The sequence below is a fragment of the Lytechinus variegatus genome, chromosome 4, assembly GCF_018143015.1.
Source record: "Lytechinus variegatus isolate NC3 chromosome 4, Lvar_3.0, whole genome shotgun sequence".
Lineage (NCBI taxonomy): Eukaryota > Metazoa > Echinodermata > Echinoidea > Temnopleuroida > Toxopneustidae > Lytechinus > Lytechinus variegatus.
Genome location: NC_054743.1, coordinates 61,392,281 through 61,464,369, shown reverse-complemented (window position 1 = coordinate 61,464,369; position 72,089 = coordinate 61,392,281). Strand labels below are relative to the sequence as shown.

At 35.9% G+C, this 72,089-nt stretch overlaps 3 protein-coding genes and 1 long non-coding RNA gene across 4 annotated transcripts in view; 3 read left to right on the top strand and 1 right to left on the bottom strand.

Annotated features, from left to right (window-relative positions):
* Positions 1 to 13,868: 13,868 nt before the first annotated feature.
* On the top strand, positions 13,869 to 43,614 carry LOC121413139 (calcium-activated chloride channel regulator 1-like). Its single transcript, XM_041605902.1, has 7 exons — positions 13,869 to 14,154; positions 24,618 to 24,919; positions 28,794 to 29,024; positions 35,055 to 35,348; positions 38,962 to 39,186; positions 42,835 to 42,979; positions 43,592 to 43,614. The coding sequence occupies exons 1-7, from the start codon at positions 13,869 to 13,871 to the stop codon at positions 43,612 to 43,614; spliced, it is 1,506 nt and encodes a 501-aa protein (XP_041461836.1).
* LOC121412784 (calcium-activated chloride channel regulator 1-like) lies at positions 38,970 to 49,301 on the top strand. Its single transcript, XM_041605551.1, has 6 exons — positions 38,970 to 39,186; positions 41,962 to 42,084; positions 42,835 to 42,979; positions 45,579 to 45,704; positions 47,150 to 47,374; positions 48,374 to 49,301. The coding sequence occupies exons 4-6, from the start codon at positions 45,590 to 45,592 to the stop codon at positions 48,964 to 48,966; spliced, it is 933 nt and encodes a 310-aa protein (XP_041461485.1). The 5' UTR covers positions 38,970 to 39,186; positions 41,962 to 42,084; positions 42,835 to 42,979; positions 45,579 to 45,589; the 3' UTR covers positions 48,967 to 49,301.
* A 5,398-nt stretch (positions 49,302 to 54,699) lies between these two features.
* LOC121412783 lies at positions 54,700 to 56,522 on the bottom strand. Its single transcript, XR_005969673.1, has 3 exons — positions 56,427 to 56,522; positions 55,200 to 55,279; positions 54,700 to 54,778 (listed from the first exon to the last, which is right to left on the bottom strand). It is a non-coding gene; the product is annotated as an uncharacterized LOC121412783 (long non-coding RNA).
* A 5,747-nt stretch (positions 56,523 to 62,269) lies between these two features.
* LOC121413138 (calcium-activated chloride channel regulator 1-like) overlaps positions 62,270 to 72,089 on the top strand; it is an 11,171-nt gene continuing 1,351 nt past the window's right edge. The window contains exons 1-5 of the mRNA XM_041605901.1: positions 62,270 to 62,383; positions 65,479 to 65,767; positions 66,556 to 66,701; positions 68,293 to 68,538; positions 70,049 to 70,273. Of these exons, the coding sequence (XP_041461835.1) occupies positions 62,270 to 62,383; positions 65,479 to 65,767; positions 66,556 to 66,701; positions 68,293 to 68,538; positions 70,049 to 70,273 (1,020 nt within the window). The remainder of the gene's footprint in view (positions 62,384 to 65,478; positions 65,768 to 66,555; positions 66,702 to 68,292; positions 68,539 to 70,048; positions 70,274 to 72,089) is intronic.

The following is a 72,089-nucleotide window of genomic DNA, read 5'->3' as shown; positions in this document are numbered from 1 at the left end:
AATGTGATATCAACATCACTTTCATACTTCATCTGCCTTATCTCTCAATTATCACCCCTTATACATGCATATGTTTGTATTTTTTTACAATTCAGAAAATGTGGTGCGGTAAATACCGTACCACCCGTTGTCGCTCCGACGGCTTCGTTCCATGCGATTGTCCCAAACTGATTTAATATCTCATTTTCTATGTACAATAGATGTTTCTTTGAAAAGAAATATTTCACCCTTAATTAATACGTACTGGATAGACCAGGAAGTTCTTTTCAGCGTTGTCATTCAAGGACGCGTATGCAACCACATCAAAACAAACTTTTTTCATTTCACATTACTTCACAAAATCTAGCCGAATTGTAACGAGTTTCCCCAGTTAAAACGAAGTCCATGTAATTTTCACCAAATTTTTGCAGAGTTATTTTGGTATATATATGCATTATGAAAATGCAAAATATAATGTAGGTTCATGTGCTTAATTTTTTTTCTACAGGACTTCAAAGTCGCCGTATTTGAATGATATGAAATGTTGCACAATCAAGAGAATTATGCCTCTCTTAGACCTCACGAAATTATCAATTTATCAAATGAGTTCAAATCATCTTTAGTCTGTAGATGAAAAAATAATAAATTCTGCATTAAAGGACAAGACCACTGCGACAAAAAAAAAATGATTTGAATATAAAGAGAAAAACCCAAAAAGCATAACACTGAAAATTTCATCAAAATCGGATGTAAAATAAGAAAGTTATGACATTTTAAAGTTTCGCTTAATTTTACAAAACAGTTATATGCACATGCTGATTGGTATACAAATGAGGAGACTGATGATGTCATCCAATCACTATTTCTTTTGTATTTTATTTTCATGAAATATGAAATATTCTAATTTTCACCTCATTGTCATGTGAAACAGTGATTAATTCCTCCCTGAACATGTGGAATTATCATCGTACTATATGATTCGAATGGTCAAATCTGTAAAAAAATGAAATATTGTAAATTTCAAACAATAAAAAAAACAAAATAAATAGTGAGTGATGGACATCATTGACTGACTCTTTTGCATGTCACTGATTTGTGCATATAACTGTTTTGTGAAAATAAGCGAAACTTTCAAATGCCATAACTTGCTTATTTTACATCCGATTTTGATGAAATTTTCAGTGTTATGCTAGTTTATTTTTTCTCTATTTATTCAAATCAGCATTTGCTGGGGTGGACTTGACCTTTAAATTGTATGCTCTAACAGGGTCTATGTTTGGCATTTCACAAAGTTTTCAGTAAGAAAAAATCTAAAATTCTGAAAAAATGAAAAAATTATTGTCTGCATCACAACAGGCAACAGATGTGAACAGAGGGGGCAAAAATGATACATATCCATAAAAATGCTTTGTTTGGATAAGTGAATGTTGACTTTGCATACAACATACTCAATGGACTAAATTATTTGCCCAGTACCCTGTATAAAAATAACATTATTTTTTTGTGTTCTTGCAAGGAATACAATGTATTTGATATTTGATCTCCCGATCAGACCAAAATTCATTTCCTCATAAAATTGGATGCTCTAACAGGGTCACTGCTTTGCATTTCACAAGTTTTCCCATCAGAAAAATGTAAAATTCTCACAAAAGGTTATTGTCTGTATCCCCATGCCATAGACAAGAAGCAGTAGACAGAGAGAGAGAGAGAGAGAGGGGGGGGGGGGTTGAGAACAAAACCCACACCTTAAAAAATTCCCTCTTTGGATTTCGTGAATGTTGATTTTGCATAGAACATACTCAAATAACCATTCATATTATTTGCACAGCACTCGGCATAAGAATAGCATTATTAGACTTTTTGTTGCCAAGACTTCTATTGTATTCGGTGACATGCAGAGTTGCTTTCACATGATATGAATTGCCAAATATAGAGAGAAAAGACGCGAGATGGTAAAACAATCGTGCACACTACATACCAAGCCAATGGGAGTGAGTTTTTAAGTGGTATATGGTATGATTCTGGAACTGCACGAGATCGGGGCGTGGGGTTCATCTACATTTAAAACCCAGTTGAAGGTAGTCCGATTAATCCTCTACATGTACACCGGTAGTGTTAAAAAAGAAAGATGCCATATAGCTGTATTATTTTTTGAGATACTGTCTTGAATAAGGGGAACATTCTTAGCACCTATTTATTTTATGAAGAGGAAAAAACGCTCACTAAACAAATAGACTGAGCGCGGGTAGATTTTGTTTTAATCAACTAGCCTGAAATGGGGCCGTTTGAGGACTATTTTGTAAAGCGCAAGCAAGATATTTGGACATGAAAACGGTAACTTTCAAGTATTCTTTGTAATCTAAGGTTGCGAATCTAACTAAACAATGATTTCGAGCGCAAAGAGCGAGTTGATATTTTTGTATATACTATTCTAACAAGATTAGTATATTTATATACTATTCTTACAAGAAGACCTTGTGAAAGTACATAGAATGCACATTCACCAATAAAATTTAGGTCCGAAAGGTCAATTACCTTTTATATATAACATACTATACTATATATGGTATCGGTAAGATAAAACGGCGCAGGTTGGTGGTCTTGGTGTCTAAATGCATGTACAAAGATTCTTACAGGAAGATTAGAAATAAAAATAAAATGAAGCATCGATAATGCACATTCACCCATACAATTCAAGGTAAAAGGTCAATGATCTTGTCAACATTATATACCGTATAATGGTATCTCAAACACTGCAGGGTGGTGATCTTGGTGCCAATGTATTTATATATATATATATATATATATATATATATATATATATATATACACATACACACACACACGCACGCACACACATACATGTTTGATATAAAAAGAACCAGAAATATATCCTAATGTTCATATTCTAATTGCGAATAATGTAAAGAAAGATGGCTAATTTGAAATGAAAACATTGAGGTTTCATAAGTCTACTCTGAAATAGTGAATGTCATGAAGAATTGTTTAGGGGTCAATTAGTTGAATAGTTGAATCATTGATCAATGATGCTGTCAAAATACAAGTTCATGGTGAAACCTTAATCAAATAACACTTCTTTATAATATATTGCAATGCGTTTTCAAAAGTAACGAAAAATAAATATAATCAGGTATATATGAAGTGTTTTATCTCAAGTAGCAGCATTAATACATCATAATATCTAAATCAGGTAATGTCTCTTTCTCTCCAGCGATAGGTCACTCACTTCAATGCTATAATACAAACTGTAAACTAGTTGATCAATCTTCTGAAAATGGATAGGATAGGTCTACTCTCATGTCACAGCTAGCATCATCTGAGAGCATTTCCAAACAGCCGAGGGTTGATGAAGACGAAAAGAAGGCCATCATTAGAGCGGCATAGTAAATGACGTATCTCAACTTCAGCAAAGATAAATTCCTTTATTATTATTAATTACCTGTCGTTGCGATCTGCCGGAATGTCTTGAGATGCTATCGCTGCAGGACAAAACTTTATATCTGCTCAACGCACTAGATCACCCATGATGCTATTTCTACTATAGAATCGATTTGTACAAGGATGATATATTTGGTTCGAAACAATTGATTGTTATCATGCAAAAATTAGGCATATGATAATAAATAAATGAAATGCAATAATATATATCCATCGACCTAACTAACAAAACTCCTACATCACCACCTACAGTTTTTGAGAATCAAGCTGAGTAACATATCAGTGATAGCATAGATCCTGGTCTGAAAACCCTTGACAGAACGTTATAGGCTTTCATGGAAAGGGCCAGATCAAAGCAACCATACCTAAAAATGTCAGAAGGATTTTAAGAGTTTTATTAGTCTTTGCTGAAGTTGGAACACTGCAGCTCAAATGACTGCCTTATTTTAATTCTTTATCAAGGCCCCTGGCTATTTGAAATGTTCTGGGTAATGCTTGCTCTGACATGAGAATTAGGCCTATCCTATCTATTTACAGTTGTAGTCTATATAGCATTTATTGCAGCATTTGAGGTTAGTGACCTATTGCTACAGAGCAAAATAAATGAGTACATCGATGGGATTTATAAAATGCATATCTAAATGCTACTACTTTAGACAACTTCACCATTTTAAATTTTATACATGATTTTTTTTCTTCACTTTTGGTAATGCATTACAATATATATTGAAACGTGTTATTTGATCTCAATTTCACCTCGAACTTGCATTTTGATATCATCATTGATCAAGGATTCAACTATTAATTTTGTGTTCATTTTCCACGCAGGCCAATCGTTTAAAAAAATCAGAATCACCATACCTACATACCACAATCAAGTTGTCTACCTATTTACTGGCTTATGTCGAAAGGGTGGGTGCTGTCCCGTTAGGGTGCGTCAACGCAAACGCGAAGATTCGTCCAAAGCCCCCCCCCCCCCGGTTTGGCCGAAAGGGGGCGTTGGGAGCGTCGCGTCGCGTTCACTGGAACGCGCCCTTTCGTCCAAAGCCCCCCCCCCCGGCTTGGACGAAAGGGTGTGTTTAATAATAATGAATAAATAAATACAAATATTTATGAGAAAGCTGAATATAAGGTATTTTGTCAAACATTGCCAATTTGCACGTAAAATAGTGGATTTTCAATCATTTAAAGCATTGACAATTTGAGGAAAAGAAAGAAAAGTTCAACTAAGAATAATAATAATAATGATAATAATAATAATAATAATACTAATGATAATAAAATCAGATACCCACCCTTGCAATAAGCCACTTGGCGCCAATTTTTCACTCCAAATTCATTTCCATACATTCACTCTTTGGGGTGAAAATTATTATCATTATCATTATTATAAGTATTATTATTATTATTGTTATTATTTTTATTATTATAAGTATTATTATTATACAAACAACACGCACATATTATTATACACACAACACGCACACATACACAACAGATACATCTCACAAAATATACTGAGGCAGGGTCTCAAGTGTAAAATATAGTAAGGTAGGGTCTGAAGAGTTAAACGTTGTGAATGCTGACCCGACATCAATTTTGGCCTTGCCCTTCCAGGACACATCTGCCGTAAGTTTTATAATTTGGGGGACACCAAATATCTCCAGGTATACGAATGTTTTCCTTTGTAATAAATACACACCTGCAAAGTATAAAATTGAAGGTAAGTTACTTTTTTTTATTTGAAAGAACCTTGAAATCAGTCATAATTTTTACATGTATCAATATTACACCATAAAACATTTCCACCGAAAAATCCTCATGCAGCATGCCGTCATTGTTTTTTTTTTACCTTAAAAAGAATGTTTGTGCCATATGATGATTTATGTTCCTATGCAAATTTCACATATCACTCGTCTTTTTTGTTTGTTCCGCAGCTTTCTTATAAATATTTGTATTTATTTATTCATTATTATTAAACACACCCTTTCGTCCAAACCGGGGGGGGGGGGAGGGGCTTTGGACGAAAGGGCGTGTTCCAGTGAACGCGACGTGGCGCTCCCAACGCACCCTTTCGGCCAAACCGGGGGGGGGGGGGGGTTGGACGAATCTTCGCGTTCGCGTTGACGCACCCTAACGCGACAACACCCACCCTTTTGACATAAGCCAGTAAATAGGTAGACAACTTGATTGTGGTATGTAGGTATGGTGATTCTGATTTTTAAAAAACGATTGGCCTGCGTGGAAAATGAACACAAAATTAATAGTTGAATCCTTGATCAATGATGATATCAAAATAGCACCCACCCTTTCGAAATAAGCCCTATTTACTTATATTCTCCTGACGTTATTGAAATACCTAAAGGACCTCTAACCCCTAAATGCATTTTCATGGCCTTTATTTACCCTTATTTCAGAGTGAAATTATTAAACATCCATGTTTGCATTACATCTAGCCATCTTTCTATAAAATGCGAATATAGTCGATAAATTTCTTTTGTGGGGAATCATGCATGGATATATACATGTATATACACAACAAAAAAGTAAGTCCCCCCTTAAACAAACAATAATTTCCAAACCAGTGGGAGTTTTTAATATATTTTTACATGAGCGTGTAGGTAATTTTAAAGGCTACCCTCTGAGTAAATGTTATGGACGTATTTTACGTCATGCTTCAGTGAGCACCGTCAGAAGGCAAAAATGTCACTTTTCAAAAGCACAAGCCAAATATCATGACTTTGATTCAATTTTATTGGAACTTATTCCACATTCTCATCATGAAAAATAGTCAGAAAGCTTATAAAAGGTACTTTCTAAAAGACAATACAACTTTTTGGCTAAATTTCACGGTTGAATAAACACAAGTCCAAATTTACTATAATTGGATATTTTACACGTTTTTATCAATAAAAATGATAGAATATGATGACAGTTATTTTGGGGAAGAGTTTCTTCATCAGTATTCATCGTTTCACGGTTCAATGAACATTTATTAAAAACAAAAAAATACGATTTTCAAATATCATAGGCAAGTATTGTTTCATTTTGGTAACTGAAAATGATCTTTTCTCAACTTTTTCGTTGTGTTCATGACCAATTAACATGCTTCAATGATTCAAAGGCGTTTAATTAAACATTCACGCTTGAATGAACATGTGGAATGTGATTTGCTCTTTTTTACGTTATTAGAAAAAATGCAATTGGTAACTATGGATATCTGTCACAAACCTCCTTGCATAGTTCATTTGATTTGATTTTGTGAAAATCCCGATATTTAATGCATCAGTGAGCACACAATACTCGAAAATTATGCAAATGAGAAGAAAGTTCAAGGCCTTGGCCCCACTCCGTGCCGTATCGAATGGTTATTTTGGTGTGCGCACCTTTTGGATAGTGTTACTCTGAAGCCATGTGCGAAGTTTCATGAAATAACTGTTGGCAGAAGTAACAAAAATCGTCCATGAAACAAACCCTCATTTTAAAATTTTGACTTCCTCTCTCATAGACTTGTGTACATTATGGGTGCATATGTTTACGAATAAGTAACCCCTTATTCAATATGGTGGAACTTTTTTTCAAGGCTGTCTTTAGCAATGTCGTTTAGCAGTAATGTTTATCAACCTATGGGCAAAATTCTGTGCAAAAATGAAATCGATTTGTTTATTTATGGATGAGTGAGCACGCATCAAAGTGGGAAAATTGGTATTTTCAATGTCACAGACGCATTTTAAAGGATAATAAAGTGATAATTAAGGGCAAATTCGGTTTCAAATGATACTTTAATTGCTGTTGTTTTTATCATGCATAATTTCTATCACCACACACTTTCCGAATTTTAAACATTTTCATGGTTGAGCGAGCACACTCGAAAACTTAGGAATGAATACTCTTTATACTGCATAAATGTATTCTTTTCCTAATAATTTCTCAGGATCAGTTGAATGTATGGACAAATCAGTGGTGGATCCAGAATTTGAAAATGGGGGAGGGGCCTATAATCGGGGGAGCCACCAACATTTTCAAAATTTAACATGATCTAACAAGTTGTAGAGGATACTACCCTAAACCCCTATGATGATACGTCACAATTCAGGGGCCGCGGAACGGTTTTCAAAGTGGGAGGGGGGAGACTGAGCCAAAAGTGAGGGAGGGGGGGGGGGCTGATCATGCAAAAAAATAAAAATAGTAGGGTCATTTTACATTTTTGTACTTGCTTTGGAAAAAAGTTGGGGCTGAAGCCCACCCCCGTTTTCGCAGCCCCTACAATACATTGTGCTCACTCAACCATGAACATACGATATCAAAATCTGGTCTGAAGTGGTTGAATGATGGATAGTAAAACAGCATAAGACCATAAAATTCTCCTGAAAACAACTTTGCCCAACTTCGTATTTGAACAAACTGAAAAACAACTCTTGTGACTTAAAAATGGTAATTTTTAATTCGATTTTTATTAGTCATGCATGACTCAACCGATCGATCTCATTTTTCTCCAGAAGTTGCTTAATGAGTGCAGAAAACCACCTATGAAATATCATATCTCAAACTAATTCAGTTCAAAAGTTACAGCAATTTGATTTAGGGGGACTTACTTTTTTTGTCGTATATATATAGATATTTATTAACTTTTGACCTTTGACTTTGGATTTCAAAGGTTAATGATTATTCTTTATGATTATTATGTGCATTTTTATCTTCTTCCAAAATTTGCTTTTTTACACCAACATCACCAACTTGCATCGTTTTATCTCAGAGACACCATTATACGATATACATGTAAAAAAAGTCACTGACCTTTGACCTTGAAGTTTATGGATTAATATGCATTCGAGGTGATTTATTTTATCTTAAATGATCTTCCTGTAAGAATCTGTGCATTTTGACAAAACCATCACCAACCTGTGCCGTTTCATATCAGAGATAGTAATGTAAACAAAGTTCATTGACCTTTGAAAGGCTTTGACCTTGAATTTATGGGTGAATATGAATTCAATATGAAAAATACGAGACATTTGGCTTCCTCTTGCTCGTACGCACGGGCGTCCGTCGATATAACACATGATATTTTTATGAAAATATGCACCCTTTTTCTTAAAAGTTGATGGAGAGGGGAAAATTTAATCGTATCAAGTCGGAGTATTCAGTAATGAGTACAGGAGAAACTATATTTCACTGATTTTCATGATTCATCCCATTTTATTAACTCATCTGTTCGTGTTTTGTGGCTAATATTTCCCTTACGCATTGCTTTTTGGCAGAAGTTCTATGGAAAATGCACCTTTTTTACACAAACGTTGAGACACTCTGTATTCATTCCCCCATTGCTCGAGAATGAATGGGTAGTTAACGGCGGGGTGACAAATTTATTGAAGAATGGAGTGTATATTTCATGAAAATGAAAGCCATTTCCCCATTGGATGTTATCTTCAATACGTGTTTTTTTTAGATAAATTTAGTTGTCGAATAGGCTCTCCTGGCATTTGAGGTCTCTATCGGTGACGTCACTCAGGATCGTCATGCCTGAACCATCGGCCGGGCAGGGGTCGCAATGGTAGTATGATTTATGCATAATGCATTCGATATATATACAATTATCTTGTCCCCCCGTTCAAATGAATGTGAAACTCATATAATTTTCATCAGAGCATTCAACAGGAGTACTGTAGTACACATTTCTTTGTTATAAGTGAATTAAAGTCCCTCCAGTGAGTTTGATCACCCCTATTGTGAAAATGTATCACCCCTAAGTTGTAACACAGCTGTTTGCACTCAGGGTCACTCCGTGTGTTTGTGCGTCCAAGAGTTGTACACGATTTTCTGTCTCATTTAGGCAGAAATCTTTCATAATGTAGGTGCTTAATTTTATTGTCTCACCTGCATAGCAGAGTGAGACTATAGGCGCCGCTTTTCCGACGGCGACGGCGGCGGTGTCAACACCAAATCTTAACCGAAGGTTAAGTTTTTGAAATGACAACACAACTTAAAAATAGACCTAGTTCATGAAACTTGGTCACATGACCAAGGTCAATGGTCATTTAGGGTCAATGAACTTTGGCCATATTGGGGGTATCTGTTGAATTACCATTATAACTTTGAATGGATCTGATTCATGAAACTTGGACATAATAGTAATCAAGTATCACTGAACATCCTATGCAAGTTTCAGGTCACATGATTAAGGTCACAGGTCATTTAGGGTCAATGAACTTTAGCCAAATTGGGGGTACTTGTTGAATTACCATCATAACTTTGAAAGTTTATTGGTTTAGTTCGTAAATCTCGGACATAAGCGTAATCAAGTATCACTAAACATCCTGTGCGAATTTCAGGTCACAAATGTAAAATGTGGATAAGGGGTAATCAAGTATCACTGACAACTTTTAGGTCACATGATCAAGGTCAAATGTCAACGACCGTATTGTATCATATATGAATGGTGTTTTTGTTAATAATTATTTTATAGTAGTTTTCAAAGTCAGCACTGCTGCTATATTGAATCGCGTGATGCAGGTGAAACTGCCATAGGTATTCCACTTGTTTTATTTTATCTTCCTGTGTATTTTGGGTACCAAGATCACCTACCTGCGCCTTTTCATCTAAGAGATGCCACTATACCGTATGGTATATAATGTAAACAAGGTCATTAACCTTTGAAAGGCTTTAACCTTGAATTTTACGGGTGAATGAATAGTCTAGGTACTTAATTTGATTTTATTTGATCTTCTTGTAAGAATCTGTGCATTTTGACACCAGGGTCACCAACCTGTAATATTTTAGCTTGGAGATACCATTATACAGTATATGAAAATGTCGTTGACCATTGACCTTGACAAAAGCCACTTTCCAGTAACTACCACCAATACCTACTCAAATCTGTTGAATAACCATTTCCAATTATTTTATTCCAGATGGTTACTAATTGCGAGATAATGGAGGGGAATAGTCTGCTGATGTGCCCATCCTCTTATAGGGTCTGAATTTGCAGCCTATTATGCCTTTGTATGTAAAATGTTACCATAGAGCTATTCTGTAATAGCTCCATGATGTTACTAAAGGCCCTCTCGCTCAGGCAAGTTTTATATTGTGCTAGTCTTTGCGTGGAGACCCACTTGTTGATTTCATTCAGGGTCTGCGCCTGCAGACTAGGAGAATAATGACATCTTCAATCGCAGACAAAAGCCTTTTTGTGTTCTTCATTTTTCATATTCATCCCCACCCATTGGCGGCGGAAGGAAAAAAATTTTGGGGTGTCTACCTGAAATTTTGGGATGGACACATGTAAAAAATTGGACGAGTGCTCCAAAAAATTTTGACAAGCAATAAAAAAAAAAAAAAAAAAAAAAAAAAGGTAATCAACCTAAATTTTAGGGGGGGGGGGGGGACAACACACGTTTCAATGGGGGTCCACGTGAATTTAGGGGGGGACGCAGAGAAAAAAAATTGACAAGCAAAAAAAAAAAGAAAAAAAGTTAGCAAAAAAAATTTTAGGGGGGGAACGTCCCCCCACCTAAAATTTAGGGGGGACACGTCCCCCCGTCCCCCCGCTTCCGCCGCCTATGTCCCCATCCATCAATTCAATTATGCATTAATGTTTATGAGAAGACTTCAATAGGTTCATTCGCAGCAACCGTTATCACAATTCGCCTCCGCTAGATGAACCAATATACGTAGCATTAGAATAAGGAAGTAGCTAAATTTTGGAACTTACAAATTTAATACTTTCTCAGCATTGCGGGGAAGCGGATGTGAGTTCAAGATGGAGTGGACAAAGATTATTTTCTTGATTGGAATGCTCAAGATTTTTCTTTTTGGAATGGCTACCAGTCAGAAGAATGTTATCACCCTGAATGATGGAGGTTATTCGAATGTGCTCATCGCAATCGACAGAAAAGTGCCCGAGAACATGACCATCATCGAAAATATTAAAGTAAATATGATTCACAGTTCATGTTTCTAAGATTATAATATTCATTTTAATCAAATGTTAGTGTTTTCTAAGAGAAAAGGGAGGACGAGATATGACACTGAGATTCTGATCAAAATCGTTCAAGGAATAACAAACGTTATGACATTTTATATATTTTCATTATTTTGGTGAAACAGTTCTATGCATGTCATCAATATTTATTGAGCAAACTCATGATGTCATTCTCCATCTTGTTCTTTTTCTTGCGATACTGCAAGAAATAATTAAACAAATGTTCAAAACAATTTTACTGAAAGTATCTTCTTTATTTATTTACAGACAACGGGTAAAAAGTGTTAAAACCAAATATTAAATGAGAATTATCTTACATATCTTGAAAATTCGACTGCGAGTAATCCAAACTTATGATATTCCTGTATAAAATCCAAATTGGATGGCAAGGAGTTCTTAAAGTCCACTCTAAGGATTTGAAATGTCCGTAAGACGAAGTTAATGATGATAAACAGTCAATTTCAGCAATCCACGGGTTGACAAATGTTCTGTAGAACATGATCTCGATGAGAACTGTAAATTCCTCAGAAGATAAATGTTATATTCCAGTTGGAAATAAACTATGCTCTGCAGAGGCGTAACATTGGATCGGTGGCCGGGGGGGGGGGGGTGGAGGGCAAGAGAGCGGTGTTGGCTCAGTCGGTAACGCGTCTGCCCGTCGAACCAAAGATCATGGGTTCGAGTCCACCCCGGCGGATGACTGAAGGCAGTGCGTTGTGTGTAAACGCCTCTCCCATGTTTCATAGATATGTTACAATGGAAAACACTCCGTCCCTCGGATAGGACGTTAAATGGAGGCCCCGTGTAGAGAAGAGTCACCACCTCTGCACGTTAAAAACCCACTGCACTGTTCGTATAAGAATAGGGGGAAACATTTTTTTCCTTTTTTGTGGTCTGTACGCCATTGTGAACAGGATTCTTTGCGGCAGTAGGTTGATGAGTACAAAAAACGAGGGGCGCAGTATCATGGCGCATGTGCTAAAAAGCTGCTTAACGAGCGAGTCTAATTTTGAGATATTTTTTGACATAATATTCAATAAATAAATCATATCCTACACTTTTCCTTTGTTTTTCTTTCCTCCTTTTTTGTTCTTGGTTGTAGAACTTTTGGGGCCATGGTCCAACCCTTCCATACTCATATACGGCAGTGCTATGCGGTTGGGGTCCGGGGCGGAGCCCCCGTACTTCTTGATATCAAAGCCATTTAAACCTCGCAGATTGCCGCTATTTCTAATCAAATCGCGTTTATATACAGAATATAGCGTTTACACAACATATTCATTCAACCCAGTTTCACTTTCAGCTCATTCACAGAAGTTTGGGAGTGAATATATTTCGTGTAAAAATCAATACAATTGATTCAGACATGGCCCTGGGAAGCGGGGGTGCTACGTGTATACCATTCTCCTCAGACAGCACCTCCTGGAATCCTTGTGGGTGAGAAAAATTGAGAAAATGTATCCAAAACGACCTACATTTTGTATAAAACACCCTCTTTGCTTGTCAAATTACTCGGGACCAAAGAAACCTTCATTTTGTTGTTGTTGTTATTGTTTTTTGCTTATCATATTTACATCAGCACCCCCTTTAAAAAAATTCCCAGTGCCCCGAATTCAGGTTTATGTTCTTTCTGTAAAATTGAAGAAAAATATTAATCATTTGTTTGTTGGAAGAAAGTTATACAGTTGTTGAATGAACCATCATATTTCGTGTACAATTTTGATCAGGAATTGTGTTTACTTTCATTCAGCCGATTTAATTTCTTTGCTTTGAAAACCATCCTTTTAATCCCTGTTTCCATATCTACCAAAAATGTAGAAGAACAACCCAATTTAGATTTCCTTTACTAGGTGAAGTAGAAATATATTTTGATCTTGAAGAGTATATTTTGTGAAAAAATAACCAACGTGAGAAACTCTATAATCATCATCCCAGGTGCTCTTTCATTTACAAGAATATGTTAGACGTATGATTTAAAGAAAATTTGCGAAAGAATCCGATTCGTTATTATTTTTGTTCATTTATTATGAAATAAACGTGCTTTATGAAGTTCTTTGGAATAAAAAAGGAAGAAGAAGAAAGTTAACTCTTCGTTCACTTCCTTACCCCCTCCTTCTCCCAGACTATGTTTAAAAGTGAATTAAAAATACATTTTGATTTAGAAAGGTGCATTTTTGTGAAAAATGTTAACCAACGTGGGAAAGTCCATAAGAAAAGGCGGCTAGTTTGGCGTCACTGGGGCTTTTTCTTCCAGAAGGATATAATTGGAAGAAAATTATACAAAAACATGCATACATGTATATAAGAAATTGATCCTTTAATTTTCTTTTTTTTGTTAATTTATTATGAAGTAGAAGTTTTTTTTATGTTCTCTGGAATAAAAACGAAAGAACAGGAAGAAAATGGTTCACTCTTCGTTCACTTCTTTAACCCCCCCTTCGGCCAGACTATGTTTACATCAGCATCTCAGCGTCTCTACAATGCAAGTAGGAATAGCGTCTACTGGAAACACATCAAGATCCTTGTCCCGAACACCTGGTCTAACCTGAGCCGGTTCGAACATTCCAGGACGGAATCGTTTCATTCAGCTAACATCATCGTGCACCACTTCCGAGATGATGAGCCGTACGTTGAAAACCTAGAAGGATGCGGAAAGGGAGCTCTGAGCCTGATGCATTTGACGCCGGAATATATTCTGAATGAACAATATAGAGAAGATGAATTCGGAGATACAGGTAATTGTCACATTTTTAGTATCACATCCATGTACCGATATAACATGCTTAAGTAAATAGCACGATTATAATTGATCCGACCCTATTTTTCTCATTTTCTCATTTAACCCTCGAGCAAAAACTCATAGTAATCTGGATCACGGACCCATAACCAGGGCCCAATTTACCTGTGATATGTATGGTTTTCGGTTTTTGCCATATTGATGATAGACAAGACCAATATGGGGAGAATTTGAGTTCAAGAAGCATTTTGGGGTAAAAGTTGGGAACCGGTCAATTTCACCTAATTTGAATGTGCTGAATCTGATAAGACCGGTTCCCAAGCCAAATTTTTATGTTTTTACCACCTAATTTGCATAAACAAAATGGCTGCCAAATTGACTATTTATAATCTTATTTCTACGATATTCTTTTATAATATTCGCTTTCACCGATATGGATACTGCAAAATCCTGCATACATAACAATGTACCATTCAGAAAAATTTGTTGTTTTCTGTTTGCTGCTAATTAATTATGCAAATTTATGCATATTTTGCAAAAATGTGCTATAATTTGATAATTACACCTCAGTCATTGAAGATTCTTTGCCAAACGATACTGAATACAGAAGAGGAAATGATAAAAATAGGGGGCTAAACACAGATTAGCTCCATGGTAAAAACATGGGAAAAACAAGGTTTCCAGCTGCCCAGTCACTGCCCAATGCAGAACAAATTTTCACACTGCGTTCTGTGGTTGAAAAGTGCTAGGGATGCCTGATGAAGGTAAACCAGCATGGAGACAGTTTTCAGAAGTGCAGTCTAGAGGTTATCTGGTCATGGATGATATTTTCCTCATGTAAGACAGTGTCTGATCTCAGCAATTCTGTGAAGCTGGTAATATGCAGATTGGCAGAGATTGGCGGAGATTTATTATTTATAAATAATAAATCTCCGTAATATATCACATTGCATTGTATCTACCATTGTTATTAGTAGGCCTATATTTTGTATTTTATATATTGGTTTAGATCCTGATGAAGGGCATGTGCCCGAAAGCTTGATGAAGACGGGTATTGACCTTGCTACGGCCCTCTCCATACTACTGATTTCAAATATATATATATATATATATATATATATATATATATATATATATATATATATATAAATTATATATACATGTATGTGTAATGAGATTCTGTTGGTCGGGGAACATAACTACTCCAAAGGATATTAAATGCGACTGATTGACTATCAGGAGTTGAGATTTACAGTACTGTCATAATTCAAATTTAATAATCCATCATCTAAAACTGTAAATACGAATGAATTGATTGATATCATAGTTCAAAAAACATTTTATATCAAAAATTTAAGCAATTGATAGTGACATTCACTTGAATACAGATAGGTTCATGAAATTCGTTGGATCACCACCAGTGTGCTTTAAAAATGAAGGCCCTGCAGGAATTTACATTTGTATGCAGATGTGATTGTGGGAGTCGGTGCATCTGTTAATGCCCATGGATATATACGAATACAAACATGTAAAAATCATTGAAACTTATTATTTTCTGCCATTGATAATCAATACTTTGACAGATCCCATGACAAAACATGCACGAAACAAAAGGTACAAAATACAAAGAAATATATAAAAAAAAACAATAAAAAAACTCTAATATTCACTGTGGTATTATATTCTAAGGTCCGTATAATTATTCATAATGATGCAAATACTATTTGTACCAAAAATATAAACATTTGAGCTTAAATTATCAAATTAAAGCATAATGATCCAAAATATGCATAAATCTGCATAATTAATTAGCCGGAAACAAATATAACAATTTTTCCCGAAAGGTATACGTATGTATGCAGGATTTTGCAGTATTCATGTCTGTGAAAGCGAATATAAGAAAAGAACATTGTCGAAATGATATTCTGAATTATCAATTTTGCAGCCATTTTGTTTATGCAAATTAGGTGGTCAAAACATGAGAAATTAGCTTGGGAACCGATCCTATCATATTAAGCATATTTGAATTGTGTGAAATAGTCCGGTTCCCAACTTTTACCCCAAAATGCTTCTTAAATTTTATACAGGCCTCTTTTTCCAGAATGGCTCTAGTCTATGAGGAGAAACCTGTATTTTGCTTGGTCATTTATGGTGCACAGCACATATCATAATGCACCAATGATGAAAGGTTGGACCCATTGGCCCGCGTATTCTGAATTCAGGTTTAACTTAGACCATGGTCTAACTCTGTGCTAAAATAATTATGGGAAGCCAAATGTGTCACAATTTTTATTAACTTGATTCTTATGTTTATTGGGCTCTTTCCTGATTCATCAATTGTAAAGACAATCGTCTAATTATACTTCCTACACACTTAAGAATGATTTGAGAGCCAAATGAGGTGAAAGATTATATCTCTACTGTTTGTGATTTATGTAACAATCGGTTATCGATACTTAAAACACAACTTTAAACCGGAGTTTAAGTTAAACCCGATGTCAGAATACGGGCCACAGTCTCACAATCTTTATTTGTAGCAAAATATTCTGATATGACATAATTATACCAAGACCGCTTTGAGACTAAATTTGAAATTGCAAAACCAAATTAAAGTACATGTTTTAAAACAATGACACTATGGCAATCATTATACACACTGGCGGATCCAGGGGAGGGGGAAGGGGCGCTCATCCTTCTCGTGCCCCACCTTTTGAGAGCCACAATCAAAGCTTGTAATGTAACTATGCCATTTTTACCCACGTGAGCCCCCTCCTGAAAGTGAGGTCCTATTTTGGCTTGTCAATTTCTGCAGACGAAATGACCGAAAGTTTTGATGAAAACTTTTTTCCTTTTGCTTGTCAACTTTTCAGCGGGAAAATGTCCCCATCCCATATGGGAAAATCCTGGATCCACGTATATTATCACAACAGTGTCAGAAATAACCATTGATAGCAAAAAAAAATAAAATAAATAAATAGACCAATTGTTGATAACCCAAATCATAACATTATTATGAATAATAGTTTAAAAGAAGTCAACTGTGAAGTTCCTGGGTATTTTACTTGACGAATGTCTTACATGGAACCCCCAGTTTGAAAACCTTAAAGTTAATGTATCACATACACTTGGCACTATGTCTGAGCTTAAATTCTACCTTCCTTCTAAGGCAATGATTTTATTATATAACTCTTTTGTTGTCTTCATTGTTACATGGTACCACTTTGTTGCCAGGGGACATTGTTCCTCCAAACATAATATGTTGTTCAAACTACAAAAGAGAGCTGTAAGATTATTGTATACATGATCTCATTATCTAGCCCCATACCGACCTTATCTTAAATGGGCGTGCACTATTAAAAGTTGCTGATATACATTGTGAAGATAATTCAGATCGCATTTATCATGTTTAGATTGAAGAATATTGCCGCGCTAATTTGATTCAATGTTTACACGTAATTATCAAGTTCATCCATATAACCCAAGAAGCTCGGAAAACTAACATTAAATAAACTCCCATACACTCTAAAAAATGAAGCGTTAATTTAGCTCTTAAAGAGCGTGTATAGTGACTGCACTTCAGAGTACTGATTTGTCTAGTTCAAAGACTGCACTTCGGAGTGCTGATTTGTCTAGTTCAAATTTGAAGTAGACAAATCAGCACTCCGAAGTGCAGTCACTATACACGCTCTTTAAGAGCTAAATTAGCACTTCATTTTTTAGGGTGTACCACGTTAACATCTAAATCAATAAGACACAGGGTTGCCGCTGTCTGGCACTCACTTCCAAGTGAGATCAAACCATCTTAAATCTTATCGACATTTGATAGGATATTGCAAATTCAAAATTTGTCTAAATATTAGCCGGAAGAAAGGCAACATTGATTATGAAGGGGGGGGGGGGTGGAGATTAAGGATTTCTCTTGGGCAAGTTACATTATAATTGCGCTTTCTTTGTATGCTTTATTGTATGCTTTGTATACGTATTTCGCAATCGTATTCTGTAACCGGAAAAAAAACCTTTCAAGCTCCTTGCAGCTGTTTGGTTTTTCCCATATTTCTCTTACAACATAAGTTTTATAATTTCAAATTCATATGCATATTCACTGTATTATTGATTCAATTATTATGTGCTTATTCAATTATTATCTTTTTATTGTTTGAATGTACATATTTTGTATTGCTTTGATCGCGAGAAATTAAATCTATCAATCGATCGAAAACGTTGTCTGTAAATGATGTAAACACAAGTCCCAATTCTATAATTAGGGTAAGCACACAATCCTGAATTAAATGCTTGCATGCACATTTACTTTTAACATGACTCAGTGGGATTCATTGCGGATGATCATCTTTTTTCATTGTGGGACGCGGTTACACTTCGTAATTCCGAAGCTTCGTAATTCCGAAGGTTCTTTATTCCGAAGGTTCGTAATTCCGAAACACGTAAATTGCCTATACCTCGATGTTCGTTAATCCGAAAACGAAAAAGGGTTCGTTAATCCGAACATTTGTGGCGTAATTCCGACGATTCGTTATTCCGAAGGTTCGATAATCCGAAAACGAAATAAGGTTCGTTGTTCCGAAGGTTCGTTAATCCGAAAACGAAATAAGGTTCGTTGTTCCGAAGGTTCGTTAATCCGAAAACGAAAAAAGGTTCGTTATTCCGAAGGTTCGTTGATCCGAAAACGAAATAAGGTTCGTTTTTCCGAAGGTTCGTTAATCCGAAAACGAAATAAGGTTCGTTTTTCCGAAGGTTCGTTAATCCGAAAACGAAATAAGGTTCGTTTTTCCGAAGGTTCGTTAATCCGAAAACGAAATAAGGTTCGTTAATCCGAAAATAAAATAAGGTTCGTTAATCCGAAAATAAAATAAGGTTCGTTAATCCGAAAACAAAATAAGGTTCGTTAATCCGAAAATTTAAAACCGGGAAAGCAGAGGCAGAGGCAAGGGGAGGGGGGCGGGGGACACTGTTGCCGTTTAATTATCATATGAGGATGGGAAGGCAAGGGCGGCCAAACGAACGAAATGGGCACTTTGGTGATATTTTCACCTTAAGATTATCATCTGCTTGAAGTCATTGTGTGTTTGATAGTGATTAAGAAGAGAAAAACTTTTTTGAAGTGACTTCTTATTATGGCAAAATTTGTATATTTAGGCTTTATTTTTCGGGAGAGAGTATAATGAGCGAGCGGCTTGGTAAAACAAATTCAAAGGTGAAATTGTATAACGTTTTTTGTGGTCAATTATTAAAATGGCATTATTGCGAGGTGTTGCGAGCGTGAATCACAAGCTAAACTTTAGCTTATTTCAATAAAACATGAAAATTAGTTTTTAAAAATCCGAGCAGATTTCTGCTGTCATTAAAAAAGATGTGCATCTAACTAAAGAATTAACACGAGCGCAAAACGCGAGCTTAAACATACTGACCAGAAAAGAAACATGTTAAAAGAAAGCATTTAGTGACCTCTTTAGGATGAATATTTACCAATCGAATGAGAGTGCGAAGCGCAAGCTGAAATTTTTCAATATTCCAGCCTGAAAACTTAACTTAACTTGTATACTTTAAAAAGAGTATTTTATTTCGAAAAAAACATGAAAAACGGCATATTTATTTTTGAAAAAGGAACTTTCCCATTTTGGAAAATATTAATTCCCCTGTTTTTTATTCCATTTTTGATACCCCCTGCCTCCCTCCCGGTGGATCCAACTTTCGTCAAATAGAGGGGGGGGGGGCAATTTTTTTTAAACCATATTTTCCTTGATCGGCAGTTTAAAGTTGATTTTTGTTTGTTTCTTTGAAAGGGTAGTCCTAACAGTCAATAATTAGCTTTATCCTTATGAAATAAAGTAAATATGTAATAACATGATAAACCCTTTTTAAATAATGCGAGCGCGAGCTATATATTTTGGTTAATATGATGGGCAATATGTTTGTGATCTTCAAAGCGAGATGCCTATGTAACTAAAATTAGATAATAACTGCTAGCAAGAAGCGCGAAGAGAATTTTTAAATATATAAGCTCTGACCTGATCTAAAGGGGACATTTTAAGAACTTTTTGCAGTTAGCCATGAAGACGATGCGTGTTTTAGCCAAAGGCGGCGGAACGATTTTTTTTTTTTTTGGGGGGGGCAAAGCAAAAAAAAGGGGCCAATAGGGGCAATTTGGTGCAAACGGATATTTTCACCATTAGATTATCATCTGTGTAAAGAGGTTGTGTGTTTTGTAGTAACTAAATTGAGCACAATTTTTTAAGTGATCACTAAAGTTATATATTTACGTTTCATTTCTGCGAGCGTAGAGAGCAAGCGGTTTGGGGGAAAAAGTCAAATCTGAAGATGTAAAATTCACCTTTTTGGTCAATACTGTTAAAAGGGCATCCTTGTGAGATGTTGCGAGCGAATCACGTGCTCAAACTTTTGGAAATTTCATGTGGGCCTAGAATGATAATATTGATATTGATATCATTTACCCAGGGAAGCCACTTCAGTTCTGAAAACTATTCTCCCAGCTATTATTTTTTTTTACAAGAATGCTTAGAATGTCCAGTTTTCAGGTTGGAAAATCGGAAAAATTTGGCTCACGTTTCTCGCTCGCATCAAGTATTGTTTATTAAGGAACTCATTCTATTCCTGGTTACAAAAAAGAAGTATGAAATGTCCAGTTTTCAGGTTGGAATATCACAAATTTTAAGCTTGCGGTTCGCGCTCTCATTATTTAGTTCGTGAGATATATATTCTATTCATGAGTCACTAAATGCAGTCCTTAAAAGATTACTTTCTGAAGCCTGTTGCATAAAACTTTTTACCTGAGAAAATTCTGGTAAAAACTGAAAACTAAGGTTAGTCTGATTTCCGCCAAAAGTTTCATGCAACGGGCCCCAGGTCAGTATATAAACAAATTACAGCTCGCCCTCGCAATAATTCTTTAGAAAGAATCTTTCTCACGATTACAAAAAATGCTCCGAATGCTCACTTCACGTCTTGTTACATAGTTTCACTTGCGATTCGCGCTTTCAACATTTCACAAGGATCATTATTAGTATTATTTTTATTTTTATAACCAGCAGAAGCTGTTATTAAAATGACATCCCCTCCAATACAAATCCTATTATCTAGAGGTTGCTCGCACGCTTCCAACACACTTGATCCCCTGCATCTTTAATTAAACCATTTGCTTATACGCAGCAATTGCTCAGATAAAATCGAAATTAGCCTATGCTTGATCAGGGCGCCATTCTTAATGAAATACATGCTTTGGCCCCAACACACGCATGTATCATCGATCGTTATTACTATCATTGCATAATATCGTGTAATCTTGTAATGACAACATCGTTTTTGTTACCAAAATGAATTAATTTCATTTTCGGAAATACGAACCTTATTTAATTTTCGGATTAACGAACCTTATTTCGTTTTCGGATTAACGAACCTTATTTCGTTTTCGGATTAACGAACCTTCGGAATTACGAACCTTATTTCGTTTTCGGATTAACGAACCTTCGGAATTACGAACCTTATTTCGTTTTCGGATTAACGAACCTTCGGAATTACGAACCTTATTTTGTTTTCGGATTAACGAACCTTCGGAATTACGAACCTTATTTCGTTTTCGGATTGACGAACCTTCGGAATTATGAACCTTCGGAATTACGAACCTTCGGAAATACGAACCTTCGGAATAACCGAACCTTCGGAATTACGAAGCTTCGGAATTACGAATGTATGCGGTGGGACGCAACCTATGATCGCATGGCAAGACTGGAAAATTTAAATTTTCCCATAACCAAGGCACTGTATATTCCGTCCATTCCCGGTACTAACCCAAATAAATGTGGCTCCTGTCAGTAACAAATCGTTTTCCATAAGACATCAAATCGAGGACATTTACACACAATATGGTAAAAAAACACGAGGGCCCGTATTCTGAACACGGGTTTTAAGTTGTGGTTTAAATATGGATAGCCAATGGTTACATAAATCACTCGAACTGTAGAGATATCATATTGAAGATCATTTGGCTCTCAAATCATTCATAATGCCTTAATTGTCTAGGAAGTAAAAATAGATGACTGTCTTCACCATCGATGAATCAGGAAAGAGCACAGTAAACATAAGAAATATACAACTTAATATAAATTTTGACATTTTTGGCTTCCCATAATTTTAGCACAGAGTTAGACCATGGTCCGATTTAAACCTGACTTCAGAATACAGGTCATTATGGTCAGACTTCTAGATTCCTGCCCAGATAGCTAAATCATCTGGGGCCCAGTTGGTTTTCATCTGGCCTCTGGGCGCTAGATGGGTCCCCAGATTGTTTAACCCATATGGGACCCACATAGATCCCATGTGGCCCATATGGGATCCATTTAGCGTTTGCACCCGGGTTCCCAAATTGGTTCCACGTGGGTTGGCCATCTGGGTCCCACGTGAACCCCACTGTGGTTTTAAGATTTTGATTTCATCTGGCGCCAGATGGGCCGCAGGTGGGTTCAAGTATATGTTTTCATCCAGGTTCCATGTGGGTCCCACATGGTTTCAAGATCGTGAGTTTTTAATCTGGGAACCACATGGGCCCCATGTGGGTTCCCACATGGGATCTATGTACCGTTTTCACCTGGGTTCCCAAATGGGTTCCGCGTGGGTTTGAGATCTCGTTTTCAGCTGGGTCCCATCTGGGCCCCATGTGTGTTCAAGCATGGACCTACTGTACTAGGTCCATCGCTCAAGTATCTTGATCTCATTTAGAAATACCCATCTACAACTTAACTTCTGGGATACATAGGCACTTAAAAAGACCACGTGGGTCCTATCTGCATATTACTATCTTGATCCCGTTTAAAAATGCTTATCTGTAACCCAACCCAAATAATGTATGATTAGAACTAGTTTCTTTTCTTTTCCCTATTTCGTTTTTATAGTAATTATCCTTTGTATATATACATATATAGTTCTCTTCATCCATTTCTTTCACAAAATATTTAGATAAAAGAGTTGCCAAAGCTGTTGTACATGTATACCTTCAAACATTTGTATACTTTCTCCAATACGTGTACTGTATCAAAGCAATAGCTTTGATACAGCTGAGGCATGGCGGCTTGTCATTGTTCAAAACCCACCTTGGTATAGTGTCGAAAATCTGTCCATCTGACGGTCAATCGGATCGGGGTCGCCCTTACCACTTACCGTTTCTGTGGTCTAGTGTTTAAGGCACCGGCGTTCAAAGCTGGGGGCCTGGGTTCGATTCCCAGCAGGGACATTTTTCCGGCATCACCAATTTTTCCAAAGGGTAGATAGCTCTGGGGAACCTTTATTTAAGCTTCGCCTACCATTGTTCTCTTCATCCATTTCTTTTACAAAATATTTAAATAAAAGACTTGCCAAAGCTGTTGCACATGTAACTTCATACACACACACACACATATATATATAAGTATATATTTATATTGTCATTACAGTGTTAAATTCTGTATTTCATCCTTTTTATTCAATGCTTATATCTGGTATTCAGTATTCATTACATCATATATTTTGCAATATCATATATTCCGTTTCCAGGTTTTTGTGAAGGTTACATCAGTAATAACAGTAGTGATAATAACGATAATAATAATAAAAGAAATACAAAAAAAATAATAAGGCCTTGCCCCTCTAGTTGCCTCTTCATTCTTCATAAATTAAATGTATACGGTACTCCTTTTCTTCAAGCGTTTTCTAGATTTTATAATTGTATTATTTACAATTTTCCCATGTAATGTATGCACCTTGTTTGATTGTTTTTATGATGAATGGACTAAATGCTATAAAATCTATAAACCTAACTGGAATATACTGGCACAGATAAAACCTACCTGGGTCTCATATGCATATTACCATCCATCTACAGCTAATCGTTGGGATGAATTTTACGTTGAGATGACGGTGTATCATAATTTTCATACTCCTGAAGAAAATATAGTTTAGGAGATGGAAGATTTGCAATGTTCATCGTCACAAACCGCATAACAACGATTGCATTCACTTGTCTATATTCCCACAGTCGTGCGATCTGTTACGAACGCCAGTATTTGTCTTCCGTAACTTTTCACAATTTGGCATTTTTCTGGAACATTCATATGATCTGATACGAACTTATACGATATCAATACGATTACCCCACGATTCAGACCACAGTTTTATTCGTGGCGCGCATCGTGACAGTGGGAAGTAGGTATTAGTTCCAATTCGCTCCACAAACCGTGGTCTTAATCGTGGAGTAATCGTAGGAATCGTGTCAGATCTTTCAGATCTTAAAGCCAGTCGTGACAATCGTTGTGATGGTAGAGAAAGTTTAGGACGGCTCATATTATTTCCCGATCAGCTACGAAAGGCCACTCTTAACGTAATCTCGACAGTGGGAAGGAGGGATCAGGACTCATTAGTTTTCTTATCCTTTCCACCTCCACTTTGTCAATATAGGCAATGTCCTAGTCCGAAGTTGGGGTTACTACCGATGGGGATTGTTTAAGGAAAACTACGACGGGAAAGGAGTCGGCACTGCTCCTACCTACGAATCAGGTTTCACGAACGGAGATCTCAATAACGACATTCCGTCGATAGAAGGTACCCGCTGCTCTCTCGAGATCAAAGGAAGTTTGTCACCTAGTGGTTGTACGACAAAACCGAACAAGAAGGATTGCCACTTCATTCCTGATACAGAATTTGAACAGACAGCGAAAACATCTCTGCTCTTTGCGACAAGAAAGGATCACGTACCATCTGTAAGTAAAAGGCATATTCAAGGGCAACTCCAGGATGATGTGGAGGGACATGGAGAGAGAGAGGGGGGGGGGGTACATTTGACCCATTCTCTCAATTCAATTACAAGGGTCATAAACAATAAGTCTACCTCATGGGCGGAAATCCCAAGGGGGACAGGGGGACGCGTCCCCCTACCAAAAATAGTAGGGGGCACAATATCAATGTCCCCCTTCTATTTTTGGTATTTTATGATGGAGAAAAATACATCATTCACCACGGTCATAATCGGAATAATACATGTATTTAGGATTAAGAGACCTTACATTTTTTATGACCCCCCTTTTTGGCTTGTCAAATTTTCCGACCCCTGCTCCCGCGCCCATGGTCTTCCTGACGGTTGATTTTTTTTTTCTTTTCCTTTTTTCTTCTCTCTTTTATCCTATTTCTATTTCAATAATTGAAAAATCACACCCTGTTGGAAAGAACACAGAGTCACACAGTGTGTTCACGGGGTGGACTATGTGAAAATATTATTCACACTGTTAAAAAGATAATATTAAACGGCGTGAAGATAACTTCACACAGTGGATAATGCACCTCGACAGTGTGACTGTTCACAGTGTGCAGTCAGTGTGCAGGTCCCTATGCTAATGAGCAAATAGGCGAGATTCATCAAAGTCCTCTCGTGGCTAAATCCTCCTCCTTGCAAATTCTCGCGATTCGTGAGATTTTCTTAAAAAATTTAACCCCTTTATCTTTAAGTAAAATTAATCATTATGGTATGAAAAGAAAAGTAAATGTTACTCTGTTATATTAGTAATATCTTTTGAATAAAATATGTTGACAAGTATGTGAATTTAAGGCCTGAAAAGATGCCTCAATACTCGATTTTCTATCCTATTATCTCTTGCAAATTGTGCAAAACTTTTTATTTTGAGCCTAAATACTATTTATATCATGAAGCTGAAAGTCTGTTCCTTCTCTCAATATGTGGCACATTTTAATCTGGTCAAGATCACACCTTTTCCATCAAGAAACAAGACGAAGTTTCTGAAATTTCTTAGTAGCATGAAATGCAGAGATCTGATTGGCTGAATAAGGCTTCATAGTAACAGGCGCGGGTACTTTAAGGACAAATATAAAGAATAGAACATAACATTTTAATAAACGGAACATGTTTCGAGGTGTCACACCTCATCCTCAGCCTGAAAATTATTAACAGAGTCATTGGTATTTATACAGTTAGGATGTGAAGTAAAAATTTCAAGAATGTAGTTACACAGGATAACAAGGTGTGAATTCAATGTTAAATGGAATGAAGTACATTTTTTACAAGTCTATGGAGTCATCAGATAGGGGTGGGTTAAATTAAATGGATAACATTATTTGGTGATTGTACACCTGTTGGTTTAGTTGAGGTTGTTTCCATTTGATGAAGAGCCCTTCTTTTATTTTTAGTTGAAAATCTGTTTGAGCAGTATCGAGAATTTTGAAACAGTGGGTATTGCATTCTAACAAGCTTTGGGGTGACGATTGCAAGTGTCTCCAGACATGGGAGTTCTTGTCCTTCCCCAGGTGTTCCTGTACTCGTGTCTTATAATGACGCTTGGTTTGACCAATATAGCGAGCTTTTCATCTCGCACATGTAAATTGATATATGACACGAGCACGAAGCTCCTGGGGAATGGAGTCTTTCACAGAAAGTAAAGAACTGAGCTTGAAAGATGAGAAAGAAAGGGTAATATGAAAATCTTGGAAATATTGTTTAACCATAATGTTGATTCTCTTTTCAAGTTCCTATGATGCTTTACCAATATATGGTAACTTGAAAAATCTTGTAGTCTTTTTCTCGTGACCATTGTTTGGGTTTTGGATGTTTTGAAGGTATTGGTTAAATGATCTTTCGATCAACAAACCTGGGTACATGTTTCTGTTCAACACCTTCTTCAAATTTTCGAAACAAGTATCAAAGAGATGAGAGTGACTGCAAATTTTGTAAGCCCTATCTATCAGTGTTCTAATCAATCCGGTTTTGTATTTGTAACAAGTAAAGCTGAGAAAAATTTGTATACAACCCAGTGTAATTCTTCTTATGAAAGACTGAAGTAGTATAAACATCAGTGCTATTGTCGATTAAAATATCTAAAAAGGGCAACTGTCCATGTTTTTCCTTTTCAACAGTGAAATTTATATTGGGATGCCTGGAGTTCAAATAGTCATGAAAGGTTTGAACCTCATCTTCATTGTTAAAAATACAAAACACATCGTCTACATATCTGCGATAGAATGGAACATTGGGTCCTTCAAACTGTTCCAACCATTTCTTTTCATGATGACCCATAGATAGGTTTGCCAGTGTTGGGGCAAGAGGAGAGCCCATAGCAACTCCATAAACCTGGTCATACATTTCACCTTTGAATAGGAAATGGGTCTGTTTGGTAGCATATTTGAACAATTCAATCAGTTCATCTTTACTAAAACATACATCGTTGTTATACTTCAGAATAGTATCAGCAGCAAGTTCAATAGTCTCGTCTAAAGGAATATTTGTGAATAAACTCAGTGACATCAAATGACACTAAAAACTTTCCTTGTAGGTTCTTAGTTTTAAGCTCCTCTATAAAAAAAAATGAATCTTGTTTACAGAATTCATCAGGTTTATGAGGTGTGATGAGTGATCCCAAATACTTAGCCAAATTATAATTGTACGTCTCAATAGATGATACTATAGGCCGAAAAGGTGGTACATCATTGTTATTGTTGATTTTATGTGTTTTCGGTAGCCCGTATATTCTTGCTGGTTTTGAACCTCCTGGGTATATAATATTGTAAGTGGAACCTTGTTCCGTTTATTAAAATGTTATGTTCTATTCTTTATATTTGTCTTCAATTTAGTATCATGTCGTTCTTTTGGAAGTACTTTGAGGAGATTACCAATTGGGGAGTATAACCTGGACAGGCCTAAGGAATGGAATGTTGATGGGTGTGTGGTCTCTTTGACCAATCAGAGTGCAGAATTCTCGTTTGAAAGCTGCTAAATGTACTAGGCATAAAAGTGTGCTCTCAACCGAGTAAACAAATTTTTCGTGTACATCCATTATTAAAGCTTAGATCTTCAGTTAATCTACCATCATCTAAACCCTAAAAATAACAACTTTTATGAAGTGAAAATATTGATTTTGTAGCATGTTTTTGATCAAACGTTTCACTCACATAACAAATTACAGGAATAATTATTATTATTTTTCTTTGCAATGATACCAGAATTATAGAATTTTATATCGATTTAGAGCAGCAATGACCGAATAAGAATAGGTGTAATTTGGGGCGCACCTAGCTCATTAAAGATGCAAAACCTCTCTAGTCATGAATATCATTTGGATGAAAGAAGCTACACTTTTGAGGACCTGTCTACTGACTGGTGTGTTCATTTGGTCGACTATGTGAATATGTGATTCACACCGTTGAAATGCTCAAATTGGATCGGTTTCCACGCTGTGAACAAACTGTGGCACATACTGCGGGACACCGTGTTCTTTTATGTAAGACATGAAGGAACGCTACTATTCGTACCAATTTTTCCACCCAAGGCATGTATTCCAAACAATCTTACAAGAATTTCAAACCATTGGATGTTGCGCTATCTTTATGAAACCATTGTGATATTGATATTTATTGAAATATATTATAAGTCAAATCAATTAAAAATTGCTCCTTGATATGGTCTTGACATAAAATACACTGCCAAGAGATTTTCAGCTTGTGATTTAAGGTTTATTACCTCTTTGCAAATTGAGAAGCCATGTTTAAAATTTTCCAAAAGTGCATTCTTAAAATTGTGTGACGACATCGGCAGTTCCAATTTGTTGATTTCAACTATATTTCGTATTTCAGATAAGTGAATTCTGCGATGATGGCTCCCACAACATAAAGGCACCAAACCTTATGAACATCCATTGCGGCAAAAGCGCATGGAAGGTTATGACCGAAGACACTACGGACTTCCAGCATGTCCAGGGTGATGTAGAAAGGCACTCCGACATCACTCCTGTGTTTGAGGTCCTTGCACTTTCGTCTGTCAGGAGTGTAGTCCTTGTCCTTGACGTCAGTTCGAGTATGAGCAAAGTAAGTCTCGAGAGGTTCATTTTTACCTCTCATTCCATCTTCTCATTTTCATCTTCTCATTTTCATATCCCATGAACCCTCCTATCTTACCAATTCATCCTGGAATGATGATTGACATATTATGGTGTTATGGTATAAAATGTGTTATGTGTAATAAATAATCAATTACAAGTACGTTATAAATATTACATCATTTTAGTATTCTGATAAGAATACATCTAATTTCAATGTACAATCGCTGCTATGTTCTTCCTTCTTTAAAAAATCCTTTCTCTTATTATTTTTTATTCATTTTGCTCATGCAGGAATGCAAATTCGAAAGAATGATCCAATCTTGCAAAACGTACATAAGTACGATTCCAAAAGGCAGCAAGCTTGGAATCGTTACCTTTTCTACGAAGGCTGAAATTAGAGCACATCTTACGGATGTTACAGATATCGCTTCGCGTGAAGGACTCATGAATGCTTTGCCGACACATGCAGATTACGATACTTGCATTGCATGCGGGATACTATCAGCAATCGAGGTAAAACACGTAATTTTCCTAGCAAAATACATACCCTTTTTTCATTATTTTTGCGTTTTTTGACACCCTTATCACGTTACGTACGTAACGTGCCCTATAGTGAAAAGGACATCCTTTTTACGTGTTTATTTTGGTCGCGCATGGTATCCACTCGTCAATGTAAGTGCCCCCCCCCCCCCCGGGGGCGTATCCGACAGTTCGTGTTGGGCCCTGGTGTTGAATCAACATCTGGGGAGCGTTTCATCAATATTTTCATCCGACAAGTTATCAGATCTGACATCTTTCCATTATTTTGATTGGCTGAGAGGCACTGTTCCTATGGTAACTGTCGGATAAAACGTCCGACAAGTCCTTTCATGAAACGCGCCCCAGGTGTTGCCGATTTACATGTAATTTCCCCATTCACCAACACCTACTCCCAGGGATTGGGAAAATCGTGATTTCAAGTTCGGTGTTGGTGATTTGGAGCCCACGAACAGGCGGCAACCAGGATAAAGCATTCCCGTTTATAAAAATGATTTTTTTTTTACAGATGAGTGCAAGTCATTAGCGTCTTATGCATTTTAATGGACAACAATATTTACTCTTTCGGATTCTTGAAGCAATTTTAGCATTTGCAATCTTTTCGATGATATTTTAATGTAATTTCACCCCGATCCCGCTTTCGTCGTCGAGAATTTCTCACGTAAAGATGAGATGATCAGCAGTGAAGGGCAGAGGCGTGACTTTTTTAGTAATATTTTATTCTATTCTCTCATAAAACAAAATTGAACATAGTAAAATATAACATTCATTACAAAGTTTGATTTGAACTTACAAATATTATGGTTACATTTGACAATTCTTAACAAAAATGAATTCAAACAATGTCATAAATAAATTCTAAATCAATTCAATTTGTTGTAAAAGTGTCTGATGTACATTCTATTCTCTTACATTTTTATATATACATAATACATATGTTAATTGAAGAAAAAAAAAGTATAGCCTAAAATCAAATTATTCACCATTTCTCACAAAGAAAACTCTGTAAAGAAACCTGTAAGTTTATTAAAATAATATGGGATTTATGAGAGAAGATTTACTATTGATAATCTTCGGACCTTCCCGCACACTCACATCCCACCCCCATCACACTCAAAACAGATTCACGCACAAACACCCCCTGCCCACACACCCTTACACACACACACCCTCACACACACATACCTCCACCAGATCAAATGCATTTCATCTGTCCGCATAAGTGTTAAGGCAGCTGTCATGAAAATAAGTGCATATCATGCATTTATTTAAAAAAAACAAATGGATTCGGAGTGCCTCGTCATCATGAAGTGTGAAAATTGTCCCACTTCCTCAGGTGACCGGATAATTTTCCACGTGCCTCTGCTATTCTTTTTTCCTCCTTTTCATTTTCCAATATCTTTTTCCTTATCCCTTGAGGGGTTGGGGGTCTTCTTTTAGCCTTACTAACTTAAAAAAAAACAACAACAAGTGCACACCAATAATGCATATAGCATTTCCGTTTATTTGAAAGCAGGATAAAAGAGCATTGTAGATTAAATGCCTTGCACACGGGCATAGGTGCCGCGGCCGGTGATCGAACTCCTGACTTTCCATGAATAGCCAGGCGCCTTAGACCACTCGGCCACGGCACCACACACTAACTTTTTTTAAACACCTTTTTTTTCTAAAACAACTAACTAACGTAATAGGCTATCGATAACGCGATCGGTATCGTCCTTCTGAATCCAGCTCGGTGTTGGAGGTCGATTCAGCAGTCTTTTTACGCACACCAACACTGAACTTGAAATCACCCATTAATTTTTATAACGTTCGAGTTTATAAATACAGTATGTGTACAAAATACTTCTCGAAAATCGGACTCTGTTTTACGTAATGCACATCAAATGAATTTTCCAATGAACACTGAAGACAGAATAGTAGCGAGATTTCTCAAAGAGTGGGTATATGTGATTGTGGTAGGGCATGACTGCATGAGCATAATCTTTTTGTTTTCCATTTTACAAGGAAGCAATCAATGCAAAATAGATAATGTTAATTATATACTCCCCTGAAAACATTAGGCCGACACTCTCGAAAAAGAGTGTTGTGTGTAAGGCCTGAAAGCCAATTGCTTTATGGCCTAATAGGCCGATTCCAGACCAATGGCCCAAGGCCAACATGACCCATTAGGCGTACTTTCGACTTCCAAGGCAAATGAATAAACGTTCAAAGCCAAGTTAGGTCAACTGTCCCAGAGGTCGGCCTGGAGGCCAAACATGTCAAAGTTGGCTCTGTATAAGAACCAAAAAGTGTACTTGAGCTCAAAGACGATAATGTTAATTAAACGCTCCCCTGAAAACGCTTGCCCTGAAGGAAAAACCAGTTCCACTGGACCAGTTAGACCAGTATAATTTTAACTGGTAACTCTGGAAATCGGAACATCGGTTTACTGGTCTAACTGGTCATACTGGTCCAGTTAAAAATTAAACTGGTCTTGAAATACTGGAATTTTATACTGGTCTTGTTTCTGGTCTCAGTGGTCTTCATACTGGTCGTCATACTGGTCTCACTGGTCTTCATACTGGTCTAACTGGTTCTCAAACTGGTCGAACTGGTCCTCGTACTGCTCTTACTGGATCAGTTTATTACATGCATTTGGTTTGTTATATACCATGGCCAGTGAAATGTGATGGAAAAGATGGTTAGTAAATTAATCTTTCTGCTGTTATTGTGAATGTAATGTATGAAACTACACATTTTCATTGTGAATTATTTCACACAATTATTTTGAAGGTTTTCAAACAACAATGAGTGCTATTATAAATCCTGATTTTTCTTTGAAAAACAGGAAATATGCAAACGAGGTAAACCACGTGATCAGCATCATCAGAATTACTGGTATTACTGGTCTTGACCAGTTTAATTTCAAACAATGAATTACTTTAGACCAGTTGACTACATATCAGAGGAATACATCTTGCTTTGGTCTTAATCATAATTAGAGGAAATAATTATTTTAATTACAATATCAATAATTGATAATTATGATAATATTATTAATAATAATTACAATATCAACAATAATAACAGTAATAAGAATGATTACAAGAATGATCATAATGATAATAATTGTGATAATCATAAGAGCAATGATGATAACAATGATAACGATAATAACTTTCTCTGAATTGTAAGATTCATTTTTCATATTTTGTTAAATGATCTGACTTGAAAGTCATTATTTATTGGACCAGTAACCAGAATGCAATTGTCTGAATTGATCTCCAGTTCATTTTTACTGGTCCAGTTAAAAATCAACTGGTCCAGTAAACATATACTGGAAACCAGTAAAAATCTGCTGAAAACCATTTATTGGACCAGTAACACCAGTTTAATGAAAAACGATCTAACTGGTATTACTAATTGCTTCAACTGGAATGCAATTATTGGAACTGGTCTCCAGTTGATTTTTACTGGTCCAGTTAAAAATCAACTGACCCAGTAAAAATATACTGGAAAACAGTAAAAAAATTACTGGTCTAACTGGGTTTTCCTTCCGGCTGGTTTTGATATTTATACAAATCCTATTAGATGGCATTAGATGGCGTAAATTATGTGACTGTCGAAGTCGCTTATTGTTCGTATAATCATAATGTTGTATATACAGCGCGTCCAAAAAAAAACTATACACTTTTGAAATGGCTGCCAAATAAAAAATGTAGTACTTTGGTGGAAAAGACTTATAGATATAGAGAGCCAATAAAGTCAACTTTCAAATGACACCAAAAAGTTGGAAAACTATTTATGCTTGAGCGAGCACTGCCCACTGAGACAAAGGGTATGAAAATTAGGATGGGCTGGAATTAGCCTTCCAATTTCTCTCAGTTTTTTGTTTGTTTGGTACTTGCAAATTTGAGGGTTATTTGTTGAATTAAAGATCAGATTTGATCATTTTTTTGGTGAAAATTTAATGCGTTATTGAGATTTAATGCATGAGTGTTCATGAATTGCAATTTTTAATGCAGCATTTTGTCTTTATCATGTGGATCTCAACAATGTGTTCCTGACAGTCAGGAGAAGAGGGGGTAATATGACTTAGGTAGGTGAAGTACGTTGATGGGATAAAGGTCAACAGAACATTTAGCAACCCCTCCCTCCATCTCTACCCCCCACTTTTCTCTTCCAGAGAGACTAAGCTTGGCTAGGCTGGAATTAGCCTTACAGTTTTTTTTATAGGTTAGTCCTTTGGAACTTACATAGCTAAGGGTGTTATGCTAAATTAATGAGTGAGATTAGCTTTGGTTTCTTAGGCAAATTTCCTGAGATACTAAATTAAAATGTAATTCATGAGTGAACAGGAAGTCATTTTAGTGTAGCATATTCATCTTGTGGACACCAAAAGTGTGTTCGTGAGAGTCAGAGTAATGTGATGGTACCTGTTACATGCAAGAGGGCGAGATATGCCAAGACTTGTTTATTAAAAGGGCATTCCTCTTCTTTTTGTCCTTTAACAAATTAAAAGTGATATGTACCCTCCCCTCTCCACCTCCGTTTCGCAGCCCCCCCCCCTCTCTCTCTGTCTCACTTCCTGGATTTTAGCCTATTCAAAACTTACCTGCCAAGTGACTGGTGGCTGATGGTTAGTTTTTTTTTATTGAATGATAACCAAGAAATTGACTGATTAAGATGATTTTTATGAAATAATTTATTGAAAAAAAACCCTGAATACCTGATTGATCACATTGCACATTTAATGAGTTGATTTACTGATAAATTGATTAAATGATTGATAGGAAAAAGTTGATGCCCCAATTCAGAATTAATCATTAAATCAACATTCTACTCTGGACTCCACGCGTAATAGCCATCAGTCTCTCAACAGGAGGGGAGGGTGGAAAAGAGGGAGGGGGCTGGGGCTGAATGTTCTGTTGACCCTTATTCCATTAACCTACTTCTCCCACTTAAGTCTTATCTCACCCCTATTCTCCCGACTCCCATGAACACATTGCTGAGATTCACATGATAAAGTTGAAATGCTGCCCAAAAAAAGAGATTCAAATGATAAAGTTGAAATGCTGCCCAAAAAGTATAATTTGTGTTCACTCATGTATTAAAGTACAATTTGATAATTTCTCAAATTTGCTTAAGAAACAATAACTGGTCACGGTTGATCATTAATTTATCACAACGCCCTTAACTCTGCGAGTTTGAAAGGGGATGCCTCTCAAAAACTGACATAAATTGGAAGGCTAATTCCAGCCCACCCTAATTTTCATACCCTTTGTTTCAGTGGGCAGTGCGCGCTCAAGCATGAATAATTTTCCAACTTTTTGGTGTCATTTGAAAGTTGACTTTGTTGGCTTTCAATATATGTAAGTGTTTTTTCCCCAAGTGCTACATTTCTTATTTGGCAGCCATTTCAAAAGTGTATAGTTTTTTTTGGACGCACTGTATATCGTCCCCGCGATGATTTCTGGGCATTTCAATTATCTTGCAGGTATTGGGGCCATACGCACGGGGTGGGACTATCGTACTTCTCAGTGATGGCATAGAGACTGAGTCTCCAAAAATCAAAGACACACTTGACAACATTACAGAGGCAGGAGTCATTATTGACACCATCACTATAAGCAACTATGCTGACCAGCAGATGGAGGATCTATCAACAAACACTTACGGCACATCAGGGTTCTGCACCGATAAATGTACTGGTAATAATTGCTTAACGCCACAATTCCTGGGTACCATAACAGATAGACCTGACGTAGGAACGGGCGCAATGCCTGTACTGGTAAGCCGATTATTAAACTTATTAAGTTAGAAATTGACACCCTTTTTAAAACTTGAGATGGAAAGAAGTGCAGAATTACCATTTGTTTTGGAGTCATTGAAAAACATCGATGTCATGAATGCATGTATTAGACACTGCAGAGTCAGACATTCCTGTTAGCACTAACCGCTATTCAAAATTATCCTATTTTTTCAGTGCGCACATGAACTAGCGGATATATAGTGCTAGCAATTGCCTATGGCGATCAGTAACATGCCCTTTATATAAACGCTATCACCACTTACTTGCAATCGCGTTCGAACTGGCGAACAAAGTCGTTTAGACGTTATCACAACTTGTAATATGAGGTTTTACGCTCTTTCATCAGAGGTTTTGTGACACATGATAAGCCATGGACTTGGTGACGTAACGTTTCATCGTATCGGGTGAAAAAATTACACACGAGGTACTTTTGAAACAGTTTCAACACACCCGAGGGTACGTGTTTGGACCTTTTCCAAGAAAAGAACTGTGGGTAATAATTCTAATGTCCAAGTATGAAATATTAACGTGGATACTTGCTATTTGATAAACCACTTTTATCTAAAAACCTCGACTGGTCATTATGACAAACTAACCGCGGTTAGGTGCGCGTATTACTATATAAACAATGCACTTGAGCGCGTGCATGCATGATGCAGGGCCCATAATTATGATACAACTCGCAAGAATGTTCTGTAATCTGATTGGTCCGAATTGGATCACATGATATTCAGCGAATTGCACTATTGCATCGATCCAAAATGCACTATCCTATGGAAGCTTAAAAGTGCCACCGAGATGTTGAGATAATTATCTCGGGAAGTCGACATCTTGATAGCAAAAGATAAGATGACGAGATCCTGGATCTCATCATGTCGACATCTTTTAGAAGAGATGATGAGATGACAAGATCCTGGATCTCATCATGTCAACATCTTTTAGAAGAGATGATGAGATGACAAGATCCCGGATCTCATCATGTCAACATCTTTTAGAAGAGATGTTGAGATGACAAGATCCCGGATCTCATCATATTGACATCTTTTAGAAGAGATGATGAGATGACAAGATCCTGGATCTCATCATGTTGACATCTTTTGGAAGAGATGATGAGATGACAAGATCCCGGATCTCATCATGTTGACATCTTGTAGAAGAGATGATGAGATGACAAGATCCTGGATCTCATCATGTTGACATCTTGTAGAAGAGATGATGAGATGACAAGATCCTGGATCTCATCATGTCAACATCTTAAGGAGAGATGTTGAGATGACAAGATCATCTCATCATCTATTTATGGAAGCTTAAAAGTGCCACCGAGATGTTGAGATAATTATCTCATCATGTTGACATCTTGTAGAAGAGATGATGAGATGACAAGATCCCGGATCTCATCATGTTGACATCTTGTAGAAGAGATGATGAGATGACAAGATCCCGGATCTCATCATGTCGACATCTTGTAGAAGAGATGATGAGATGACAAGTTCCCGGATCTCATCATGTCAACATCTTGTAGAAGAGATGATGAGATGAAGAGATCCCGGATCTCATCATGTCAACATCTTTTAGAAGAGATGATGAGATGACAAGATCCCGGATCTCATCATGTCGACATCTTGTAGAAGAGATGATGAGATGACAAGTTCCCGGATCTCATCATGTCAACATCTTGTAGAAGAGATGATGAGATGAAGAGATCCCGGATCTCATCATGTCAACATCTTTTAGAAGAGATGATGAGATGACAAGATCCCGGATCTCATCATGTCAACATCTTTTAGAAGAGATGATGAGATGACAAGATCTTGGATCTCGTCATGTCTACATCTTTAAGAAGAGATGTTGAGATGACAAGATCCCGGGATCTCGTCATGTCGTCATCTTTTAGTAGAGATGATGAGATGACAAGATCTCGGATCTCGTCATGTCGACATCTTGTAGAAGAGATGATTAGATGACATGATCATGGATCAAAGATCTTGTCATCTGACCATTTCTTCTAAAAGATGTCGACATGACGAGATTCGAGATCTTGTCATCTCATCATCTCTACTAAAAGATGACGACATGACGAGATCCCGGAATCTTGTCATCTCAACATCTCTTCTAAAAGATGTCAACATGATGAGATCCGGGATCTTGTCATCTCATCATCTCTTCTACAAGATGTCAACATGATGAGATCCAGGATCTTGTCATCTCATCATCTCTTCTAAACAATGTCAACATGATGAGATCCGAGATCTTGTCATCTCATCATCTCTTCTAAAAGATGTTGACATGATGAGATCCGGGATCTTGTCATCTCAACATCTCTTCTAAAAGATGTCAACATGATGAGATCCGGGATCTTGTCATCTCATCATCTCTTCCAAAAGATGTTGACATGATGAGATCCGGGATCTTGTCTTCTCATCATCTCTTCTACAAGATGTCAACATGATGAGATCCAGGATCTTGTCATCTCATCATCTCTTCTAAACGATGTCAACATGATGAGATCCGAGATCTTGTCATCTCATCATCTCTTCTAAAAGATGTTGACATGATGAGATCCGGGATCTTGTCATCTCAACATCTCTTCTAAAAGATGTCAACATGATGAGATCCGGGATCTTGTCATCTCATCATCTCTTCCAAAAGATGTTGACATGATGAGATCCGGGATCTTGTCCTCTCATCATCTCTTCTACAAGATGTCAACATGATGAGATCCGTATGGAAGCTTAAAAGTGCCACCGAGATGTTGAGATAATTATCTTGGGAAGTCGACATCTTGATAGCAATAGATAAGATGACGAGATCCTGGATCTCATCATGTCGACATCTTTTAGAAGAGATGATGAGATGACAAGATCCCGGATCTCATCATGTCAACATCTTTCAGAAGAGATGATGAGATGACAAGATCCCGGATCTCATCATGTCAACATCTTTCAAAAGAGATGATGAGATGACAAGATCCCGGATCTCATCATGTTGACATCTTTTAGAAGAGATGATGAGATGACAAGATCCCGGATCTCGTCATGTCGTCATCTTTTAGAAGAGATGGTCAGATGACAAGATCTTCGATCCATGATCATGTCATCTAATCATCTCTTCTTCAAGATGTCAACATGATGAGATCTGAGATCTCGTCATCTCATCATCTCTTCTAAAAGATGTTGACATGATGAGTTCCGGGATCTTGTCATCTCATCATCTCTTCTACAAGATGTCAACATGATGAGATCCGGGATCTTTTCATCTCATCATCTCTTCTAAAAGATGTTGACATGATGAGATCCGGGATCTTGTCATCTCATCATCTCTTCTAAAAGATGTTGACATGATGAGATTCGGGATCTTGTCATCTCATCATCTCTTCTAAAAGATGTCGACATGATGAGATCTGGGATCTCGTCATCTTATCTTTTTCTATCAAGATGTCGACTCCCGAGATAATTATCTCAACATCTCGGTGGCACTTTTAAGCTTCCATATGTACCTCTTCTTGCACATTAAATTTGAATAAGTACTCAATGAAACGAAAGTTCGAAGGATTTTAAATCAGGTTGAATGCTTTAATTTGTTATTCATTCAGATCTTGAACTCCGAAATAACCATCAAATCCAATCCTGGATTCCATGTTTTTCCGGTGGTCATCGATGACGCCCTTGGTAATAACACGATAATCACAGTAGAGTGGACAGGGAGTAATTCAATACTGGTTGAAGTTACTGGTCCAGACGGTACTCAGATTGACCATACCGATCCCAGATATTATAGAGGAGACAAGATCGTGACGATTACTCTACCTCAGGCGCAGGTAAATCCATATTGAAGTAATATTCATTCTCTGTAAAAGACTATGACCCAATGAACACAAAATTCTACCCAATAAACTATTGTATAGAATGGAGTCAAATCTTATACATGTTGCTTCTATTATGGGGCGGAGGGCGATCGTCATGAACATATTGGGGATGAGGCAAGCATCCGGGTAAACAAATTTATTTGCCCTGCCCAATAATGCCAAAAAAGGAGATAAATCTATGAATCCATTCCAAAAAGTGTTTGGAAAAACATCAGAAAGCGCTTTAAAAGCCATCAAAATTATCATATAAATACAATTGTGGATGTTGCCACAATATATGAAAGTTACTCTACATCCCTACAATCCAACTCGTATTTTAAGATCTGGATGTGACAATTTGCTTCTGATTCGTCGTACTCGACATTCTTGGGGGGGGGGGGATAGGTCCTTCTCAAATGCTGCGGCCAAGTTGTGGAATCAACTTCCTCAGTCACTTCGTTCCATTAAATCACATGACACACATAAAGTACACCATCCTATTTTTCCAACCTTTAATACCTTCACAACTAAATCTATAACTCTGTATAATTATGTACATTTTAAAATAAATAATATTGGTTTTGTATGCATTTAAGGTACACTCTCTGTCATCACACGCTGGTCTGACTGGCCTCCTATGGGGGCTGGTGCCCTTAATTGCTAAAGCTCCTGTAAGTACTTAGCTGAACGGGCCTGCCCCTTAAATTGTCGGTGAAGTGGGCAGCAAGCACAAGGGCACCAGGCCCCACCAGGGGTTAGCCTTAATCAAATAGTATATAGTTACAGAGCCATTCTGTAAGAAAAAAACCCTAAGGAATGACAACAATTCTGAGCGCTTTTGACGAAAAACGGTCAGGTTTAGAGTTCAAACTTCAAATTTATGGCATTAATATTGTTATGTTCGTGGCGGGTGAAATATATAGGGAGGTTGATTTGAAAAAAGCTTGCAAGGCAGTATACTATATTGTAGGAAACCATTGACTTCCTATACACGCCACTTTAAAAAAGCATTAATGTATTCTGGATTTAGATGTTATTTTGCGAAAGAGCGTTTAGCGACCGAGCGAGAAAATTTGCGAATTTAAATAGAAAAACTTTGATTTTAGACCACTTGACGATATGAATGGAATATTGTTTTCATCAATACATTTATACACATACAGAGCCGACATATATGTTTTTTTTCTTTGTTTTCGATTTTTTTTTTTGGGGGGGGGGGGCGGGCTACAGTCTCCAAAGCCTCACCTAAAGCCGCACCTGATTTTATTTGTGATTAAGTTATGATAATTCATCACCCAATCTTGGTTTCGTTTTGGGGAAAAGTATACACCGTTTATACAGTGCGTCCCACATAAAAAAAAACTTAACCGAGATTTATCATAACTTAATCATAATACAATAGAACAATGACGTATCATTGGAAAGTGTGGAGTCTCTTTCTTAATTTGAAATATCTTAGATCATTAATTATTCACCCATAAGTGAGCAAAATCAAATCGAAGAGATGATACCAAAAAGTCACTTGGCGGGCGGTATCAAAATGAAATTCACATTTGTGAAATGTTCAATATCTGCTCTTTAAATTCGATACCTCAATCACAGAAAATGGTCAAGAAGTGACGAAGTTCTTTTTATTTGAAATAAGGCTTGAATTTCAATAATTTCATAAAATGAAGAGGTTTTTAAGGGTAGCTTCAGACTTCCTCGACACTCCGTTTTGTTGACGGTCAGCCATGCATAAGTCCTTTGTTAACCATGCGATAGCTCCGGTAGGAAACCCTCGAAATACGTTTGTTTTATGAAATTATGGAAATACAAGCATTGTTTCGAAAAGGGAAAACTTTTTTTGTGATTGAGGCATTGATTTAAAAAGCAGATTTTTGAGTATCTGATTCTCATTTTGAAATTCAGATACCCCGCCAAATGCTTTTTTTGGTATCCTTTCTTCAAATTGTTTTTACTAACTCATGCATGAATGAAAAATCTTTTATGTTGTACCAGATGAAAGAGGAGACTCTATGCTTTCCAATGATAGGTGATTAAGATTTATATAAGCTTTATTTATGAATAAGTGGTGATAAATCATCGCTAAATCTCGGTTTCGTTTTTTGTTGGACGCACTGTATGATATATACGTGTGTGGGTGTGTGTGTGGTGGGTGGTGGTGATGCGTGTGTGTGTGCGTGCATGTATAGATGTTGTGATGTTTGAAGGTACTCATAGTTAAAATATACTTGGAAAATAACAGAATAATAGATTAGTTTCCTTTTATTGATTATTAAAGTTGATAACTCTACCCATTCCTTAATATATGAGACCATGAAGGCCAGCATGGCCGAATAAAGGAAACTAAAGATAAACGTTTCATTCGTAAACTTACTACTTAATTCATTCTCAATAACCATGACGTTGCTTTTCTTTTTGTGAACTCTGAATTATTTCGTGCCAAAAATATTTTCATTGACAAAGTATGCCTTCATAAAATGGAGAAATTACGAAATGTGTAATAAACCTCTCATTTTGAAGCAGCAATGCCAAATTACCGATCACCAAAAAACTACATTGAGACTTTCATGACTTACGTATCCGAATTTATAGAACTTGTTGTTTTTCAATCACTTCCCTTTATCTTCTCTTTTCATGAAACTCAAATTGAATTACAAATTCCATCCGGAGTCTCAATTTGTTTTATAATCGTTTTCGATTGATATCAATAATGGCAATATTCAATATCTATCTTTCCAAAAGACTGGTTTATGGCACATAAGAATCAGCGGCATAACTCATGTTGAACATGCAAGTGTATCAGTGACATCTCAGCAATCTACAAAATACTCCCCCGTTACAGTGAAGGTTCTCTTGGGATCCCTTGTAAGTACGAATTATGGCGCAGTCACTTTCCCTCTAAGGCGGCCGTACGGCCAGTCAAAAAACAGTCGTTTTAACATTTTTTGTGTACCAGCTACATAAAGGTGGTTTGAATTAAAATGAATAAAACGGCTGTTTTCGACCCGCCATGCGGCCGCCGTAGAGGGAATGTGACCGCAGTATAAGGGTTTAACTTTGTAATACAGAGGCAAATGAAAGTCAAAATAATGTAAGTTTTCCAAATTTCTGGTTTCTGATGTTTTAAACTTAACCATACAATGTCACACAAGTTAAAAAAATGTTCAAAAATTTACATTTGGAGTATTATTTTTTTGTACGAAAAAAAGTTCCATTAATATTCTTGACAACTTAATGATGTGTGCCCGGTGTTGTCGCTTAATCATTGAAAGGTGTAGTCATAATAAATATTTGATATAACAATATAAAAGAAAAACAGCAAGAAATGAGTTGAAAATAATAAATACATATTCGCAATTAAAGAAGTTTTTTTTGATGAGCTCGCGCATGTACTTAAATTTGATGTTTGTACTCAAAATGTACAAAAATATATTTCAATTCCTCCTTTTAAGTGGATCCCGCACATGGTGTATCATTATGATTTATTTATAATTTTTTTTAAGAATGATATTATTTTAGCATATGAATGACAGTAGGATATTGTTTCTTTGCGTTCTTTTTACTTTTGCTATATTCCATTTTATCTTTTTTGTATTCATCTGTCGTTAAATATAGAATGTGGATCATTCTAGCAAACCTGCTCTAGCAATTTATGTAAAGGTTGAACAAGATTATTTACCGGTGCTCAATGCTACTGTCACAGCTATCGTTTCATCAGAATCGTCTTCCACGACATTATCTCTTTTCGACAACGGTTCGGGTAAGTCAAGGTATATGTTGTATATTATATATATTTATATATATGTAAATTTTTTAAGAAGTTGGAAAACATATTGTCCTCAAAATACTGATGACAAATTGATTGAATTCGCGAATGGCTTTATAAGTACTCTATTAATAAAAAAAACACAAAAAACAGAAAAAATATCAATTATAAATAGGCCTACTGGCCATCACAATACCGGTAATACCCTCTGAGACAGTCTAACGACTATCATCTTCCTCTTTGTAGAACATTGTTAGCAAAAAACATTGATGTATGATGGCCCGAGATTCTAGAATTCTCTTATTGAAGATATCATTAATAGCTTATCCCTCAGTTCTTTTAAAAAGAAACTTAAAGGATAATTGAATCTTTGGAACAAGATAGCTTGTGTGAAAACAGAAAAATCAAAGAAACAGATCAACGAAAGTTTGAGAAAAATTGAATGAATATAAGAAAGTTATGAGAATTTGAAGTTTAGATTATTATAGTTATGTAGATCCCTACCATTGGCAATGCGACAAAAATGTGTGATACCACATGTGAACAACTTTCCTATTGCTTTTATATATATTTCACTTAAAATGCCTCTTTTATCACATCTATCAGAAGATCATGAATTCTTTGTATAGGAGGGCTTTTCATACAGGTTTTTAAAGAATATATTATGGATAAAGAGTTTGTATCACCATAAGAAATAGCGAAAAGAGACATTTTTGGGGAATTTTATAGTCCATGAAAGGGAAAGTTGTTCACATGTGACATCACACATGTTTCGCATCGCAAACATTCGTAATTCCGAAGCGTCGTTATTCCGAAGGTTCGTTATTCCGAAGGTTCGTATATCCGAAGGTTCGTAATTCCGAAGGTTCGTTAGTCCGAAAACGAAATAAGGTTCGTTGTTTCGAAGGTTCTTTTGTCCGAAAATGAAATGGTTAACGAAACTTAATTCGTTTTCAGACTAACGAACATTCGGAACAACGAACCTTATTTCGTTTTCGGATCAGCGAACCTTCGGAACAACGAACCTTCGGAACATCGTACATCGAACCTTATTTCGTTTTCGGAATATCGAACCTTCGGAATAACGCTACAAATGTTCGGATTAACGAACCCTTTTACGTTTTCGGATTAACGAACATCGAGGTATAGGCAATTTACGTTTTTTGGAATTACGAAGTATAACCGTTTCGCATTGCGAATGGTAGGTTTTCCATAGCATTAGTGATCGCAATATTAGAATGCTCACTACTTTCTCATTATTTGTCCGATTTTTCTCAAACTTTCTTTTATCTTATTTGATTTTTCTCTTTCCAGACAAGCCCACTTGTTCATAGGGTTTCATTCCCCTTCGAAAATTATTTTCTTAAATAATACAGGTCATCATTTCCACAACTTTGAATAATCATATTTTTGAAGGGTGTTCTTTGACTCTGAAAATAACAACACGGAGAGAGATTTGATATACAGTTCAGGTCCAGCCAGTCTGGTGGATCACGGGCCTTCAACAGTACCCCGTAGACTCGCGTGTTAAAGTGGCACTTAAAAAAATCATAAAAAAAACAAGGATGAAATTCGAGAGTTGAATGTTTACTACCAGTGGACAGGATATAAATCTGGCATTCCATATCTGACCAGAAAAGGGTACCTCGACCGGCCCATTTTAAAAATAAATGGGCATTTATGAAGACTACACCTGACAGGATCAAATTTATCACTTGAGACAGCCAAATGGCCCTAATTCTTCTGCCAGTAAAAAAAATATTTCCAAAGTGGTGATATATCTTCCCAATTTGGAAAAAAGGAACTTCAGTAGATACATTGCCAATCATGTTCATTAATTTTTGTCAATCAGCAATATAAAATTCAAACATTGGGAATGGGTTGGATCAAATAAATATTTTTTGCCTGCCAGTTGTAATTAGGCCCGTGTAACCGGGTTATTATGTGTGTATGAAGTTCCATCTCTGTCACAATATGTGTAAGTGTATGTGAGAAATAAACATGAAATAACATATGACACATCATTAAATTCACCATTTCATGCCCTTTTTTACTTTTTTAATCCGCCCGTTGAAATCCTGCTCTGTCATCTTTCGTTATATATTTTCCCTTGTATTTTCATGTCCCTCGTGTGTGTTACAACTTTTTCTTGTTCTTTGTTTTTCATGTTTTTGTTCTGCTGTTCTCTGTTCTTTCACCTCTGTGTCCGTCTTCGTAGGTGATTATTCTACAATAATTATTCAGAGGATTCCACACACTACAAGCACTGTTTATTCTATTTCATAGTGAATTCCTCCATTTTATCAGATCTTTAAAATGTTAAAAATAATCTGCTATTCTTTATTATACTTTGTTTTGTTTTCCTTATGGAAAAAACATCATATATTGTACATGCCTATTCATATTGTTATATAAGTTCATTGAAATTATTTTCGACCATTTTACTTTGTTCTGTTGGAAATGAATTGAATTGAAATAGTAAAGTGTTTAATATTCCCATCCGAATATACATGTATATTCAACATTTCCTGCTTTTTGAGAAATTATATCAGAAATATAACAAAGTCCAATCAAATTTGTTTTATCACTGCAGGTTGCGACCTTATGAAAGATGACGGAGCATATTCAGGATGCTTCACGGATTTCCGAAATAATGGTAGACATGATGTCAAGGTCAATGTTCTAGGATACATTGATGTAGAAGGAGGATCATGGAGAGGTTTGTATATTTGGCTTTCGGCAATATTTCACAGAGGGTGGCCTGTTTACTTTTTAATATATGTAACACCAAAATTTTACTTCATGTTTATGCAATAGAAATAAACGCAAGGCGTCTTGATTTGCCAAAGAAAGTATTTTGTTTGAATAATAGCGATATTTGTTTTATCTTCTCTTCGATGTTTTATTCTCAATTGAGCTAAATAAAAAAAAATCGATGATAATAGTTAAATTTTGTAATTATCATCAAAATTTTCAGAGATGTTGTCAACTCGTAACAACAACAACGTGTACCAAAAATTTGAATGCATGAATTTATTTAAAGTATTGAAATAACACATTTTTAATGACCCGGGAGTTGATTTAGGAATTACAAATAATTCCTTTAGGAATTAAACTCAAATTTGCTATCAGTTCTTACCAACCTCCTACTTTTTTTTCAAAAACGGAATGGTGCATGGTGCATTTGATTCCCAGGTTAGATATTCATATCCAAACTCAATTTTGGTCAAAAGTGGATTTTCCTCTTTTGGAATCAAGTTTTTATATATATATATATATATATATGTGTGTGTGTGTGTATGTGTGTGTGTGTGTGTGGGACAAGGCACTTAATTATTGAGATATGCATGATAAGCAAAAATTATCAACAACACATGAACATTAAACGAAAATAAAGCAAAAACGCACACGCAGATGCGCGCGCACAGCTCTTTGAGTTGGTAAAGTTGGGGTAAAAAAATCCAGATTTGAAATGGAAATTTAACAATTAAATAATAAAAAATATAGTGGAATTTACTTTAACTGCATGTACAAATATGGGGTTTCTAGTGTGTCTTAAACTCGATTTGGTGACAAATCTTCGATATTCCCTCGAAGCCACATTTCTGTAGACATATTAACTAAAGAGGACATGATGAAATCTTGATAGGGAATACTTTTTTGAAAGCCCTTTTCTGATTGTTTATTAATCTAAAATATCACAGACATGATAAATAGACGCGTATCCTCATCTGACATAATGGACGAGTATGGCAACGTGAAATTTCAATTTTCCTATTTATTTGGCACATTGGTCCATATTTTGAACTCGGGGTTTAATTCAAATTCTGGTCCAAAGTTGCGGTTTTAACTATGGAAGCCAATTGCGACAGAAATATTTAGCAGTACAGGTTTGATATATCAGTTCATCTGTTACTTGGATCATTCATAACTATGTGGGAATAATAACTGAATTATTTTTCTTCGCCATTATATCCTCATGAAGAGCAACTAAATATATCCAAAATACAATATTGACAGGATTTCAACAATTTTGGCTGTCCATACTTTTTGCAGAGAATGAGACCATGAACTAAGTCAAGTCAGACGTCAGAATACGGGCTAAAGAGAACGTAATTAAAAATAAAATCATGCCTCTTAATAATTTATGTTTGAAATTCATAGAGAGGAGGTCAGCTGACTCTAGCGATTCCGTTCCGGCAGCGGCACCATCTTTCATGCGTACAGCATCAGGAGGTGTCTTCAAGGTCGAAGGCTACGACCCTGAAGCTCCAGACATCCTGCCACCGTCCCGTATCCATGACCTGGTGTATACCTCATTCTCATACGATAACAGCACAGTGACACTCAGCTGGACTGCTGTAGGAGATGACCTAGACCAAGGAACGGGTAAAAAAGCTTCCGGATTTGATACTTCTATTACTACTACAATTATACAGCGCTTAATTAACCCGGGATAGAGTACTCCGCTTTAATAAGCGTGACCAAGTGAAAACACAACAACAAACAAACAAACAAACAACTTGATGCACTGAGTGCTGGAAGGCAGCTCGAACTAGGCAAGGTTATAATAATATTGAGAACCAGAATATATTACCTGTTTTTTTAGTAACTTTACGAACAGATATTCATGCCTAAGGTGTCACATTCACGCTATAGAATTCACGAGATGTGGGCATAAGGAATCTAACCTCAGATCTTATGTTTAACTGCATGAACTATATACATTTTGTTATCTTTCTAATTTCAGCATGATTAAAAACATTATGTAGACTAGAAAATGATCACAGATTGATACTGTAGTATAAAACAGTATTTACGATGGGCCTATCATTGTGCACAAACTACTTGCATGTACAATATATAGCAAGTTGGTATTGTATACACCAAGAATTCTTGGATCCTTTTCGTATCTGAAATCATTGAATTTAATAGGCTGATAGCAAACTTGTATATAAAACATGGCCCTAGGTCATGTTTCATGCCATCATCTGGATTTCTAAATATTGGTTAGACAACAAAAAATCAAGGAACTGGACTTATGTTGCATGAACTTCCCCGATAACTTTCAATTTTAAGCCACAGGGTATGCAATATAATAATTTCTTCTACATTTAAAATAGTTATGTTACAAGGTATAACCTAGTTTATTTACATTCAAGAATTAATCATCATACAAAAATTACATCATTGATCTTAAGCTTTAGCCTTAAAAAAAGAAAGTTTAGGAGCTCGACAATAGCTACAATAATTTATTATCGTGTTTTGTGAAAAGTAAGAAAAACAATGACCATTTTCCGGGTGATAAAATGGAAACAGGGAAAATCCTTAAGTAACAACATAAGTAACAACATTGATCATACATATTTTGCATTATTATCTCAAAAGCATCCAGATACGAGCTCCGCTATTCTACCAATATCTCTGACCTCCAAAACAACTTTGGCAGTTGTCATGAAGTTACAAGTGATCAACTCGTCTACGGGAACCTCGAAAACATCAAACCATCAGGGCTTACTGAAACCATCACCGTCACCCTTCCAGAAAGAGGGCAAGGTATTGTGTACAACTTCGCAATAAGGGCGTGGGATGAGGCAGGGAATGAAGGAGATCTGTCGAATTTCGCTTCCTTGTCAATCCGCTTTATACCAGAGCCTATCGAACCAACTACCCAAGACCAATCATCCACCAATCCGACAAGACTAGGTGAACCATCTACCAATCTTACTACACCAGACGGGTCGTATTCCAAACCGACTAATGAACAAGAATTTCATCCCGATAAGAAATACATCGGTATATGGTGCGTGGTCGTAGCGGGGATCCTTGCTGCTGGAATTTGCATTCCTATCGTTTGCGTTTGGATCTCTTACAGACGCAAGTATCCCGTGAAATTCAAAACAGAGGATGGTATCCAAGTTGGAGGGGTGGAGAAATTAAATCCAACCTATAGCAACCCCACTTTTGCTCCCATAATATAATTTGTTCCAGCAACATGTGAATAGTGTGAAAGAAGGCAGTAGAAACGATTAATATTTTCATTTTTGGTGAATGTACATTCATATTAAATGTATTGGATCATTTGTCTAAACAACGCACAGTTCCCATGTATTGCTTGTTCAATTTCATCGCGGTAAAGAGACCACAGCTTGTCACACGTAGAATTGTTTTGTTGAGAGCAAAACTGGAAAAAAAGTACCCACCCCTTCCCATTAATACATTTTTCAAGATCCTAAGATTCTTTTATAATAGCAAATAATTTTTAAGAATAATTCATAACAAGACTTCTGTACTTACGAAATCTACTTATTGACCACTTTTTGTCTTCAGGTTTCCTTCACTCCTCACGTAGAAAAGCATTAATAAAAAGGATTGGAAATGTAAAGTCATAGTAACACAGGCGCAGCCGACTCCAGAGCTGCGTTTCACGAATGGACTTTTCAGAATTTTTATCCGACAATTACCATAGTAACAAAATTTTTAGCCAATCAAAATCAAGGAAAGTTGTCAGAGCTGGCAACTTGTTGGACAGATAATGTTGATGAAATGCAGACCGATCGATAATATCTCTTTTGTAGTAAGATCAGAGATTTTGCCGGTTTGATGCATTATTTCGTCGGTGACGTTCGACTGAAGCGTAATGTGATGAATCGTATCCGTGATGAAACTCTAGGGCCCGAATTCACAAAGGTGGTTTCGTTTGAACCCATGGTTTTTAGAAACCGTGGGTTTTAGAAACCATGGTTTTTGAAAAACTATGGTTTCTAAAATTTGGTATTCACAAACGATGGTTTCTAAAACTCACGGTTTCAACAGTGGTCTCAAATGAAACCATGGTTTCAACAGTGGTCTCAAATGAAACCATGGTTTCAACAGTGGACTCAAATGAAACCATGGTTTAAACCATGGGTTTTACCTCAAAACCAGGGATTTCCCCTTTTTAGCGCGTACTGAGCATGCTCAGTTTCATTGAAAACTTGCATTCTACAGCTAGCACTGGCATAAGTGGCAATACGGTCTGATTCTTCAATTACTACAACTTTCTTTCGTTTAAATATAAAAAATGAAAAAGGTGTAATTTTATGCGCTTCTAGCTACTATTATCTTGCGATTCCCAGGTACAGATGTATTGCTGCTGTACTGTATTTGGTGATCGACTCGGCCCCGGGACCCCGCTCAACAACCGACTTAATTTTGTGATCATAATTTATTTTCTTCACTTTTGTCGCAGAAGATAGACTCTAAAACTTAGTGTAGATGCCTGATTTGTTGAGGTTTGTCAACTTTCTCTCTGATCGTGAGTAGCGAAAAACGGATTAAAGATTCGGGTGCTTTTCATCGCAATATTAGTAGCTCGGCCCCCGTAGCTGCCGGGGCGCTTCAGACCCGAAGATATCCCCAATCATGGAAGTGTGCATGTACAGCCAAAGAGCCGAGCTTGGCTGAGTTTACTCCAACGACTTGTAGGACTAAGCCTGTTAATTCATCGATCAAAGAAGAATGTCTATTGCTGCTCTCCTTCAGACAAAATTAGATGAAGCTTTGCATCGTAGGATCTGCCCTTCTACTTTTTTGAAATAAATATATTTATTTTCCATATGGTGTGTAGCTTGGTTTTAAGTGGTAATAGGCTTCAATTTCTTGACTTGTAGATGTTCGATTCATCATTCAGGCTAAAATTGCATGTATAGTACACATGCACAGGCGCTGCAGGGGGGGGGGGGGTCGGGCGTTTTGCCACGGCCCCAAAAATGTATTAAAGGAAAATATACATGGGGGCCAGCTTGGGACGATATAATCCCGGCCCCCAAAATGTTCAAAAGCATGGCTCTATGCAGCAGTTGCCCCCCTGGAATTTTTGAAAAATGTTATTTTACTGAAAACTTTTATATCCACTGAAAATGTCCATGAAACTTTCAGTTTCTCTTTCAAAAATGCAAATTTGGTTAAGTATAGTGTTTACTATGTAATTATTCAACTTCATATGGCAAATAATAAAACCCACTTCACAGAGGGATATTATATTTCAAAACAAGTATTTTTACTGTTGAATTCTATCTTGTGTATATGCATTTTCCTGAGATGAATGGAGATATGAGAAAATGGAGATGTTGAGAGGGATGGAAATGAGAGGAATAGAGTTGATAAGGGTGATGGAGATAATGGGAGGAATGAAGGTGATGAGGGTGATGGAGATGAGGGATGGAGGGAACTGAGGATGGAGATGAGAGATGAACACAGATGATAAGGGAGATGATTAGAGGAGAGATGTAGATGAGAGGGATACATATAAATAAGAGGAGTGATGAAGATGAAAGGGGATGATCATTACTATCGTCATCAACATTACCATCATCAACACTAACATCACCATTGCCATCATCTTTATTGTCATCAACCTCATTATCATCACCACCAACATCGTCACCACCATTACATGTATAACCACCACCACACTTGTCACCATCAGCAGCACCAACACCATCATCCTCATCACCACCAAAGTCATCTTGATCATCTTCATGATTATTTCGTCCAAATCAGAAAAAAGGGCAAAAGACTACTCTTTTATCATTTCTGTATATCTTTATTAAATTTGCATGAAACCATCTTGCACCTTGGAAAATCACACCAGGAAATTACATAAAATATAACACACTGAAAATCTAATAATCAATTGGCATTTTAAAAACATTGCAAAATTACAAACATTTGTGAAATAATAAGGTCTAAGTTTTGATATATTGCCACATCATTCTTGTATTACAATACAATAATGGCCCAAATGAATAATTATTATTAATTATTAACTGGTATTTTTCTGGTTGCCCGAGTCGAGCTCTACTTGTTAGGCTACCTGGTTTCCCAAACTAGGCCATCAGGTTATCCTTTGGGGTCAATTGAAATTGTATTTTTTTCCAAGAAAATGCATTAATTGCCCTTTTAATTTGTTTCATTCATGCTCCCTAAATGTGCATGTGCCAGGCCAAGCTAGTGTTTTCCTGTTTGCCAGAGTTGAGCTCTACTCATAAGGCTACCTGGTTGCCCTAGCTAGGCTGTTGCCCTGGGGACACTTGAAAAGAATACATTTCAACAAAAAACAAGGTGATCCACCAGTCTCGCCTGATATCACAATCAATCTAAAGTGTATGCTTTATGATCTTTTGACCTTATTATCCTCTGGGACATGCATATGGTATTTAATCCCCAATGGTTATCTGTACAAAGTGTAAACACAACTGATGCAAAAACAAAGAAAGAGCAATTAGAATTGATGACCCCCATGGACACATACGCATATTTTGGGGCATGCAATAAACTTTCTGTGAGCTATCAAAGTTTTAATCTTAAGCATTTGAAATAGACAATTTAAATTATGTGAGAATATTTCACATGAAAAGTAAATGAGGAATTTGCATTTGATGCGTCCTGATTAAATAGCGTTTTTTTAATGAAAAAATAATTGAAGATACATGTAGTCTGAAAGAAACTAAATCTGATAAAAGTTCATTTCAAATACTTGTATTCATGTGAAATTCTTAGTAATAATGTGCTCTTTTAACCCTACATGTAAAACCCCCCGGGGGGGGGGGGCATAGAACTATGGTGGGGGTAGGGTGAATAAACCCCCTCCCTCAACATATTCCACAACCATTCCGCTGTGCGAAATTTTACGACCATTCTACATCTTTTGAGATCAAATTTACGATGCATGGGCATGCTGTTGGAAAATTTACATAAGTGCATGTCAGACCCAAAATTGCTCCAAAACGTGATTTTGTGTACAAAGTCAATGTTGAATTTTCTCATCTTCTTCATATGGACATGATTATTTTTACTTTCACAGGTGAAATTACTTGATTTCAGCATAATTATGCTTCAAAAAAATGTTCTGCTATAATTTTGGCAAAAAACAAGTTTGAAAAACAAAGATATACATAAGAAATTCATAAAACAATAAAATACATAAAAAAATCATTTTCAATCTAGGATTTTTTTTCATTTTGATTGTTAGCAATGGTATAAAAGTATGATTTATGCACAAATTAGCATAATTAATTAATGTAAGAGATTTGACGATTTCGGAAAAATTAACCAAACAGCATTGCACATGACATCCCCCACTATTTTCATACCAATTATCAAGGCGTTAATGTGATCATTGGCAGAGATCTCAAGGGAGATTGATTCAACCCCTCCCCCACCCCTGTAAAAAAAGTGTTAAAAAGACATAAATAAATAATGAAATTCTTACTTGTACATTACAAAAAATACCTGTTCTAGAGCAAGTCCACTGTACAAAAAAAAAGTTTATGTGAATGGAATAGAGCTGAATAAAACATGCATGACACTGAAAACGTCAAAATAGGATGTAAAATAAGAAATTAATTAATCAAGTGGTAAAACAGGTGATATGCAAACAAGTCTATGTCACACACTCACTCTTTCTTCTGTAGAAATATATTATAATGCTTGATTCTTTACAGAATTATGAGAAAACTCTTCATCGAATTGAGTATAGGTTGCCACAATGGCTTTTTACAAAAGTTTCAGGGAGAAATCAAACCATATTACACCTGTACTTTATACACATTATGAGGGGGAAACTGAGGGGGAAAAAATCATGATACTAGTATATTACAAAAAGAAACACTGAGTGGAGAACGTCACTTTGTCACTCATTTGCATACTGACCAGGATGTGCATATATCTGTTTTGTGAAAATAAGCGAAACTTCAAAATGTCAACACTCTCATTTTACATCAAATTTTGATGAAATTTTCAGTGTTATGCTCATTGGACTTTTCTCTATTATATCAAAGAAACTTTTTGTTGGGGTGGACTTGCCCTTCAAGAAAGTACAAGGCTTGTTTCCCTCCAGGAATTCTTGTATAGACATGGGTCCCATCGATCACTCATACAGTTGTTGTTGGGTAGTCTCAATCTCATCTCTGGTTGTTGAAGTTCTCACAAAACCTCTTTTTTCTTGCTATGGCTTGTGAAACATCTTTGATCAAGTCTCACAGATGATTGCAACACTGATGCCTCATCACCACGTATTCCTTGAAATTATCCTGTAAATGAAGATATAATGCCAGAAGTTGCATCTTACTCTGCGTTTTTATTTTCGTTTTTTTAAGATGACAAAGAGAAAACAAAATGTAACTATTCTATTGTCTTTACATTGTAAGATTTGAAAAAAAGACTGGTTCCCATATGGAATCCTTCAAAAATCACTTTACTGGTCTAAAGGCTAAACCTATCCGTATCCCATAAACATTTGTGTGACAAACATACATTGAGCATAGCCGATGCAATACTTTTTTCAAATAACCAAGATAATGATGCAACCTCTCAAATTTTTTTCTTTAATGTAAATTAGGGATTTTGGAAGAATCTGTCCACAATGGATGACAAAAAATATAGTTCTAATTTACATTTCTGATTGTATTATCATATGCACAGTTCATTGTAAATTAAAAACAGGCAGTTGCCAAAATTTATTATCACTTTTTACATTGAGTCTTCCTTCTTACAAGAATATCACTAATACTTGAAATACACTAGGCTTGTCATGAGATGTTATTGTCATATAACTTTCTTATTAAAAAAATACTTACACCATACAAAAGCAGAATTGTCAATACTTGCAGAAAGGTAGTCTATCACTAGGCCCTTTGTCCCTCTTCAGGCTCAGATCATCTTAAAAAATGTTGATAAGGTAGTGTGTGGTCTCTTTTTAAAGTTTCCTCCTGTCAACGACTCCTAATTGCAGTTCTTGTTGGCATATTCCTATTGAATTAGAATGAGAAGCAAAAGAAAAATATTGAAAAAAAAATGTATTCTTAACTACCTTTACTGCGTACTGTCAAAATTAATAGGCCTACCTTTTAAATCTGCATACATTTGGTTAGTTGACTTTTTTGCCCACAACCTAATCAGATCGCCATTCTCATAAAGTTAAATTTAAATTGATCAACTGGATCTACAAATATTTGACATTTAGGCATTATACTCTATGACCATGTGACATGGAATTTAGATCAATTCAGTCACTGTCAGTTGTGTACATCAACCAAGATTGAAATTGATCAAAATAAGTGGTTCTTTATCATGACAACAAATTTTATGATAAAAAAGTTTTAGACGGTGACAAAGAAAAAATTTAGAAAATAGACAATAGTCCACATAGAAACAACAAAAATGAACATACCTCTCTAACAATCCTCCTTTAATAGTCTCTCAGGACAGCCTGTGCATGTTGTAAGATGTTTTCATCCATTCAAAAATTTACTGCGGAAATAAACAAAGCACAGATAGATACATTAAATTAAGTTTTAAATCTAATGGACATGAAACATAATTCAACATCTCTTCAAACCTGCCAGATTTCCAACCAAAATGTAAATTCTTATTATCATTTGGGGTGATTTGTTAAAATAATCCATTCAATTAATTGTTCTACAGAACGGTGCTTCATAACGTAGCTCATCGTATTGTAGCTACATCATGTAAACAAAGCGAGTCAAGCCTATTGTTTTACGCAGTGCACAGCAAGGGATGGGAAGATTTTGCAAAAAAAAGGCCACCAGATCGATCTGATTATTTAGGCCCTATAAGAATATTTATTCCTCTTATTATATGTGTAAAAATGGTATAAAACTTAAATTTAGTGTATTTAACCAATTTGCAGTGATGTGGATATTGAAGGGGATTCCATCATTAATTGTTTACCAGCTTCGACACACACTGACACAGCCCTAGGGCCTACCCAAGGCCAGGGCCTAGACTAGCGTGTCTAACTTTGGCTAGGGCTTCATGATGAAAAAAATCAAAATATCAGAGTCCTCAAGTGGTGCAAGGCTAGATCGATCTACTACATTTCTCAAGTTGGATCTGAATAAGTGAATTTTGAAAAATAATTTTTGTGATCACTAGACTACTTGGAGACAGGATCTAAGGTAGACACGGTTTAGTGTTTTCCCATTCACTAAAACTTTAACCAAGGCAATATTTTATGATGTTAGTTATTAATTCTGCAATTTTGTGCAGTTACTTTAATTAGACTACTAAGATAAGGTACAAATTAATTAAGAACAAAATTTTCTTGAATTTTGCACAATTATAGTTGAAAGTATGACTACTTTGGCGACTTTGTCGTGTTATCGCTATGCAGCAAGATAATATCACAATGCCTTCTCCTGATCCTGAGCGATTCGGTGGGACAGCTCTTCGTTATATTTTGACAGGACACAAAACTTCACCGTCACGCGTGGGACTGAAAAAAAAACTTGCGATAATGCTTTTTCATCCCAAGAACACCGTTCCGCTCTTAACTTTCCATGCATTTACAGCATTAGTTATAATATTTCTTCACAAACAAATACATGCAGACGTAGAAAAAATATTAATTGTCGCTATAAAATGGTAAATTACTTACGATGTTCTCAAAGCTCGGCAAATACCGATATTAAGCGCTTCGCTCCTCTTCATTTCGTGCAAAGCTATTTATCGTCGTCTATGCACTTGCTCAGCTAGCTAGCTCATGCTCAGCAATGTACCGAAATACTGTTCTGTGATTGGTCAATGTGCCAAAAACCATGGTTTTCCTAAAACCCACGGTTTGAAACCACCTAAAACAGTTGACTCAAAATCATGCCGAAAACCCACGGTTGAAACCATGGTTTCATTTGAAACCACCTTTGTGAATACCAAAATCAGCTAAACCCACGGTTGAAACCATGGTTTCTGCAGAAACCACCTTTGTGAATTCGGGCCTAGGAGGTTCCTGGCCCAGATGTAAAACGAGACTCTGTAATATGACACTGCCAAATTCGCGATAGCATGGGGATAGAAGTTTGGTATTCAAATGGCATGGATCTACTAGAGATGGTAATGGGTACCCCATTTGTCCCTACTTAATCTCTCTTTAAATTGATAATCTTATAGAAAACACCCCTATATTCATCGGATTAATGATAAAACACCAGATATTGATGGATTGTTGGCTAATTATCCTTCTTAAAAATCATCACGTTCTAGTTGTTATCGATATCTACTAGATATTAGTGGACTTCAAGACTGTGTACAATTTTTCGTTGCCCAATATGGTATCAAAGGCATTTGAGCAATCAGATCGCAGACGCTTTCTATAACGCTGAAAATCTTTTGTCAGCAAGCCCTTAACAAAGCATCCTTTGTCGAGAATTGGTGAATCAAAGCATTGTCGTCCTGTACTGACCGCACAGAAACGTTGTTAGCGCTGAGGGTGCGTTTACAGAGGCCTCGTTACAATTGGCAATCTGGCAGTGATCCCTAATAATACAATGCATTACCTACACGTTGAAATGTATGTTTTGACTCAATAATCCGAAAGATGTGACTAGGCTTTACTGTTAGCTCTATGTTAGGATAACAGCGTTTCTGCGCGGCCGGCACAGGACTCTGGACAAACGAAATATTTGCAATTTTGTCCGGCGCGAATTTTAAGACGATGTACTGACCCGGTTCACCAACTTTCGACAATGACCTCTAATATGTTAAATATATTCTGTACGTTGCAGAAAGCGACTGCAAAGTGGATGCTATCGTACGATATTATATATATTAAGGCTTGAATAATATAATTTCATTGAATAAACTGTTTTCACCGGTTTCCCACAGAAGCTATCGCATGGTTAACAAAAGACTCAATGCATGGCTGATCGTCAGCAAAACGGAGTGCCGAGTGAGTTTGAACGCTAGCCTGTAAAACGTCTTCATTTAATTTATTGAAATTCAAGCCTTATTTCAAATAACCAGAACTTTGTTATTTCTTGACCATTTTCTGTAATTGAGGTATCAAATTAAAAATCAGATATTGAACTTTTGAAAAATGTGGTTTTCCTTTTGAAAGCCAGATACAACCCGCCAAATGACTTTTTGGTATCCCCTCTTCAAATTGTTGTTGCTCACTCATGCGTGAATAAGAAATAACCTAAGTAATATCAGATGAAAGAGGAGATTCTAAGCTTTACATTGGTAGGCCATTTGTCTATTTTATTTGTGATAAAATTATGATAAATCATCGCTAAATCTCGGTTTCGTTTTTTCTGGGACGCACTATACAATTAATGCACGTAAGCGGCTGCATGCAGAATCAAATAATGAACGATGTGCCTGAAGACCCAATGGATATACCGCACCGAGGTCTGCAGGACCGAGTGCGGTATATCCTTTTGGCGAGTCGAGAACAGAGTTCATTATTTATGAACAAGAATGCGTGTATTGTTTGTCGTATACAACCCCCTTGTTACTGAGTTGCCCCAAATGCTATATTTTATCTAAATTCTAGATAATTCTAGATAAATCCAGACCTCGCACTATCCTGCACTCTGACATGTCTGACGTCAGAGTGCGGGATAGCACTTTTGGTATATGACGTCAGAGTGCAGGATAGTGCGTTTTGGATGGAATAGTGCGATTCTCTGAATATCATGTGATACCATTTTGACCAATCATATTACAGAACATTTTGGGGAATTGTATGACAAAGCCTATCCAACTATCAACACACCATTGCTTCGTTAGAAATATGCAACGTTTTAGTTGGGTTAAAAGATATAAAATCGTTTTCACTAAAATTCGAGATTTGGATTCATTTTGTCGTAATCACGCTGTGCATAATTACCTTTGTACATACGCATGTATATACATATCTTTCATTTTTTCTAATCCATAATGACCTGCTATGCTAACTTTTGTATATATTTCAATCGATGGAAAATACATGTAACATGACTGTTAAAGGACAAGTCCCCCCCACAGAAAGTTGATTTTGATAAAAGAGAAAAATCCAAGAAGCAAAATACTGAAAATTTCATCAACATCAGATGTACATGTAAAATAAGAAAGCTATGACATCTTTAATTTTCGCTTAATTTTACAAAACAATTATCTGCCCATCCTGTTGTGTATGCAAATGAGGGGAGTGATGACATCATTTATTCACTTTTGTTTTGTACTTTATTATCTGAAATATGAAAAATTATTATTTTTCGCTCTTTGTCTTGTGAAACAATATTCTATTCCTCCCCGAACGTGTGTAGTTACCATTGTTTAAACACTTTACGGTTCAGTCAAGTTGGTCATTATTTAAAATCTTTAAAAATTGAAACATTGTAAAATTCAAACAATAAGAACAACAAGAAAATGTGAGAGCTTGACATCTATTCTCTCATTGCATATCTCTAGATTGTGGATCCCAACTGTATTCTGAAAAAAATAAGGGAAACTTAAAAATGTCATAACTTTCTTATTTTACTTCCGATTTTAATGAAATTATCGGCATTATGCTTGTTTGCTTTTTCTCCGTTGATTCAAATCAAAAGTTTTCTGGGGTGGAGTTGACCTTTAAAATCTAGCACCTGTTTATTTTTAATACAAATACATTAACTTAAATCGTATTAATCATATTCCAAATCGTGATCATAAGGGAACACATTGTAATTATGTTTATTAAGTTTATACTCAGTTTAAATATATTTATCCATTCTATATTTCGTCAAGTTTTATACTCAGTTTAAATATCCATCCTATATTTCGTAAGGTTATATGGTGTCTTGCTTACCGTTGTGTTTACTCAGTAGTTTAAATCGGTTGCAAAATATACACAGTCAAATTATGATCGCTTTGATTTGGTTTGTACTCCACAAGGATTATGCTGTTATCGCAATAGTCCTAGACTGTAGACAATTAAAAATCAATGAACTACGCAAGAATGTATTTATATTGTGTTATTTCTTAAGTTACCAATGCAACCTGTACTTATATAATGATATTTCGTGATGTGCCGAGCTGGTTTAATATTGAAATATGAATATAAGTATTTCATATACGTAAGATAAAATGCTTACTTATATTTATAGATAATTCAGACGTCATTATGAAATAGCCCTTTACATTGTATCTTTTTAAAGGAACAGACGCCGTTCCATTACTCGATGCTGATCTTTATTAGGGAGTTTTTTTTAAATTGCATTCTTACTGGTTCACTTCTACTTATTAAAGTTTGGATGGTTTCTTTGTTTGTTTTTTGCTTATGACAAACAAAATCCATGGAGTATGGCATGGATTATCTCCTAACATTTTCATTTTTCTTTTTATTTATTTTTTCTTGATTTATTTGTTCTTAATTTCATTGTTTATTGTTCGTTTAATTATTCTTGATCTATTCATATGTGAAAAATTATACATATACAACAGCCTTGGCAACTCTTGTATTTAAACTTGTTAAATATATGAAAGAAATGAATGAAGAGGGTCGCATGGTCCATTGGTTAGAGCATTGGACTCATAATCGCAAGGTTGTGAGTTCGAATTCCAACTCTGCCATTGTCTCCACTTCGATAAAAAAAGTGTGGTATCTGTCATCTATAACTTCAGCCACTATGACTGATTAACTTAGACGTAAAATGTTTCATAGGTAATTGCTTATATACCAGCTTGGCGTTTACCCATCAAAATGCTGTCCTGCCGATTTCCTACGGGAGTTACCACAAACAGAAACAAACAGAAGAGAAGAATGGTAGGCGTAGCTTAAATCAAGGTTTCTCAGAGCTACCTGCCCTTTTGAAAAAAAATGGTGATGCCGAAAAATGTCTCTGCAGGGAATCGAACCCGGGCCCACAGCTTGGAACGCCGCGGCACCAGCACGCTGGTGCCTTAAACACTAGACAACAAAGACGGGTTAGTGGCTAGGGCGACCCCGAATCGACTGACCGTCAGATAAACAGATTTTCGACACTATTTCAATTCTTAATTTCTTTTGTCGGGTGGGGGCCCCAAGCTTGGGGCCCGGGTTCGATTCCCGGCAGAGACATTTTTTTCGGTATCACCAATTTTTCCAATAGGGAAGGTAGCTCTGGGGAACCTTGATTTAAGCTACGCCTACCATTGTCCTCTTCATTCCTTTCTTTCACATATTTAAATACAAAAGTTGCCAAGGCTGTTGTTCATGTATAATTTTCACATTTGTATATGAATTGTACTTCATCTAAGCAATAACTTTGATCCAGATGGGGGCATGGCGGTTTGCCATTGTTTAAAACCCACCTACACCCGTCAAAGGAAATTTAAAATTGGTATCTATTACCAGTCGAATAGGGGTCGCCCTTGCCACTAGCTAACCCGTCTTTGTGGTCTAGTGTTTAAGGCAGCACCGTTCCAAGCTTGGGCCCTGGTTGAAATCCCGGCAGAGACAATTTTCGTCATCACCAATTTTTCCAAGAGGGCAGGCAGCTCTGTGGAACCTTGATTTGTTCTCTTCACTCAATTATATACTTATATATATATATCAAGTTAAATAGGGCAGAAAATAAATATTCGGTAAGAAGACAAAGACATTTAGAATAAAGATTATCTTTTTAATACGTTTGATAAAAGTGCATCTCATGTATGATTTAGTTACATAATCAAGTACATAGGCGGCGGACGGGGAGGGGGGGCGTCCCCCTAGATTTCAGGTGGGGGACAGTACGCCCCCCCCCTAAAAAGAAAGAGGAAGAAAGAAAAAGGAAGGAAGAAAATAAGGAATAAACAAAGAAAAGAACGGAAGGAAATGAAGTAAGAAAGGACGGAAGAAAGAAATAAAGAAGAAAGAAAGAAAGAAGAAAGAAAAAGAAAAGAAAAGAGGAAAGTAAAAAGATAAACGATAAGTGTAGGCCTATACTGAAGAGCTGAAACAAGAAAAAAATGAAACCAATATAGTTGCTTCCTCCATTGTAACTTCTATAAATGTACTACTGTTTTTTACCTTTGGAAATAAATGTTGAATTGGATTGAATTAATTTCCTCATGAAATTGCATATTGTATGAGGTTTTTATTGGCATGAGAAATTGAATTGAATAGGTTCCCGTTGCGAATGCTTGCGCATTGCGACACATACTGTGTGGATTGTTGACTTTGCATACAACATACTGAAAGACCCATCCGCATTATTTGCACAGCACCCTGAATTAAAAAAGAACCCAAAATTTACTTTGCGTTATTGTTTAGACTTGTATGAATGTTTATGACACGAATTACAATAGGTTCATTAACAGCAAACATTATCACAGTTCGCTCCTGCTAGATGGACCGAAGAAACCGTAAAATGTAAACGAGGAAGCAACTGCATTTTAATCATGTTTAATAGAACTTACGAATCTAGTACTTAACCTGCATTTTAAAAGCTGTATAAGATCAGGATGGGGTTGATAAAGTTAGTTTTCTTGGTTTCGATGCTCCAGATATTTATTCTTGGAATGGCTACCGGTCAGAAGAATGTTATCACCCTAAGTGATGGAGGATATTCGAATGTACTCATCGCAATCGACAGAAAAGTGCCCGAGAACATGACCATCATCGAAAATCTCAAAGTAAGTAAGATTCGAATATCACGTTTCTAATATGCATTTCACAAACAAACCATCTGAGCCATCTGAGAACTTTAATGTTGTCGGTATTGCTAATTATATGCTACATGCATTTTTTCTCTGTATATAATTATATATATTGCTATCTAATGTTTTGACAAATGTGTTTGTTCATTGTATTGAAGAAGTGAAATATATGATTAAATGGTGATAAAATCACCATTAATAACATCAAGATTTTTTAGACCATTATCGCCATAATACTCGCCATTATCTCATTATTTTCATCAACGCCAACACCATGCAATATTATCTTCATCATCCTCACAATGATATCATTATAATCATAATCATCATCATTGTGGTCATCATAACCATTATAATATTGTTATGAGGATAATGATCATGTTCGTCATCCTTATCATCGCCATTACCACCGCCATCGTAATAACCATTATGTCGTCATTGATCAACATCATCACTACCTCATCCTTCTCATCATAATCATTATCATCATCATTATCACCACCACCACCTTTATAATAACCATTATCTCATAATGCATCACCATCATCAGACATCATCACCACTAACATCATGTACATCATCGCCATCATCATCGTCATCATCACACCACCACCAACAACAAAATCACCATTATCTCATCATCATCACCATCATCTTCACAATTATCTCTTCATCATTATCATCGTCATCATCATCACAATCATTACCATCATCATCATCATCACAATTATCTCATCATCATCATCATCATCATCATCATAATCAAATCATTATCATCATAGATTAGCACCACCACCGCCACCATAATTACCAATATCTCAACATCATTATCATCATCATTATATACATGATTATGATGAAGATCATCAAAATCATTGTCATCATCATCTTTATCATAACCACTATTTTCTCGCCATCATTATTATCATCATCATTATAATCATCGTCAACATCATCATCATCATCATCCTTACCATCATCGATTACCACCACCACCACCACCCCCACAATTACCATTAATTATCTCGTCATAAGCAAAATTAAAACACTCTTGAACTTTTGGAAGCTAAGAGATATAACGCTCATGGGGAAAATTCAACTATTGAAGGTGCATATCTATTCTAAAGTCCTCTTCCGAGCGTCTCTTACTCCTGTTCCTAAGTGGGTTTATGAGTCATTGGATAAATTAACTTTTGATTTTTTTATGGAAAGGTAAGAAAGACAAAATTAATAGGAATACAATGTTTTTAGACTATAAGCAAGGAGGATTAAAGATGTTAAACTTCCCTGTACAGGTAAAGGCACAGCGAATAATGTGGATTAAAAGACTTTTAAATAAAGATGAAGATATGAAATGGAAACGGTACTGTAATTTTGCCACTAAACATTTGGGTGGAGATTTGTTATTTTCATGTGACTATATAACAGGTTTTTTGAAAGTAACAGCTTCCAAATTTTACATGGACTTATTAGAAGAGTGGGTAAATATAAGACATATTAGAAGTACAGAGTTTGGGAAAGTGGTGATTTTTAATAATAAGCTTGTTCGATATAAAGGGAGTTGTATATTTGATAAGATTCTATACGATAAAGGGGTTTATAGACTGCATCATATTTTGGATAATAACGGTAAACTAAAATGTGATACACATTTTCTTAATTTGAATTTAGATGCAAATGATGTTAAAATGATTAAGCATATTTATGCCTGTTTACCTGTTAGTCGGAAGAACAATAGTAAAATGCAAAGCATAACTCTGGAATCGATTTCAATTTGGGTAAGAAAATGACTAATTTGATGTTTTTAAAATCAAAAGAAATATACGAACAGCTGTTATATAAAAATGAAATTAAACCTTCTATTTTTGACAGAATTAGAACGAATTATGATCTTACCAATAAGGAAATAGAAAGTATATTTTTAAGACTAAGATATTGCACACTGAATAGTCGATTAAGGGAGTTCCAGTATAAACTCTTGCATAATATTTTATACACTAACCACCACCTTTTCCGTTTTGGTCTTATTTCGACCAATTTATGCTCATTTTGTGAAAAGGAAGAAGAATCGTATGAACATCTATTTTATACTTGCGAATTTTCAAAATCACTTTGGGATCTATGTGCAAGAAGTTTAAATTTTGAAATAGATAAATTTAGTTGGCAGGAAATTCTTTTCGGGAAGCAGGAGAAAAGTAAAGGTAAATATCAATTAATTAATCATGTCTTGATTTTAGTTAAATATCTTATTTACAAAAACCGAGAATTAAAAAACCTCCTTCATTGATTGAAATAAAAAATAGTATTAGGGGGGATCAAAGAGAAGAAAAGAAATTAGCAGCAAAGAGGGGGACTCTTACAATCCATTTCTGTAAATGGGAAAACTTAAATATTAGACCATATACTGGAGCCCAGAGCCAGTTCTCCACCAGAAAGGGGATGGGGGTGTTCAAGGGAGGGTTGGGGGGGGGGGGGGGGAATGACAAGGGCTGAGTTTGTGTTTGAATTTATTTGGGTGAAGAGGCCGAGGTGATGGGTCAAAAATATATATGCTGATGGCTTCAATTCGTTTAGGTTTTATTAATGATTTATCTATTTTTGAATGTGGAAAATTTCTCTTATGTTTTTTATTTGACACTGGAAAAAAAATCAATATGTTGGAATTTTCTGTAGAAGTTTCTTCTTGATGCATATAATTATCATCAATGTTATTTATAATTATGTATTGAAAGATGTCTGACATTGTGTTTTATTGTAACATTCATGAAAATATTATGTTTCAAAGTTCTATTTGTTATATATATTTTATTTTGTATACATGTATGAATTGAAGTTGTCAATAAAAACTACTCAATACAAAAAAAATTATCATAATCATCATTATTGCTACCTCATTATCGTTATCATTTTCGTAAACGTCACCATTATCCATCATCATCATCATCATAATCCTTATCATCATGATCACCACCATCATTATTGTAATGCACCATAATTATTATCAATATTATTACCTAAATGTTTTATTCAAATGTTAACTCTTACTAATGCTAAACTTACCGCTTGTACAGACTATGTTTACATCAGCATCCCAGCGTCTCTACGATGCAAGTAGGAATCACGTCTACTGGAAACACATCAAGATCCTTGTTCCAAACACATGGTCCATCCAGAACCAGTACAGTGTTGCTACTACCGAATCGTCAAGATCTGCTAATATCATCGTCCACGACTTCCCTGATGACGAACCGTACGTCGACAACCCAGAAGGTTGCGGAAAGGGAGCTCTGAATCTGATGCACCTGACACCAAACTATATTCTGAATGAGCAGTATAGACACGCGAAGTTTGGAAATACAAGTATGAATATTACATGCACAGATTCATCGTCCTTTTTTGTGGTGGTGGGAGAGGGGTACACGAAATCGTGTGATCAAAGTAGTTTGTAGTGTTACATATTTGCATAAAATCTATTGCCAGCGCTTTTGGACCTAATGGGAAAAGTGCGGTATACTACTACTACTACTACTACTACTACTACTACTACTACTACTACTACTACTACTACTACTACTACTACTACTACTTCTACTACTCTACTACTACTACTTCTAATACTACTACTACTTCTACTACTCTACTTCTACTACTTCTACTACTAATACTACTTCTACTACTCTAATACTACTACTACTACTACTTCTACTACTACTGCTTCTACTCCATTTTCAGACAGTAAAACGGACATTTTACAGAGCACTTTTTGAAAATCAATTTGTAAATCAAACAAAATACGGAAAGCTCGATGTTAGAATTGAAATATGTTTTGCATATTGACTTAAATACTTGATATTTTAAGCTCCATATCAGCATATTGAGAAAGATGTGTGTCTTATCGAACATACATGTAGTGCAGTGACATAAAACCATTTTTTTGGTTCTTCTTCCTCTTTTTCCCCCTCTTTTCTTCTATCTCCTCTCTTATTCCTTCTTTTCACTTTTTTTTCCATTTTTCTTTCTTTTTGCTCAGACAATGAAGAGGGGGGGGGGGGGGGGGAGCCCCTCGTCGGGTCCACTAGATCTACCTGAGTTCTATGGCGTTGGAATAAATTTTTAAAGTATATTTTTCTCCTTCTCCACGGTGACAGGTAACGTCTTAGTACGAAGCTGGGGGTACCTCCGTTGGGGATTGTTCCCGGAAAACTACGTTGGCAAAGGGGTCGATTCCCCTTTCTACAACAATTCCGGCAATAGAGTGCTCCAAGAAGAAACTGGGACCCGGTGCTCTCTCGAAGTAAAAGGAGAAATACTGTTTCCAAATAAAAGTATTTGCAGTAAAAATAGCATGGGTTTTTATCATGGAGATTGCCTCTTTTTCCCTGATGGTGAACGTCAGTCAGCGACAGCTTCCCTATTGTTTGCAACCAGAGATGTTCATATAAATTCGGTAAGTGTTTCGTATATTATCTTAAATACGTACTATTCTGTCAAAATTGGTAAACGAAAACAACGAAATTGTTTCTGCACTAAAATGAACTTTTATCTAAGAATTCTGATCTTTTATATGATAATTTTACGAATATTATTTAATCTATAAATTAGACATTCCATCATCTTAAGCCAGGCGCGCACGCTGCACGATCCGATACAGCGCTGTTTAAATGAAATTTCTGAGAAGTAAATAATTTATTTGAAATTCCTCATAGGCAAAATATACGAATACTAAAATCAGAATTAGGTGCAAGCTTTGTGGAAGGAGTGAGATCCAAATCGACTTCAATCGATGGTGGCATCCGATTTACGGACCGGAGACTGAGAGACTGGAAATATAACAGAATTTCATTTTCAGTATTCATACAACCATTCGGAACTTTTATTGATAAGATTTTACAGGTTGGAATGTATAATACTATTACATTTTCTAGTTAAAAAATCGGATGGCAACGAATCGTGTAATGTGCATCGGGCTTAAGTTACATTATAAAACATGCTTTAACATTATTTTCTGATCAAGGTACCATTCCTTTGTACTTGATAAATATCTTTTTGGTGTATGAAGCATAATTAGCGCAGCAAATGACTTATAAAACGGGAATTGAAGCCCTGTCATTTGATAAACCAGCCTAATCTCGACATGACCGGTCAATAGTGCTAGTCATTAAGGGTCAACTCCACCCCATAAAACAGTTTATTTAAATAAATAAAAAAAAATCAAACATGAATAACGCTGAAAACTTCATCAAAATCGAATGTAGAATAAGAAAATTATGGCATGATAGAGTTTCGCTTATTTATTCACAAGACAGATCTTTCCTCAACTCAGTGATATGCAAATGAGAGACTGGATGATGTCACTCACTCACTCCTTCTTATGTTTTTTTATTGTTTGCATTACACAAAATTTCTATTTTTACGAATTTTTCAATTAGGACCTCCTTGCTTGAACCACAAAATGTTAAAATAAGGGAATTCCACGTGTTCTGGGAGGAATGAAACTTCGTTTCACATGACAATGACGAGAAAATTAAAATATTTTCATATTATTTTCATATAATCAAATACAAAAGAAATAGTGAGTGGGTGTTGTCATCGGTCCTCTCATTTGCATACCAAACAGGATGTGCATATAACTGTTTTGTGAAATTAAGTGAAACTTTAAAATATTAATATTTTCTTATTTTACATCCGATTTTGATGAAATCTTTAGTGTTATGCTTGTTTGAATTTTCTCTTTCTATTTAAATCAGCTTTTCGTTGGGGGTGAACTTGTGCTTTAACAAATTTGCCTGTTTTAAGCTGAAATAAATGACTAGTCACATGATACATTTCAGCCAATAACTGATCAGCATCCATCACCATTTTATAACTCATGGCATGTTTTGTAGGTAGTAGGATTCTGCGAGGAGAAGGATGATAACGTGGAGAAAGGGAACTGGCACAACACCAAGGCTGCAAACCTAATGAACCACATGTGTGGTGGAGACAGTGCATGGAAGGTCATGAAAGAACAAAAAGAAGACTTCCCGGATGATGTCCCAATAGTTTTGAACACCAAACCTGAGTTTGAAATCCTACAAGTTTCTATGGTCAGAAGTGTCGTCCTTGTGCTTGACATCAGTGGTAGTATGGGAGTGAGTCTCTCTTTTACATACCCCCTTAACATGTGCCTGAATTGGCATCTCTTACCCTCATCTCATTGTATGAATCAAATGAAAAAATACTATAATACCTATATTGACCAGGATACCATATTACATTGTGAACGCATTTATTTTTGGTAATACTGTAATGCAATTAGAATGTTGCATTTTGGAATAGGTGCCAAAAGCATTTTCTATTGAAAGAAGCTTTAAATATGCATTAGAGACACAGCGGCATAACCGCAACACTGTGAGCTACATACAAACGAATGATAACAAACTTTCTAGTTAGTTAAAGAAATAACCTAAGATCACAAGAAATAGTGTGAAATGTGTAAACAGTCAACTGAATTCATGAGGTTATATCAATTTAGACGTATTCACCGGAGTGTTCGTAGGTCCATTTTTTGTGAGGAAAGACAAGTTTCAGAATGAATAAATTAGATGACGTAAAGAGGTCAAATGAATAATTAATTTTGTAACACGATACCACTAGTATCGATGAACAAGAATCGGGGAAATCGCGTATTAATGACGCTCTTATCAAATAAAAAGGCGATATTAAAGGGATGGTGCGAGCTGAAAGGATGTATAGCTTAATATATAGAGTAGAAATCACTGAGCAAAATGCCGAAAATTTCATCAAAATCGGATAACAAATAACAAGTTATTGAATTTTAAACTTTAGCAATATTTTGTGGAAACAGTCGTCACGAATATTCATTAGGTGGGCTGATGATGTCACATCTTCAATTGTTCTTTTGTATTTTATTATATGAAAAAAGGTTTATTCAATTTTTTCTTCCAATAACTACAAAATATTAGATTGACAAATGATTTAGTGCATTGGATATTTATTACTGCAACTTATTTCATTAAGGGAGACATATCATTATTCACACAAGTATGAAGTAATGAAAAAAATATAATTTTATGAAATAACCTAAGAAAACGGAAAGTGGAGATGTGACATCATCAGCCCACCTAATGAATATGACGACTGTTTTCACAAAATATTGTTAAACTTTAAACTTCAATAACTTTATCATTTTTTATCCGATTTTGATGAAAATGTAGGCATTTTGCTCAGTGAATTCTACTCTATGTACATGTATTAAGATATAAATATTTTCAGCCTGGACCATCCCTTTAAGAATATCTTCATGCTCATGAATGTTAATGAGGGCTTATTTTTGTCTTCAAATGATAGCGGTATGCGGAGCCTAGTGTCATTTTTTGTGTTGGACACACACGCAGCTTTATATTATAACGTCTTTGGACACACCCCACACCATACTTTTACGCTCTCGTTTAACGCACACCCACACACACCCTTTCTTCAGGTGCGCGCACACACATCCAATGGAATCTAATCCAATTAAAGGAAACTATTTTTTTTAATGTATACGTTACTTTAGGATCTAATCTACAAATCAGTGGCTAGATGCACTTATGTACTGTTTGTAACGTAGGCCCTATACCAATGTATTCTTTTATGCAGGGGGATCGATTTAATCGAATGATCCAGGCTTGTACTGATTACATCTTATATGTAATTCCCGTAGGCAGCAAGCTCGGAATTGTAGTTTTCGAAAGTTTATCTGAAATAAAAGAGAATCTCCTTGATATTACTGATGGGGCTTCACGTCAAAGACTAGTTGATCACTTACCAAGTTACGCAAGTGGCGGAACGTGCATCGGATGCGGTATCTTAAAAGGCATAGAGGTAAATCTCTGACTTATTTTTCTATTTTTCTCCATTTCATTTCATTTATTCCACTTTCACATACAAAAAAAATACAAATACACATTTGCAATGTACACAACTAAATAAGGCAGTCATACGTAAGGTGCGGGCTCATTAAAAAGCAGACAGTTTATCACCAGGGGCCTAAACATAGCATACAAATATGTCTACATCAAGACAAGTAACCTTCACAAATATTTCCATTGAAGAGAATACAATATCAATGGTCTGTACAGTTTAAATAATAGCTGTTACATTATAAGACAATAAAAATACTTTAACAAACAAAAACAAAGTGAAACAATGGATTAATTTTCAAATTACAAGGACGCATCCATTAAAGGACAAGTCCACTCCAACAAAGAGTAGATTTGAATAAATAAAGAAAAATCAAACATGCATAACACTAAAGATTTTATCAAAATCGGATGTGAAATAAGAAAGTTCTGACATTTTAAAATTTCGCTTAATTTCACAAAACAGTTATATGCACATTCTTGTCGTTTACAAACATGACAAATGAGAAGACTGATGACATCACCCACTCACTATTTCTTTTGTATATCATTATGTGAAATATTTTATATTTTCCTCATTGTCATGATAAACAAATTTTTATTCCTCCCTGTATACATGGAATTACAATTGTTTTAACATTTCGTGGTTCATCCAAGAGGGCCCTTTTTGTAAAATTTGTGAAAATTGAAATATTGCATAATTCAAACAATAAACAAAAAGAAATAGTGAGTGAGTGACATCATCAACTCTCTCATTTGCATATCACTGAGTTGTGCAGGATTGTTTTGTGAAAAATAAGCAAAATTTTAAAATATCATAACTTTCTTTTTTACATCCGATTATGATGAAATTCCGAGCGTTATTCCTGTTTGATTTTCTGTATAGATTCAAATCAACCCTTTTCTGGAGTGGACTTGCCCTTTAAGTTAAGCTGATTATATTTATGAATATACAAATCTTTTATTTTTTAATCTGGTAGTTGTTGAGCATTCCTTAAAGATCTTCAGAAAGGTCATTTCGTATTTTGGGGCCATTGTATCCACTTACAAAGCTCAAAGAGCAAGTCTTTATCATTTACCAATGATATCGATTTTATTATGGGACCAACCAATCACATAAATTAAAATTGTGTGATCCGCTCCTTGATAAGCTCTTACTTTCAGGCCTTTGCACCATAAAACTGTTCGTTAAGTTTCGCATGACTTTCCCAACGACTGAAATATGTTCTTGTGATAAGCAAGAAATTCTAATTTTCCCCTGGTATTTTGATAAATTCGGAATGAATTCCCTTTTTTACCATTATCAATTTTTGACCAAAAACGACAACAAACATTTTCAACAATAGAAATCATATTTCATATTTAGCTGATAGGAAACCGAACGCTTGATTGTACAATAAGATTAAACACAGGACAAAACATTAAATTTTAATAACATTTCGAAGTAAAAAGTGATTTTCACACAAAAAAGGGTAAAATATTTTATCAAATAACAACCGAGAGATTTTTTTTCATCGCACTCCTGATCATTTGCTATTTCTATTGTGATGAACCATTAAGTTTAATATCATAACGACAGTTTTCTAAAGAGTGCATAGATAAAACCTTTAAATAGAGGGTAAATAGTAATTGCTTTCATTTAGAATATAAAAATCGGTCATAATTTGATTATTAGGACAACAATATTGCCAAGAACAAAGAAACTTATTAAATTTTTATTAATCTGCCTTTCTTGTAGGAAATGGGATATATCTATTGATACTGTCTCTGAAGTATAT

Bases quoted from the DNA above. Each gene is read 5' to 3' on its own strand.
- LOC121413139 (XM_041605902.1), top strand. From the start codon at position 13,869: ATGTTTACATCAGCATCTCAGCGTCTCTACAATGCAAGTAGGAATAGC. The intron at 24,920-28,793 runs GTAAGTAAAAGG...TTCGTATTTCAG, and splicing joins GAAAGGATCACGTACCATCT to ATAAGTGAATTCTGCGATGA. The intron at 42,980-43,591 runs GTAAGTCAAGGT...CACATCTATCAG, and splicing joins TCTTTTCGACAACGGTTCGG to AAGATCATGAATTCTTTGTA.
- LOC121412784 (XM_041605551.1), top strand. From the start codon at position 45,590: ATGAAAGATGACGGAGCATATTCAGGATGCTTCACGGATTTCCGAAAT. The intron at 45,705-47,149 runs GTTTGTATATTT...TGAAATTCATAG, and splicing joins AGAAGGAGGATCATGGAGAG to AGAGGAGGTCAGCTGACTCT. The intron at 47,375-48,373 runs GTAAAAAAGCTT...TTATCTCAAAAG, and splicing joins TGACCTAGACCAAGGAACGG to CATCCAGATACGAGCTCCGC.